The sequence below is a fragment of the Typha latifolia genome, chromosome 10 (genome assembly GCF_019914945.1).
Source record: "Typha latifolia isolate L0001 chromosome 10, TyphaL0001v2, whole genome shotgun sequence".
Classification (NCBI taxonomy): domain Eukaryota; kingdom Viridiplantae; phylum Streptophyta; class Magnoliopsida; order Poales; family Typhaceae; genus Typha; species Typha latifolia.
In genome coordinates this window covers 5,262,862-5,323,435 of record NC_133095.1, presented here as the reverse complement: position 1 = coordinate 5,323,435, position 60,574 = coordinate 5,262,862, and the positions used below count along the sequence as shown (strand labels likewise).

Here is a 60,574-nt window from a genome sequence, read left to right as displayed (position 1 = left end):
ATATCAAATATATAGATCGATCGAGAGGGTCGAATGTTGGACCTTTTTCTTTTTCTCACTTCACGGGTCGACCGTGAGTGAACCTTAGATCCGATAACCCGATAACCGGATAACCCGATAACCCGATAACCCGATAACCCGCTAATTTAAGCTAAATACTTAAACCCTAGCCAGGCTGGCTAAAGTTGGTTGGTGGTGACAAAGGGTTTGAGGTGCGAGATCTACTTTAGGACCCAGTCTCTGCTCCTTGGTACGTTCAACAAACAGCGCAGGAAAAGGAGCGAAAGAGACCAAGAAGCAAAAGGAAAAGCCATCAATGGAAGAAGCCTTCTCTGCTTTACCTCTCTTTTTTACCCCCCCTCTGCATTAAACTAATTTCTTAATTATTCCATTCTTTTGTTTCATGAATTCCTCTACCGGATTGGTGATCATGCATGCATGCATGCATGCAGGCAGGCAGGCAGGCAGGCAGAGGAGTTACTTGCCACTCACTCATTGGCCATGACTCATACAGTCAGGAGTTGCAGGGGATCTGCTCCAGATTAATTAGACCAGTCAAATCTTCCCACATAGTGATCAAAAGCAGTACACTCTACCTCCCCCTCAAAGGGAGAGACATTGACAGAGGGCAGAGTATAAGGTGAGTGATGGGAAAAAAAGAAAAGAAAAGAAAAGAAAAAGTGAAGTTTAGAACAAACCAAAGCCTCTTTAATTGGTGGGTCAAAAGAAGATAGCCAAGCAATATGGCCAGGTATTAAGTTTGTAGGAAATTGCTACTGCTAATGTGTGCTTCTTAACTTTGTGTAGGTAGACAATGACACCCTGCCACATGCACTGAGGTTGTTGTCACGAGGTTTAATTCTATACAATCTTGATTGCAGAGTATCTACACTTCTTACATTGTGGTTGGCTACTAGAACATTTCTTGGATTTTGTTCCATCCACTCCTACAGACAATATTAAATCTCCCTTGGTTTTCAATGATTACAACATGTAAAAGAAGCTCAATCTCCACCCCCCCTCTCTCTCTCTCACTCTCTCAAAATAAAGGAAGGAGATAACTAAAGTAACTGCAAAAAGCTCTTCCCTTCTTTGTCAAGAACCTTGAATGAGGATTTTTTGTTGTTGTTGTTGTTGTTGTGTGTGTGAGTGAAGCTTGGAGTAGTCTTTACATCTTTACATCATCACCACCACCACCACCACCACCACCACCACCACCAAGACCTCATAGAGAAGAGAACTTTGGCAAAGCAAGGATGTTATGGCTAATGTGTTAGGAGTGTTTAAAGATAGCCCAATCATATATAGTTTACACATTAGACTCCCACAAACCCTTATCCATCCATCCATCTTCCTCACACAATCACATAGGAAAGCTTCTATCATTCTTTCTTTCTTTCATGTGCCTTCAACGACGATACTCGGCTACGCTCTCACCGGCGGTCGCCCCGACTTGCCGGCTCTCCTGAGAACAATGGGGGATAGGAATAAATGTGATTAGAGAAGGGGCAAGGTGACATCCATGCATGCCAATATGCTCCAAATTGATCAGGTGAAGCATGCCAACTATATATTAGGCTTTTGATTAGGTAATTATTAGGAGTGAGCTCACCATGTACTTTGTCTTGTGGGGCCCTCCGTATTTTTTATTTCTTTGTACATGATTTGACAGTTCAATTCATAGGCTAATAATACTAACAGAGGAAAAAAAAATTCAATAATATGAGTAGGTATCAATAGTAGTAGAGGTAGGATAAAGTCAAAAAATATATATACCTACATCTACGAGATACAAATTCACTTGCTTTGCTTGTTATGAGATTTAAGAAAATGTGGGTGGAACTAGTGAATTGAAGAGTGGCATCTTCTCTTCACTCTGTTTTAAGTTTAAGCAAACCAAACAACAAATTTAGTAGTGCAATAAAAAAAATTTACAAAGAGGAAAAGAAGGAAATATACTGCAATTCATGCTTGTAAGAGATTGAAGGGGAACCTCATTGCTAACTAGATTGACTATGACAATGCCATTCAAAAGAGTCAGAGAGAGAGAGAGAGAGAGAGAGAGAGAGAGAGAGAGAATTGTATAAGTTGTAATCTTCTTGAGTAGGGGAAGGGAGTAAAGACAAGAGAAACAAGTGAGAGTTTAACAAGTACCTATTATGAATAGGATCAGGTCCATTTGGTACCCTCCTCTTGCTACTAAGTAATGGGTCCAAATTCATGCCTCTAATGGGCCTCTCCCTCTTTGCCAAGCCATCTAACTTCCTCAAACTCCCCCTTCTTGCATCAGCAGCAGCAGCAGCAGCCAGAAATGGTGGTGTAGCTTTGTCACCTTGAGGAGTAGTCCCACCTTCTAAGGCCACAGAGACCAAAAGCCAAACACATAGCAAGCATGCCATCCCACTCACCAATGCCCTCAGGGACCTACCAGACCTTCCCATATCACTCTTCTCTTCTCTCTCTCTCTCTCTCTCTCTCTCTCTCTCTCTCTCTCTCTCTCTCTCTCTCTCTCTCTCTCTCCCTCCCTCTCTCTTTCGCTCTCTCTCTCTCTTCTCTTCTCTTCTCTTCTCTTCTCTTCCCTTACACTTCCTCTCTTACTACTGCCTCTCCACCATCTTCTCCACTTGTAGAGCTAGAGGAGAGCAGCCTCACACTCTCACTTATGAAGAGGTAGTACATGAGTAGGTTAAAAAAATAAATTCTGGATATGGAAGTGTGGGGTTTTAATTTTTTTTTCTTTTTCTTTTCTTGGTATTTAATTGGGTTTGTTTTGTTCTCTTCTCTTCTTTCCTTTAACCTTTTTTTTTTGGGTTATCCTTGTTTGCTTTGTCTTTGGAGTTGGAAGGGACTCTGCTGTGCTTTTGTAGGACCCCTGCAAGGGTGGTATGGAAATTGGAAGGTGAGATGTTTGATTTGGGGTACCCTTGCTTTGGGACCAAGTGGGGGCCAATTAGGGAATGCACTTTAGTTTTTGGGTTGGGCTTTTCATGGACAAACCCTTAAACCAATGTGGACTCATCAACATCTATACCCCTGATGACCACCAACAGGAAATAAAAAGAAGGAAGGAGAAAGTTTCATTTTTTACACCCTGCCTTTTCTTTTCTTTTGTTTGAGAAAATTACTGCTCACATATTTAACCTTGGTTTCCTCTTCTTTTTTCTTCTGATTTTTTTACTATTTACAAGCTGAACCTTGTGGCTTTGTGTTTTTATTTTCTCTTTTTTTTTTTAATGTTCTTTTTTCCTGGAAGAGAGAATGCCTTAGGTTTGATGTAATCAAGAGGGGCTAGCAAAAAAGGTTTCAAATGATTGTATTCTTTGATTTTTGGCTAAACCCTTTAACTACCTACTCAGATTGGACCATAAAGAGTAGATAAACTACTGACTTGGGTTGGGTTGGGCTTAGCTCGGCTTGAGCTAAGCTGAGCTTGACTCAGAGCTAGCTCACTCAGGATTTACTTGATAGATTTAGCTTAAATATAATATTTATTAATATTATATATATTAAATAGTTCTTACATAGCTTGAATAGATCTAAGCTCGTTTTAAGGTGTGGCAATTTGGGCTCGGTTTAATTCAACATGGCTTAAAAATAGCCAAATTTTAGATTTGGGCTTAATCTGACTTATTCCGATTCAGCTTGAGTTCGACTTGAAAATATGCTCAATTTAAGCTCATGCTCAGTTTGGCTAAGAGCCTGAAGGCTGAATCCCAAGCTAGGTTCAAAATTAATTTCAAGTCGAACTTGAGTTGGAACCGGATCTAGCTTGCTCAAGCTTTGCTCATTTACTCCCCCCTATGTACAACAATATTGATGTATAAGTCAATTTGGTTACTTACAAAATTGGTACACAATCCTCATATCTTGTACAAATGACCCATTAAAATACATGAAAATTTTGAAACAAGGGCCGAAATTAGTGTCTGTTTAGAGAGATGGTAACTTAACGATGTCCTAATTAAACCTATGCTGCTGAGATACGAACTTAGCACACTCATATAACATGGTTATATGGGAGCCCATTTAACTATCCTAGCATTATTCCATTAGTGGGTGTAAAATGTAATGTTGATATAAGGTAGGGTGTGAAATAAAAGTTCACTGAGAAGTAAAACATAAAAAGTAGTTGGGTTCCTTTTAGTGCTTATCAGGTGATTGCTTCATATAAGTAAGAGATCAATGGATGAGACCCATCAGTTTAAGTGCTTTTGGATAGGCTATCTCATTATCACCATATGCATCTCGTTTGCTTTTTCTTTCCTTTATTTTCCTTGCATGCATGGCAGCACATCCAAGGAGAGGAAAAGTAGCTCAGTCATGTGATCCCTTTAGTTCGTGCATGCCATGAAGGCACATCCACATCCATGAAGAAAAAAAGTAAACAAAGAACAAAAAAATTAAAAAAAAGTCGTGTGCGACGCTCGTGTTCTAATTCCTATGTTATTAAAGATCTCCTAATCTTTCTAATACCTTTCTTTGCCTACGTTTGGGCAGTTATTAGAAGGACCATTTGAACAAGAAGTTAGATCTCTTTCGCTTGCTTGGATCTTACAAAACAAAAAAATTGCCGTTAAAGTTTTTTTGCACCTCAATAATGGGCATGGAGCTTTTGGTTCCTGTGTTCCGTAAACAAAACTTTTGTAAAGGTTCAGGCACCTTAATAAGGGTTTGGAATAGGCTATCTGCACATAATTTGAACTCACTGTGACATCCCAGTTTTGCACTTTTTATTTTTGAAAGAACTAGTCTATGATTAATCTATCTTTTGATGATCTATCAAATAAATAATAATAATAATAATAATAATAATAGAGCAGACTCTGCAGACGGGGAACAAAATTCTTTTAAAAGTTTAGCACCTGAATAATAGGTACAGGTTCCAATCAACCAGTCCAGGTCAATTTAGGCACGCTGTTCCAAGTATCAATACATTGATCACATACATCCAACAATTTAATCACTCTCGAAATTGAATACGGGAAGGTTGTGGGATCAAGTGTGATCAAAACTGTCGAATATGCACAATAAATGTATTGCATACTGTGACTTAGGAGAGGGAGGCATATCATTTGAGTGAGGGAAGATCGAACTAACCTCATACACACACAAATCTCATTAAGAAATCTAGGTACGAAGAATGCTAAAACAACTCAAGATTTCAGTGCTTTGCATTGGCAATCAAAGATATTGGACAACACGCTCCATTCAGTTGATGCTATGTGCGACAAATGCAAGAGATATTCCTGAAAACTTTCCTTTCTATAGGGCTGTTATTATGGAAGCAAACCTCTTAGGTCACCAAAATACTCTATGCAAGTATGCAACACTTAATAGATGGGCAAAATTCTAGCAATTAAAATGACGCTACGACAAAGGCAAACTTAAGAAGTTCATCAATCTTCTAGCAAATTCTAGTGTCATTTTTTCAGAGATTTACAAGGTGGTGTGATGTTTCATGTGATATTATGTCCTGTCAGTGTCATACAGGTTTCCAAGGAGAACATAATATTTAAAGAACAATCTGTCACACTACTAGCATTGCATCATTATTTTCTCTAACTGACATACCTTTCGCTGATCAGGCTATGAGACACCATATACAATATCCCAGCTTGTACCACCCGGGCAATGCAGACCAATTCTGCAAAACGGAAGGCATAGAGCATGCATATGATACATATATATACTGTCAGTGCACCGCCATCAACAATCTAATGGACTAAATAGCTTCACAAGAGTTTTGCAAGAAAATCATGTAACTGATTCATATCTAAAAACCAGAAAATGATACTAAATTAATGAAAGAAAACTTTGTAGTCGTATAGCAGAGAAAGAATTGTGCTCAAGCTATACATACATATTATCCAAAATACAAGTCAATATCCCAAACCACTAACTGCGGTTTGCAACAGACAACAAAACATGAGACATTCACAAAGAGGGAATGCTAGACTACAAACCACTAACAGAAAAAAGCCACCAATATATATGTATATAGAAGCAAACGATGTAATTTTACTGAAAACCAGCAGTCCAATTGAAGGTGCATTCTGGGGTTACAAGTTCCAATCCTAGCATTTGAAACCATGGCAAATAGATAAGACTATGATAAGGATGAGAGCAATGATGATTCCCAACACAATCAGCTTAATCTTCATGTTCTGTAACCACATCTTCCTTCGCACCTGTGTCCCCGTCTGCCTGAAATCCTGTGCCTGAAAACCCAAACAGAAGAAATACTTGTACTTGAGTTACTGCAAGGAAAGGTGACCACCCCAAGCCCAACACAGTTGCAAGAAATCAACAACTTAGTCCTAATAACTATGTTAGGACAGGAGATATATGTGTTTTACGGACCTGGGAACGAAGGTTTTCTGTCTTGTCTACAAGAAGCTCGATTTTCTCCCCACGGTCAAGAACCTATAATGAAGAGGGGTTCCCACAAAATTGAAAATATTAGTGATGAGTCATTCATAACAGCCTAATTCTTATGAGATAGAAACAAGGCTAAACTGCGGTGTACCTTCTCGATATTTTCCATCATAACTCCCTTGACTTCTGAAACCTGAGCTTTCACCTTGGCTAGCTTGCTGATCTCTTCGGGATGGTCCACACAATACTGCATGTGCTCCTTAAGTTTTGACCTGATTTATCAATGAACAGCTTTATCATTAAGTACTAGAGACTGATATCTTTATTTCTTTGAAGTGGTTTGCAGATGAAGGGATACCCAAAATCTCGGTTGAGACTTTTGGCTGCAGCAGTTGCAGCTTTTCCTCCTCCATATCTTTTGTTGAAATCATCCTTAACCCTCTCTAGGTAGGCAATGGGAACCTGTCTGCCAACTGAATCAACTGCAACTACACAATATGCTGCAAAAATTAAAGCTCACGTTAGCTCCTGAAAACAGCATATGTTCAGCTTCCACTAAATGAAAAAGAAATTGCACAACAGGTAAAAGAGCCTAGAACATGCGATGTAGAAAAGAATGATATAGGATGACCAACAACCTCATCATCTCTTGAATAAACCTATTAAGTCACAATACTAATGGTTTAATGCAATTACTTATTGGATGGGCAATTAAGAACAAAATTACAATCATTCAAGCCTTTTCCAATAGTATGAAGTAAGCAAGAGCAAAACACAAATACTGATATGATCCGACCACGTGGATTAGGTTAGTCGAGTCGGTTAAGTCGAGTCAAATCAATTTAAGTTAGTTAGTTAGTTAGTTTTATCTTAATATTTTAAATTTCAAATAAATCTGATAATTCGCATGTAGATCCAATTAGCTAAGATTTCTACTCCTACAAATAAGAGTGATCATGTGTTGATAATAATCATTGAATGAATTTAAATTTAACCAAATTATTCCTTTCTTATTTATTTTTTACCGTAGTCATTAGATTATTTTTATCTTTTTAAGAGTAAATCATTGCCGTAGAAGCATTCCGATCTTCCAAATCTTAGCCACCTTTCTCCACTAGCAGCCACCCTACTCTACGACCATTCACCACCACCCTTAGCCGTCTGTTACCTTCCGACAACCGCCGCAACGTCAGATATTTATTATTCTACCCCATTTTGGCCTTCCTCCATTGTTTTATTTATAACTTTTTATTCCGACATCGAATTCACATAAAACTAAAACCATTGAAACCCTAACTTACGAAGGTACCATCACATAAATTTTTATAATTTTCTTACATCTTGGTAACAAATTCTAGAAAGCTCCAAGCAGATGACACAATTTTATAGTAGGTAGTAAACCTATTAAAATCCTTAAGAAATTGGCATCAAATTCCTTCCAATGATAAATTAAACAAAGACTACAGTAAAATTATAAGAAATCATAACAACAAAGATTAAGTGTCACCGGAATAACTTTTCTCCTCATTCTAGCTATATGACTCACATAAGTTAGTGTCATCAAAGTTCTACACGTATACTAAAAGCATATAGCTACTCATAATGCAGTTTAACAAGATTCGAGTTCCAATTACAATCATAAGAAGAAAATTCCAATTCATAGATTACATAATATTTCTTGATCATTGTTGAAATGTGACTTCTTAGTTAACCACTGGGATACTTCAAGGATAGTCATAACAGCATATTGAGTAAAAACATTGTCATCTCTCTTGCAATTGCATGCACATTTTGTATACGTTGTTTTCTTATATATTACTCATATCTAAGAGCCCATGGATGTGTAACGTTGTGACATCTTCCATTTAAACTTGTGCCTTGCATACTCTTTTCTACGTCTTAAAGTTCCATCGAAAGCCTCGTTTGCTTTAGAAATAAGATTAATTTTATAATATATATTCTTTTTTGTTATTCGCAAAATGAAGTCTTTATTCTAGAAATAATTAATCATATGTTCACTTGTAATTTGGAACAAAAGTATAATGATTATTTTTAATGTGATATAAAGTAAAGTAAAAGATGAAAAAAAATATTTTAGTTCTTATAAAATTACCGTAAATACCCTTTGATTTGATACATGGTTTGTTGGATCGGCTGATCTCGATCCAAACTCTCTTTCTCTCTCTTTCACTCTTTCTTTCTCTTTTTCTCTCCTTACCATATAACAATTGTTTTTCTTAGAGAAAGATCTAGCTCTGACGAACTCCGATGACACAGATCTAACTCCAACAAACTCCAATATGTAATTTTTTTAATTTTATTTCTTTATTTCTCTCTCTGCTTTTTCATTTCTTCCACTCTATCTTCTTTTCTTCTTCTTTGTCACTGCACCATAATTTTTCTTTCTTTTGTTTGGTTTTCTTCTACTCGCTATTTTTTAATCTCTTCTTCTTTTCAGTTTTCACTGCACTATAATTTGTCTTTCTTTATTTTCTTATTTTTTGTCATTTTTCTTAATGTTTAGAAATTTTCTATATTTTTAAATAATATTTAGAATTTATGTAATTAAAAAATTCTGATCCGATCCTGATGACCGATACGGCCATTCCGGTTGATACGTATCGTTTTTTTGTAAAAATTCATCCCCGATCCTGATCCCGATTTTTTGAACCTTAATTTGATATAAAGTAAGTTGATGGGATAGATATCAAAAGTAAATTAGTAATTAGATTAGTGTTTAGTATAAAATTAATTTTAATGAATAACATTTGTATTCTATAATATGGTGACTATGATATTTAGCTATTATTCTATAATAAAGAGTTATATTCTAGAATAAGAAAAAAGTTATTCCTGAAATGAACGAAGGCTAAATGTATAACCCCTCAAAAATAGTACTTGCATGTATACCCCTCAAGACCCTTTTCTTTTGCATGGTCACTCTCAACCAGCAAATCTGAGTCACTTAATGTTTAAGAAAATGGAACTACGTTAGACTCATGAATGAAATGGATGATGCATAATTACAGACTATTATTAACAAATTTCTATACTTTTAGTATTAAAGATTTTGTATTTCAATTGTTGATTACTAACATGTAACATGAGAGGTTTCCTTGCAAAGAGCGAGGGGGCTTAAGGTGTGTACAATTAAATACAGATTTTGGTCAGGTATACCTGCAAATAACAGACTTGAGAGGAGTACTGATGCAAAAGAACCTTTTGTAAATGCAAGAAACGTTCTTCAGAATTATTAGAAAAATTGAGCTAATATTCATCATTCATACCTTTTAAATACTTCATGTCAAAAAAAGAAGTCCAGATCTAATTTTAACAGTAAACCCTTGTCTAAGATAGTGAACATGTCAAACATCTGACTTACGAGACAAACTCTCACCAAACATTTCAAAAATGAAGTATGTATATTAATGCAGCCACTAATCATAAAAATGAATTATGTATATTAATGATCCACTAATCATAGGTGTAATTGACTAAATTCATGTAAATTCATATAGAACCTTCAAATTTCTTATCTTCCCTATGTAATGCTATGCTCAGTAGTCCCTACAGAAATATAGTTCAATAGTTGTTTTACAAAATAGGAACTATTTCTACTGCATGTAATAGTACCCTAAGTAAATGACAATCTTAGTGAGAGTAGAAATGTATATGCAGAATTGCAGATATTGAAACTAATGCTATACATCCACAACTTAGAGCGCACCAAAGATTCTCATAAATTAAACCTCGGCATGATGCTAGACTTGTTTATCAAACATGATGTGCTTCTCCATAAAATTCAAGAAACAGACATGGAATTGTAAAATATCACCATTTTTCCCAAGAAATTTTTTTTGTGTATATCCATCACTAGAACCAAGTTACCAACCAACACAACTATACCCAAGGAGTAGTCATATGACTCTTTAGAGTAAGAGTATCTTGACAAATCAGCTGATTTGACATATTTCCCTTTTTGAACCCAACAGTCAGATTTAGAAAGCAATTTCATTCATATATAAATTCTTATGGTGCTCATGAAAACTACTTTTGCACACTAAAGTTCACCTGCAAAGTTAGGAGCTGATGTTGTCTAGAGTTAATTAACTGCCTTGCAATTTTAAATTAAACTAAGATTCACATAAACATACAGACTATCCAGCAAAAATGACAACTATACATCAAATTCGGACATCTTTGACTTATAAATTTTTTTTAAATCTATTCATATGCTTAAAATATTGTAATGAAAAGCTGGAATGAAACAAAAGGTGAAAAACTAACTGCATTGCAGATCGTTCTAAACATTCCTAACAACTAAGAAAATGCATAACCGGGGAATGCCAACTGCGTATTTAGCAAAATATCCCACACATTTCCAATTGCAAAAATATACAAACTAACATTCTGACAAAGAATACAGTCCACTTCTTTTATAACGACCTTCCTAATAGCTCAGACAGGAGGAAAAACCAAGACATGTATTTTGCTAAGCAACTAAATAGATAAAAGAAAAGGGAATTTATTTTCCTCTACAATGAATTCTTAAAAAAATTTAAGAAGCTAATTCACACTCATTCCATTACCCCAACCTACACTTAATGTTCTAATTCTACATAATGTAATTAATCCCACGAGACAAGAAAATTCTTGTATGAATCATCAAAATTAGACCAAATAGACTAATTCTCAAACTACAAACACTCTTCCGATCTAATACTAAATGAAATATAAATCTACGATCAGCTTGATGTCAGATCTTGTGCACTACAAAATTTGCCCGAGCCGATCCAAATAACAGCATAAAAACAAAACCTAGCACAATCAAACCCAAATCCAACCACAAACACACGAATACGAGCATCGCCACATGGATCTAACAACAAAGAATTCAAATATAAACCGAGTCAAATCGATCGAGAACGCACTGAATCCATCCTCTACGAGGTAGTTGAAGGTGTGGCCGTCGCAGTTGTAGGTGAACTTGTTGCTGCTCGCAGGGAGCTTCTGAAGGCACTGGGAGGCGATGGTGTTGAAGTTTCCGGTGAACTCCGTGTACTCCGCAAGGATGACCGTCCCTCTAGCGACGAAGCTATAGATCAGCTGCTGCTGCTGCCCCATCTCCCTCCTCCTCCTCCTCCTCCTCCTCCTCCTTCCCCCAGAAACGAAACCTTAAACCTAGATCTCGACGGGAGGAAGAAGACGATCGGATCGGAGAGAGGGGAATAGGAATTCCTAGAAGAAAGAGAAGAATTCTAGAATGGTGGGCGATGTTAGTATTGGGGAAATGTATACCTTATTGCTTTATTTTGAAGTTTTACAAGGGGTTAATAGGCAGCGTTTGTACCCCAGAATGTCCCCCGAGTACTTTGATTTTTCTAACTAACAGAAGATGTCCTTGAAAATAAAGAAGAGTTTTTGCATGCATGCCCCTCACAATTCCTTTATTTGTATTTATACCCTTCGAAACCTATGTTTTTCACATAGATACTCGTCACGTTACACATTTCGACAATTATAAATTAAAATCTAACTATTTATTAGGTAAAAAATAAAAAAATACCCATAAATAAGACAGAAGTATGAAAAAAATAATTTATTAAGGAGTAATTTATGTAAAAGAAGTCTAGTTAAACTATTTTACCTCTCGGTCTGGAAGACTAAAATTAATTTACTCTTTAAACTTTATTTTATATCACTATGCGTCCGGGTGCTTTTGACCAGGTTTATAAATTTTTTAATAGAGATTATTATATGATTTAAATGGCTATACTTATAATAAATTATACATATTTAGAGAGTTTAAGATGGCATGTGATAAAACACGAGGTGGTAAATTAATTTTTGTTCAAAATAAAAATATATTTTGAATAAAATAATTGGTAATTTAAAACATAAAATATAACAATTGCATAATAGTCAAAAGATTAGCGAGGCATAATGATACAAAATTAAATTTCTTTAGGATAAATATTTTTGTTCTAAAATACAAGGGTAAAAAATATATTTTATTCATATTTTTCTTGAATATCCTACTTGACTTATTCTCCTACTTTATATTAAGTTTTTTTATTTTCCTAAACAATTTAAATAGTCCCTTGAGTCAATTTTAAGTTAATTTCAAATTGATTATTTGCCTTTTAAAAAGAACACCTTCACCGAACTTGGTATTAGGGAAAAAAAATTTATTTTACCTCATGGTTAGGTTTAAATTTATTTCGTCCTTATAATTTTATTTGTCTCAATTTATTCACCCAGATCTCTGAACTCAAAACAAACAAAGCCAAAAGGTCAAAAAGACAAAGTCTACGCAGTTAATATAATAGATATCCTTCAATTTTGGTCTGAATCGAAATAAAGAATTCTATTGCTCGTTGACATGCTCAATGAGAACATCCACTCTGTTTGGATCGTGGTAGAAATTAGGGTAACTTTTATCACTTTACTCCTCCAATTTCTTTTGGCCTCGGATTTTTTATTTTTTAACGGTGGGAGTTAACCGATTTCAATGCAATTAATTATTTCTTTAGAAAAAAAAAAGAGTTAAATGCAAACAAAGTAGGGTTTTATTTACAAAATTTCCCTTAAGCTTGGTGGGCTGTCGCGTTTGAAGCAAGCAACGTCGTTGTCATGCAACAATGAACAAGGGGGTTCGTTAAAATCAACGGCCCAGATGACCGCATAGCTGGCATGATTTGATTTCGAAACTAACACTTTTCTACCTAACAGCAAACACGTACTTGGACGAGCCATCGCATGACAGGTCACCCAAGCAACACGACAGGTGAGGGGGATAGTCGGTTCAAAATTCAAATCATATTTATTGTTGTTGAGAAAACTTTTTTACTTAACACCCTACACTTCAGTGATTTAATGATTCTTAACAAATTACCCTTCTAAACTTTTCTATTTATTCTTTGCTCCCTTACTACAATACTCATGCGATATTAATTGTCTCATTATTGTTTGACCATTTCTACTCATATATATTTTTTTAAGGTGATTGAGATATTTTATTTTATGATAGGATTAGGATGACAAAGAAGACTAGAGGTGTATAATATTATGTGGAACAGGATAGAAGAGAAAAAAATATATGTTTTATTATAATTAAAATCTCTCCAAGATTTTAAATCAAAATTTTCTAATACCTCTTTTGTTAAGTTTAAATGGAAAATATAATAATTTTATATTGCTCTAAACCATAGGATGGCATAGTTATATAATAATTAAATTTTGGATTTACCTTTTTCTCATTAATACCCTCTTTTGTGACACTCTGAAATAATTAAACTAACTAATCTCCAACAAAAATGGTACTAAAACATAAATTAATTGTTAAAATCCTAGTATTCTTAAAATACCAATAAGAAATTTCAAATCAAAAAAAATTTCCCAAATGTATTTTAGTAAACTTGATTAGTATGGAATAGGTTAGAAAGTGTCTTAGTATATTTTTAATAAAATATAAGGTGTTATTTTGTAACTGTAACTTTACAAAAAGGTTAATTAATATGTATTATATTCTTTTACATACACTTTTTTATTTATATTTTGTGATATTTTAATTCTTTAATTATGTAAAATCTCCGAAAAAACCTCTTTTGTTAGTTATTCCTTAGAATTTTCCGTTCATTAATTTTGAGCTTCTTATGATGCCGTCAATTAGATCTTAATAAAAATTAATATTTTCTTTTCTTTTGAGACATTAGAAAATCTAGGGAATTAAAATTTAAACAATATGTATTCTAATTTTCAAGTATTTCTCATATTTAAGCATTTTATTTATTTTTATTAAATAATTCAAACATAACTTGAAAAGTAACTAGTATGGTATCTAAGAAAATAACATATATTTTAAGGATTATACATGCAAAAATCAACTTCAGATGAGCAAAGAAGTAAATAAACTTTTTTTTAAGAATATACATGCAAAAAAATCAAATAAATAAAGGGATTTTTACATAATTGCTACTTAAAATTTTTATAATATCATAATTGCCACTACATTCTTTAATTATCATAATTACTACCCAAATTATTTTTATTTTAAAAAAATATTATTCTATTAGTTAAATCTAAGTAATCATGATTTAAACACAACTTAGATCTTTAAAAAACAAACCTATTTTGCCTACTGCATAAATTATTAAAAATGGTTTAAAACTAACCAAAACGACAATTTTTAAAATGTTAAATTAGTCGCAATTATGATATTTTGAAAGCTTTCAGTGAGAATTATATATAAAAAGAGTTCCAAAATATAATTTTTTTTCTCATAACATGAAAATATTCTTGTAAATAATAATAATTTTTTGGGAGCATCTGAGGTACCCGAGCATATTTAGTGAAATAGTTAATAAAGTATCAAAATTTTCAGCTCTTCTAGAAACTGGACCAAGCCGAAATTGTTGAATTAGACTTAAAAATAGTACTCAATCTGGTCAAGGAAAGAGATAAGTTCAAGATGAATGAGGTTGTAGGTAACATTAATGGTCTAGTAGACTAATTTTGTACAAATTTCATTGGAATTTATGAAGTTTCTATACATTGTGATAAGTTTTATAGGGAAATTAAAAATAATACCTAATACTCTGACTATGTTATAAATAAAGTCCTCTATTTGTATTATTTATGGATAATTACACTTAGTTCTTTTAAACTATCACAATTTTGAGAAAATACTCTCAGAACTTTTTTTTATTAAGAATTTTTATATAATTATAATTGAAACTTGTCAAAATATTATAATTATCATTATATTATTCATCACAGTTGCTACTGAATTTATTGTGTTATTTTAAAAATGTCATTCTTATTGCCCTTGCATAAATTATTTAGAATAATTTAAAATCGATCCAATATCATAATCGATATTGTAGCGCAATGAATTTTTTTATTTGGAGATAAAAGTTATTTATATAATTTTTTTAACTTTAGTTTAATCTTTTAGGAATATTATGTTAGAAATTAATCATAATGATATTTTTTAAAAAGCAAATTAATTTTGATAGTAATTATGACAGAAATGTAAAGGCAATTATGATATTTTAGAACTAAGAAAAATATTCATATAGATATCTCAACTAAGAAAAGAATAATTATATAGACTCTCTGAATTAAGAATTTTCGTAGATTAACAAGTATATAAGACGTATGTGAAAAATGATGATAGTTTATAGGGGCTAAGTGTAATTAACCCGGATTGTTCTTTCCTGAAAATTATAAGTTGGAGTTTGATCCTATCTCATATAAACAAAATGTAGATAAACAAAAAGCCAAATTAACTTGACTACGTGAATAAAATTTGATAAATAAAATTGAAAATATTAAATTGCATCCAATTAAATCACACAAAAATCAATGAATCCAAACTTGTCGTTATTTAATCTAAAAAATTATACTAGAGAAATGTAGTATTTAAAGTATAAATATTATTTGAAATGGAAGAAATATTCTACTTTTCTCTGAGCTCGGAAGGCCTGAGTGTGCCAGACCCAAATATAGAGGCTATTAAATTTAAATAATAGTGTTGCTACTTAGTTTTTGTGTGCAAATATGAGCTTTATTTATAAATAATAAAAAAGTTTTATTTATAATATAGAAAAAATATAGCATGCTATTTACAATGTTCTCTAATTTTATTGGAAAGTTAGTAAAATTGAAGTTTTCTCGACTTTCTATTATTTTAGATATAAAAAAAATAAAAAAGGTAATATTAGAATTCAACTTTTATGTTGTGGAACAAGGTAGAAAAATAAGAATTTTGCTGTAGTTAAATAGGTTAAAATGGAGTTGATTCAGTCTGGATAGTGTCCGGCCCATAAATTAAAATTTTTAGTTCGAATATGAATTCAAATATGGATAAATAGTAAAATTTAAAATTATATTATAACTAAGTTGATATGAAACTTTCATATATTGATAGAATCTTACATGGATACAAATACAATTCAAATATGGATTGAATTTTAAATGAATATAGATATAGATCAGATATTAATCGGACATGAACACAAATAAACATAAGCTTTTCAAATTCAAATTTTGCTTCTCATGAAGGCGGTTTTCACCCATTGTCGATGCTTCTTGGTGGAATAGATTATGTGATATTTTGACAGTAATGCTTATAGTAAATTAAAAGTGTGAAATTTTTAATTTCCAAAATAAGATCAAAATAAAAGAAAATTGGATAAAGAAAGAAATACTTCAATAACCAAAAGTTGATAATCCCCCTCACCCCTCGACAAAAATAATGTCTTAGAATTCTCCTATTTTTATTTTTATGACACTACTCAACTTTCTACACAACCTAAAACTATTTTCTACTAATTAGCAATAAACTTATTCAAGCTATAACTAAGAAAGAAAAAAAAAAACTTAATCAATATGGCTCTAAATAAAAACTAAACATGAATTCAAATCAAATTTCAATAGCCTCCCTTAAATTCAAACTTTCATATTAACCAACCCCATCATATATTTTCAATTCGTGAGAATGTCAACAAGTTAATCTTTGGACTTACAAAATTTCATTACTACTTTCATTTCTTTTGACATGATCACAAGTGTAATAAAATTTGATATCTATGTACTTTCTCCCTTCAAATACATAATCTTTAGTTAGAAAGATAACCGATTTATTATTACAAAAAAATGGGAGTTGTTGATATAATTCATCTAATAATAGCTTGACATGTAGTGGAGGAAGCCGTCATCTACTGTGCTTCAGTAGTAAAAAGAGCATCGACTTATTATTTCTTTGATGATAAAAAAATAATCCTAAGCCCATGAATATCCATGAATATCTTTTATATATTTTTATATTATTTAAAATCACCTACTCAATCACTATCTAAATATCCGTCAATATCATAATTATAAGTAATTGAATAAAAGATACCATGATTTAAGTTTTTTTTTATGTATCACGTGATTTGTTTTATGACTTGTAAGTGGGCTTGTTTTATATTTTTCATAAAATGACTAATAATACAAACTCCAAATGTAATATTAGGCATAGTAGAAATTAAATAACATAAAGTTGCTATTAGACTCTAGAAATAAATTGGATTAACAAATTTAACACTCTCATGCTTATCTAAATAAACGCAGTCTTGCTTCAATAAGAGATATTATATGATTCTATCTTGAATCATTTCAAAATATCCATTTCATATTTATTTTATAAAATAAATATTTACTAGTATGCACAACTTTAAGCTCAAGAAAATAAGGCATGAGCTTAATATCAATCATTTCAAAATTGCTAGTCATAACCTCCTTAAATATAGCAAATATATTTAGACTATTTTTTATGAATACTAAATCATTCATATATTAACATACAATGATCATATTTCCATATGAGTTAGATTTAATATATAGTGTCAATTCATAAAGACACTTTACAAAACTATTTTCTTAAAAATATGAGTTAATAATAGTGTACCAAGCTTTCAAAACATGTTTCAATTTATAAAGAGCTTTCTTCAATTTGGAAACTTTATCTTCATGTTCTTTCTTCACATAACTAATAGGCTAATCAACAAAAAAAATTTCATTAAGCTATGCAATAATATAGATTTTACATCCATCTGATGTATTTGCCACTTCTTTTGAGCAACTAAAATAATTATTATACGGATAGTATCAAATCTAGCTATAGGTGTTAAAACATTATAGTAATCAATACCTAGATTTGCTCATATCTTTTTATAAAAAAAAACCTAGTCTTCAATCGGTCTACTTAATAATGCAATTTAAACTTTGTTTTGTGCACTCATTAAATACCAATTAATTTCTTTCCTTTTAGTAAAGAAGTTAGCTCCTAGGTATTACTTTATTGAATAAATTTCTTCATCTATAGCACACTTCCACCCATCATCTTGTATTACTTCTACAAAGGTGATAGAATCAAAATATGCAAATTTTTATCAGAACATTATTATCATTGGTTAAAATAAAATTTTGTAAAGGTATTGGCATAACAAGTCTATGTGCTGAACTACGAAGTGCTGCATTATGAGATAAAAAAGAATTAGAGAGAATTTATAGTATTAGAATTATGCATTAGAAGGAGACCATAATATATAATTCTTCATTCAAGTTAATACCCATTTTTATGCTTATCCAAACTCAGTCTTACTTCAATATAATGGATTATATGATTCTTTCTTAAATAATTTCTAAATATTTGTTGTAGATTTCTTCTATGAAATAAATATTTTATTACTAGTATGCACAACTTCAAGTCTAAGAAAATAAGACATGAGCCTAATATCAATCATTTTGTAGAGATGGCAGGGACTCCACTATGGTCGGAGGCCTTAGTCGTGGTTTGGTGGTTTTCTCCATCATCTTCTTATTTTGATATTATTTGCTGTAAGGATAATTATTATGCCTCGAGTGGCAGCAGTGGGCGGTGGTACTAGGTCAAGACAAATCTTCTAATGACTTATTGAACCGTTTGGTATTCTCCATGGTGTATTTTGTGGCTTCCTTCCTTAGGTCTTTCAAAGTCTCCATAGATTCGACTATAAAAGTGGTTTATTAACGAAGATGGTCAGTAGTGGTGGTGGTGCCAAGAAAGTTTCCACAAGAATGGAGATGAGTTCTTAGTCTTCCATGGCGATAATCTCTCTTAAATTTGTTTTAGATTGTGTGTTCACCATCGACTGAAGAGCATGACTCTGATTTCATGATGTTATTATTATAAGTAGCATCGTGAGTCTCGGATCTAATGGCTTTGGAATGAAGTGATTTCGATATTTAGAGTAAAAAGATATGAAAAAAATAATGAAGAAATATTGAAATATGACAAAAACTAATAATTCAACATTGCAGCGGTTGTCGGAAGGCAGTAGACGATCGTGAGGTGGAGGTTAACTATATAAATGGGCGGCTATAGTTTAGAGGTAGAATTAGACTTTCTAAGTTAGATTTACTTGTAGAAAAATAAACAACTACGATTACATGGGTGAAAGATAGATAAAAGGTTAACTAAACCACTATTTTTTTCATGATAGCAAATAGACAATGACCACTCCTATTTATAAGAGTAGAGACACTGTAGGGTCGGACCCAACTTGCCCTATTAGGCTTACATACATGAATTATCTGATTTAATTCAAATTTAAAAATAATAAGTAAAAGCAACCAACTAGACTCGACTTGACCCTCATACTCGGATCATATCATTTTACTCATATAGTTGGGCATAATTTTATTTCACCCTTATAATTTTATTTGTGATATTTTATCCAATATGGTTATATTCAAACTAAAACCTATTACTTTTTTTATTATATTTGACCAAACTATAGAGTGAATTAGACTAAGTTGTAGATAATTGGATAAACTTTGAAACCCATAAAAAATTATACTGATCGAATTTCAGATGATAAGATTGGTATTACTTTGGATGCATTGAAAAACTTATTCTATTATCTAACTTTGTCTATAATGAGTAATTTCAAATTCAACTTATATATTGATCAAATACGATGAAAAAATTAATATTTTTAGTTTGAATATATTAATAAGAAGGTAAAGTGAAATAAATAAAACTATAGAGAGAGTGGAGTAAATTTAGGCCTAATCACAATGGATAAAATATAATTTTTCCTTTAGTTTTTTTAGTAGAGGAGAAAGAAAAAAGATTAATTCTATCTAACTTATTTTTCTCTCATACTCAGATGATGAGAAATAACGACTAGCAAGTTGCAATAACGATAACTTTCATCACAATTTAGTTTTCTTATATAAATTAAACAAGCCAATAATTTTATTCATAATTTTTCATTAAAAGTTTTTTTTTATATTTTCAGGTTAAATATAAGGACTTTTAATAGAATTATAACTAAGTACATTGTTAAATAATTTAGCTATATGCAATAAAAAATAAAACAAGAGAAAAAGTTTAGGTATAAAAAAAATTGGGTCTATCTATTTATGATAGATTTATCAGTTCAATCCCTCATAGATTGATATTTGATATATTCCTTTATATAAATTATAAGCTTGTAGGCTAATTATATGCTCTTCGATATATAAATTGGATAATCAAACTAACCCTTTTAAAAAATAGGCTATAACAAGTTCAAGTCATTTATATATAGTGCTTTAGTAAAAATTTATTAAATATTAACCCTAATATTTACGAGAAAAGTCAAATTCATGACTTCTATTATACGCTAGTAGAACTCAATCACTAAGTTATAACGGTGACCTTATTTAGTCAATTTTCACATGGATCGCAAAATGCAGATAATTTGAATTTATTATGGCTTATTTATTAGAAGGGTTGATTCAATTATCTCATCTAGATATTGAATAGGACTTTAAATAGAGCTACAACTACATACATTGTTAAATAATATAGCTTTATGCAATAAATATAAAATGAAAAAAAGTTTAGGTATAAAGAAAATTAAGCCTACCTATTTATGATAGATTTATCAATTCGATCCCTCGTAGATGTTGAGATTAATATTTGATATATTTTCTTTTATACAGATTATAAGCTTGTAGGTTAATTATATGATCTCCGATATATAAATTGAATAACCGGACCAACCCTCTTAAAAAATAGGTCATAACAAGTTTAAGTCATTTTATATATAGTACTTTAGTGAAAAATTATTAAATAGTAACCCTAATATTCACGAGAAAAGACAAACCCATGACTTCTATTATAGGCTCATAGAACTCAATCACTAAGCTATAGTGATACCTTATTTAGTTAATTTTCACCGAATCACAATATGAAGATAATTTAAATTTATTATGGTTTATTTATTAGGAGTGTTGATTCAATTATCCTATCTAGATATTGGATTTTTTTCATTAAAAGTTTTGTCTTATATTTTGGAGTTAAATATAAGGACTTTTAATAGAGCTATATTTTGGAGTTAAATATAAGGACTTTTAATAGAGCTATAACTATGTACATTGTTAAATAATCTAGTGTTATGCAATAAATATGAAACGAGAGAAAAAGTTTAGGTATAGAAAAAAAAAATTAGGTCCTACCGATTTATGATATATTTATCAGTTCGATCCCTCATAGATGTTGAGATTGATATTTGATATTTTTTTATATAGATTATAAGCTTGTAGGCTAATTATATGCTCTCTGATATATAAATTGGATAACCGAACCAACTCTTTTAAAAAATAGGTCATAACAAGTTCAAGTCATTTATGTATAGTGCTTCAGTGAAAAATTATTAAATATTAACCCTAATATTCATGAGAAAAGTCAAACCCATGACTTTTATTATGGGCTCGTAGAACTCAATCACTAAGCTATAGTGGTGACCTTATTTACTTATTTTTTGCTAGATCGCAATATGCAGGTAATTTGAATTTATTGTGGTTTATTTATTAGGAGTGTTGATTCAATTATCCTATCTATATATTATATTTTTTTCATTAAAAGTTTTATCTTATATTTTAGAGTTAAATATAAGGACTTTTAATAAAGCTATAACTATGTACATTGTTAAATAATCTAGTGTTATGCAATAAATATAAAACGAGAGAAAAAGTTTAGGTATAAAAAAAATTAGATCCTACCTATTTATGATAGATTTATCGGTTTGATCCCTCATAAATGTTGAGATTGATATTTGATATTTTTTTTATATAGATTATAAGCTTATAGGCTAATTATATGCTTTTCGATATATAAATTAGATAACCGGACCAACTCTTTTAAAAAATAGGTCATAACAAGTTCAAGTCATTTATGTATAGTGCTTTAGTGAAAAATTATTAAATATTAACCTTAAATATTCACGAGAAAAGTTAAACCCATGACTTCTATTATAGGCTCGTAGAACTCAATTACTAAGCTATAGTTGTGACATTATTTACTTAATTTTCACTAGATCGCAATATAGAGATAATTTAAATTTATTGTGGTTTATTTATTAGGAGTGTTGATTTAATTATCCCATCTAGATATTAAATTTTTTTCATTAAAAGTTTTATCTTATATTTTGGAGTTAAATATAAGGACTTTTAATGGAGTTACAACTATGTACATTGTTAAATAATCTAGTGTTATGCAATAAATATGAAACGAGAGAAAAAAATTTAGGTATAGAAAAAAATTGGGTCCTACCTATTTATGATAGATTTATCAATCCCTCATTAGATGTTGAGATTGATATTTGATATTTTTTTTATATAGATTATAAGCTTGTAGGCTAAGTATATGCTCTCCGATATATAAATTGGATAACTGGACCAACTCTTTTAAAAAATAGGTCATAACAAGTTCAAGTCATTTATGTATAGTGCTTTAGTGAAAATTATTAAATATTAACTCTAAATATTCACGAGAAAAGTTAAACCCATGACTTCTATTATGGGCTCGTAGAACTCGATCACTAAGCTATTGTGATGAACTTATTTAGTTTTTCATTGGATCACAATATGCAGATAATTTAAATTTATTATGGTTTATTTATTATGAAGGTTGATTCAATTATCCCATCTAGATATTAGAGAGGTTACTCTTTGTCTAACATGTGATTAGCTTTATTTATTTTGCATAGAAAAGCTAATAGTTATTAGGATTTAAGGATTTAAAAAACTAAAAGAGATAAATAATTTTAGGGTAAATTATAGTTTACCCCGCCTGGTATAACTCTATTTTAATTTATTTTCTTATATTTTAAACTTAAGCAGTTGATGCCAATTCAGCTCAAATTACAAATGTTAACGGAATTTCACTGATACTAATATTTACCAACATAAATAAATTGCAAAATAGTCAAACTACCCATATTATCTTCTAATCAGACTATGAGAGCAAATAAGTCTTCTATATCTCAATTAATAGTTGATCAACAATTGTGACTTAATCTAAACCATTGAGGGTTAAATTGATTAAGTTTGAAGTACACACAGTGTAAATTTGAAATAGGGCAAAACCATTGGGGGTAAAATTGTAATTTCTCAGTAGTTGTGAGTTGTGACTCTATGCACTATATTATTCACTTCACTCCCTACTTCCGATTTCCGAACCGGAACGGGTTATTTTCCAACTATCCAAATTCCCTCTCTCTCTAGTATCAGAGCATCAGTCCCTACCTCCTTCGTCAGATCTGCCCTCTTCTCCGCCAAATGCTTAATTAGACACCAATCCGCATCCAATGTGCAGCCTCGTCAAGCGGCATCTCGCCACGAATGGAGCCGCCGTCGCTGGTGCCGGAAGCGTGGAAGCGCCTCCCTGTGGGCGCGTGGCAGGAACTCCGGACGGGGAGTGGTGACCGCTCCCTGGGCGTGTCAACGTCCACGGAGCGGACCTCCGGGAGGAGGAAGGGCAAGAGGCGGAGGGATTCGGCGTCGGAGGAGGAGGACGACTCGTCGAAGCTTGTCTCCACTAGCGGCGGCGGAAAGGACTTGGTTTACTTCGCTACACCTTCGGTTTAATTGTTGTAGTGAATCGTGTTTTGCTTGGTTAATCTGTGTGAAAAAAGTGTTTCTTGAAGGGATTTCTGGGAAAAAGATTGAATCTTTAGTTGGTTAGAAGCGGCATCTTCTTTGAAAATATTATGGCTTTACTTGGTCAAATTTTTCTGGTGTAGAGAAAGGTGAGCAGTGCATTTGTAGGAGCAGAGAATAATAGGTTGGTAGTGTAAAGAAAACAGTGAAAGTGTTCTTAGGCTTTAGCAAAGATTTCTTTACCTGGATTAGCCAAAGGATAAAGTTAGAAGAAAACAGTAAGGGCATCTGTAACAATTTTTTTTTCTTTAGCTACAGTAAGGAGACAAAGTTGGACCTCCTTGAAGATTGGGAAACAAAAGATAAAGGGATAGAGCAAAGCTGATTAGCACCAAAAGAACATATTGGAGATTGAAGGATTTGGGAAAGTATTGTTTACAAGAGTGACTTTGACGGTGTATCTATTGTGTACCCCCAGGCATTGGTGAATGTGATTGTTGCAGTAGTAATTCTGTGGATGCGAACTCCAAAACTATATTACCAGCAGACTAATTATCTTATTAGGATGCTTAGTCCTAGTGGTAAGTTTCAAATTTTAAGTTTCTCTAACCACTGCGATTAATTAGGCTGCCTCCTAGTTCCAAAGCTCTGTTAAGTTCTCTTATTTATTGTTTTTGTAGACATTCAAATAGGGGAAATTATTTTGTTTGATCTTTAGAAGCTGCATATCATGACTTGATGTTGATACATTTTATGAATTTGCATTGTACTATATTATATTATCTAATTATTTGTTCAACATGAGTTGGTTAAAGAAGCATTTCTAGAGATCCATTAAGAAATTGTATGATGTGTTGCCAACTTTTTTCAAATCTGCAACATTTCATTAACGAACAGAAACTACGCTGGATGATGCAGATCAGCTGCTTTCTTTTATCTGGGATCGACTATCTTTTTGATAATGAGATTGTCTTAGTTTTCAGATCATATTTTCAACATTTAGTTGAAACTTGTATTTTGCAGAGTTTTTATGAAGTGAAACATTTAAAGGGCATGAAATCTACTGATAAAGATATCAATTCAAAAGATGAGGTGGAAGCTGAAAAGCTTATGGATCAAAACTGTCTGCTGCCTGAGGCACCCAAGAAAGATTACATTCATGTAAGAGCAAGAAGGGGTCAAGCTACCGATAGCCATAGTCTTGCAGAAAGGGTATGGATTTACTCAAGTCAGAATTTAATACAAGCTTCTAAGTTTGCTTAATCCTGTTTTTATGACAGTTGTCTTGAATCTGAACAAATTAACTATATTAAATTGGGAGTTCCATCATCTTATAAGGGGAGTAAATGGATATATGCTAAGATGCACTTACAATGTGCTTATTGTGTATATGCTACTGTACGCTTAGTTGAAAGCTTGTCATATCAGCACTTGAGCTTTCTTATAGGTTGGCTCTCTTTATTGTCAGGCTAGAAGAGAAAAAATAAGTGAGCGAATGAAGATTCTCCAAGATTTGGTCCCCGGATGCAATAAGGTGGATTGTGAAAACTGCAGTTTTACATTTCTTTTCCCCTTGTTATGCTTTGGGTTTCTCATATTGTTACGTTGGAAAAGTATTTTCAACTCATTCAGCTTGATGTAGCTATTCTGTCATCTTCTGAAGCTATTTTTGTTCTTCATTCATTGTAGTTATTCTTTTTAGCTGGTGATTGGCAAAGCATCAGTCCTTGACGCCTCTTCTGAAGCTATTTTTTTTTTTTTTTGTCTTTTTAGCAGGTGATTGGCAAAGCATCAGTCCTTGATGAGATAATAAATTACATCCTGGCTTTACAGCATCAAGTTGAGGTACAAATCTTTTCAGCAGTGACATTTTTGTCCTTGACTTTCCTTTATCTTTTGTCTTTTGTTATTTTGGCTAAATAGCTCTGGCTACTTGATTTTGCAGTTTTTATCTATGAAGCTTGAATCAGTCTCTTCCCAAATAAACTCTGGCACTAAAGAATTCCCACCTAAAGATGTAAGTTGGATTTCACAAATACTTCATCGGTACCCAGCAACAAGTTATCTGTGACAAGTTTGAGAACATTAATTTGTCATGCATTCTAGAAGTACATAAGCACTGCTTCAGCAACATTAGAAAATTTCAGAACAGATCAGAAGCATTTTTATATTTGCATCACATGCCAGCATTAAGTTTCCATAAAACCAATATAGACATCATACAAAAATTCTCTGATTCTTGCTGTTTTGGTTCTACTTTTACTAATAGATGACCTGATGTTCATCATTTTCTCAGAATAGGATGAGTCTTTATACATAAGCTGCTTCATTTGTTTGCTTAGCTTGATGGTCGTATATGATGTCATCTTTTACTCTGTGAATAATAAGGTTAAGTTCTTGCAAGTCATTTACTCCTTTCAGGAGATGATCCATCAGTCAAATTTAGAACAGGTTCAACTATATTATCGTAAGACCTTGTGGCACTTATTTTAGGTCTTTCTTTTGCTTCTATCTTGCTTTCCCACGTTATATCACTTGGTGTAAATTCTCTAATGCGAACATCAGTGACATATTACAGAGGCGCGTGTATTAGTGTAGTTTCTTGTTTTAGGAAATTAGTCTTAAGTTAACTATTTTTATTATACATTTGCTATTTATGGTGTTTAGGGTTATTTTTGCTTTTCGCAATTATTTAGGGTTTTATTTACTTATTGTCATTTGTAAGGTCTATATATAGGCTAGCTTTTATTCAATCGAGGTTAATGAAGAAATAAATTTTTTTTTTTGAGATCTCCAATGAGAGTTTTGAGTGTGAAACCCTAGTTGAGAATGGAGATGTAAAACCCTATTCTTTTTTTTTCTTCTTTTTTTAACCATCATCATTCTTAAAATGTTAACAATCCAATTGTTTCACATCATTTTGGTATTAGAACAATGGTTTTTAGGATTCAAATTTTCTCTAAACAATATTTTCTTGTCTCCGTCGCCTATTAATTTACCCATGCTACCCATCTTCCTCAACCTTTATCACTAGTGCCACCGTGTATAGACGGCCCTGCCTTTCAGTTTTTATGCCGCTCTACACTTGTCCTTCATTTGACACTTGCATCATGAATGCCGGATCATTATTGTATGAGGAGATCGTCGTTGTGGAGGAACGAGAAGAATCAGTCATCATTTTGAAATTATGGAGCAAGATCCGATCGGACGTGGAGTGTTCGCACATCATCCAATAGTCCATCATCACCTAAATCCATAGATCCCAGTTTCAGTCGATCCTGATCTTGGCCGGCTGGTTTCGACACTATAGTAGGCCTGTTGCAGCAGCAGCCTGCTATAGAGAGAGAGAGAGGGGGGAGATAGGGAGGAAAATAAATTTTTAGGTTTTATATACGAGTAATTATTTTTTTTCTTATTTTCTTATAGTTTTCTCTAAATTTTTAGAAATTTCTCAATATTTTTAAATAATATTTAGAATTTTATTTAATTAAAATAGTCTAATCCAATACAGATAGCTGATACGGCCGGTATAGTTGATACGTATTGTTTTTTCGGATGGCCAATCTCGATACCGATTTTCGAAACCCTGCCTAAATCAATCTTCTTCTATGCCATAGGTGGGCAAAAAAAATTGCATCTCAAAGAATTGCAAATTTTTAAATTTCAAAATTTTGAATTTTGTGTATTTTGAATTTCAAAATTTTGAATTTTGTGAATTTTGAAATTTTGAATTTTAAATTCTAGTTGCTTATCCTTTCCTTGAGATGTCAATAACTCTTCCTTTTCCCTAATCCTCTCAACAAATCCTAACTATTCCAAAACTGCCCAAGCCTATCCCAAAGTTCGAATTTTAAATCCCCCCTACCCACCACCCAAAATATCAAAATTTTTTTTTCTTCCTTACCGTATCTATCACAATTTTGAATTTTAACTTCCCTCTAAAATACCAAAATTCTCTCACTTTCTCGAGCCTATTAAACTCAAACCCACCTGAACCCAAACTAGACATGATCATTAGGCCCGACCCGTCCAAACTCGCTCGGTTTTAATCGGGCTAAGCCCGACCCGAGCCCCATTTAGGCTCAGCTCGACCCGAGCTCGAGATGGTAGTGGACGGCATGGGCTAAGCCTTTGCTGCCCAGGTCCAGTCCGAAAGCCCGATCTACTACTCCTATCTATGGCCCAACCCATAATGCATGTATATTCCTATAATCTTTTTAGTCCTATATTGGATATTTAGTAAACTATATATCAATATATAAGGATGTTCCCATGAAAGATAACTTAAATATCTTCATATAAATCCATTAAACTCGAGCCAATAAAATATAATATTTTTTATATTTAACTTATTATGTTTGAGCCATTGTACCCAACCCAAGCCTAATACCTAATGGGCTAGTAGGCGGTAACAGGCTAGAATATTCTAGCCCGGCCCAGCCCGCCTGATGATCACATCTAACCCAAACCAACCTAAACCCAAACTAATTCAACTTACCAACTCAACCCTATCCAAATTTATTAGCACCTAATCCAATAGGATCCATTAGTCTTAACTCCAACCCAATTCCCATCTTAGCCTTAAGTCATCTTCAACCTCAACATATCTAAACTTACCTTAATCCCAACCCTATTCTTTCCTTCACTAAACTCCCCGTAGCCAACAACTTCTCTACCAACATTGTTGTCGCCAGTAGTGCTCTCCGCTAATGCCGTCATCGCCAATGTTGCTCTCCACCGATGCCAACATTGTCAGTCCCGCTCTCCGCCACCGCCACCACCAACGCCATCTTCTTTGAACTTCGCCGCCTGCTTGTTGCCGCCAATCCCTATCCATTGCTGTCGTGTCCCATCGACTTCTTCTCTCATCCCTATGATCACTTACCTTATCCCAACCCAATTCCTTCCTTCAGCAAACTCCTTGCCAGTGTTGCTCTCCACTGACATCGACATTGCCAGCTCTGCTCTCTGCCACCGCCAACGCCATCTTCTCTGAACTCCGTCGCCTATTGTCGCCTGCTTGTAGTCGCCAACCCTTATCCATTGTTGTCGCGCCCCCTTCGACTTCTTCTCTCGTCCCCCTGATCGGTGCCTTTTTGAAACTAAGGACAAGTTTTAACATTATGAAGATTTGGGTGTGAAACCCTAGCTTGAGTGTGAAACCTATCTCTAAGCATGATGATACTTGGCTTTGACTAAGAATGGTAAGAGCTCGATAAGCTATAATAGTATGAAGAAAGTCTCAATCCACTATTCAATGTCACTAAGGATAAGTCTTATTATTAGAAAATTTTAGGTGTGAAACCTTGCTTGAGGGTAGAGGGTAGAGGTGTGAAACCTATCCTTGAATTTGATTATATTTGACTTGATCAAAGTGACTTGGAGTGTCAGAAAACTGTGAAACTGGAGCAATTTGAATGCTGTAGTGGACACACCCGACAAAGTCGAGTTCTCTCTCACTCGGAGAGTATAATGCCGACATTAGTGATATATTACACAGATGCATGTACCAGTGCATTTCCTATTTCAGAAAATTAGTCTTAAGTCAATTATTTTAATTATACATTTTGCTATTTATGGTGTTTATAATTATATTTATTTTTTTGTAATTGTTTAGAGTGTTATTTTTTTTTGCATATATAGGCAAGCTTTTTACTCGATCGGGGTTAATAAAGAAATGAAATTTTTTTGAGATCTCTAATGAGAGTTTTTAGTGTGAAACCGTAGTTGAGAATGGAAGTGTGAAACCCTTTTTTTTTCTTTCACCATCATTGATCCTAAAATCCTAACGATCAAATTGTTTCACATTATTCTCTATGTGAACATTGAGGTGTGATTTAAGTCTATCCAAAAGCCCACGTTGCTTTCCATTTTTCTTGATTTGCAGCTACTCTGGATGTACCATAATCGATGTTCTAGTTATCCTAATGTTTGCCGACCATGGTTGATATAACATGATCATAGTTTCTCTTTTGCTTTGAAGGATGAGATTAGCGAAAGTTGCATGCTATTTTCATCTTTGCTGTTTTGTGTGCAGACATATGATACTGCTTCCAGTTTTGGATTCAACCCACAACCATCAAAAGAATTCAGGCAGGGTTCAGAAACAGAGTGGCTTCATATGCAGGTTGGTGGTGGTCTCGAAAAGGTGACATAGTTGCGTCAAGAATCCCCTCCCAGAGAAAACATAGTGCCATGAATCCAGTGCAACATCGTTAGGATATTCAATTTTAGAATCACCTACGCTGTAATGTTCCAAATATTCAATTCTGCACATATTGCCATGCATTACAGCAAATAGCTCAGTAGTTTCCCTCTTCACTTTGTAGAGATGGCAATTTTCCTTGAATTTGATGTCTTCTGTGGGAATTATGTGGTCCAGAGTAGTAGCAATAAAGGAGCATATTAGAGAGACCAAGACATGGGAAAGAATTATGTTACAGGAAATGCTATAAATGACAACTAATTAGCCACAAATGTGGTAAAACCGTACTATTCTATACAAGTTGAATTTTGACAATATACTGTGAAATAAATATTTTTGTTTTTGTTTTTCGATGTTAATGCGGAAGTAAATAGGATCTTACCTCTAACCAAGATAATTAGTGTCAAGTAATGATTTGTTACCGATCTTCAATTCGATCTATAGATTTGCAAGGAATTGAATAATGATTTGTTACTGTTCTTCAATTCGATCTTTAGATTTGCAAAGAGTTAGATGTTTCCAGTCTCTTATGAAAGCTGTCACCATGATTCAATCTCTTTAGTGAAGAACTGAGTGTCTCAACGAGATACCAAGTAAATCTAGAGATGATCAACTATAATTATACCTTACAACCAAAAGGGCGACTTAATAAATATTAGTGTTAGATGTAATTTGGGAGAGAGTGGTTGAAGATTAGGTTGACCAAATGTTCTACCAATATATGTAAAGTGGTTTGCTCTACCTTCCTAAGGGTAAATTTCTTGGCAAATCAACTCATCTATCTATTTTCTAAGAAATTTATACAAAGAAAGCAAAAGAATAGATCTTCTTAATCGTAATTAGTTAGATTTAATTGGCAGAATAATGTTTCAAAAAGAGCTCAATGATTTCAGTGACAATTATAATATTTTAAAATTTTCAGCGACAATTATATAAATAGTCCATAAAAATTATATATATCAAACACTTTTTGTGACCAAATGCTCCTTTACTTTGTAGCAAAGGCAGAGGCACATCTGTGTAAAGAGTAATAAGAGCAGAAAAAAGAGGGAAGTATAACCTTTGTCAAGAGCTTTGAGAAACCACTTTCTTTTTCAATTTTCTTTGAGAAACAACCTTATTTAGGACTTGCAGCAGATATTATTTCCATAATCAGACTTAATACACCAAGTAACACCATTAGATTAAAGAGCCAAAGTACAAACCTACATTGCAAAACCTACATCCGCTATGAATTTCATAGCAATCTGGGGCATCACTTTCATTGCTCAACATGTGAATCCAACTTAAACTGGATACAAAGCTTCCATCTAACATCTCAATATTGCAACAAAATTAAACATTCAGCTCATATTCGTCGTTCTGCATCAGGTAGCTTAGGAATGCAACCCACGTATCGGCAATTGCACTTTACTCATCTTCTAACTACCTGCTATCCATGGGGTCGCATTACATAATAATACCTTCTTCGATCTAATCAATTTTCTAGTATAGACTATAATATCACTTCCGTTTCTATCTCTGTATAAATTCTACTTGCATTGTCTTGGCCGAAACTTCTCCTCTGATAAGAGTGATGTAATAAGGTGCTGGAGTCTTATAGCTCCAGGACCAGGCCTAAGCAGAGTAGTATTACCCACAACCAGGCAGGGATCACTCCCATTCTCTCTCTTACCCACACACCAACCTCCTGGTGCGATCATGCCAGGGCCACGAAATAGAAGCTCTGTGTCTATCTTGTCAAGCACCGGATCATCCCTGTGAAACTTCCGAGCAAATGGAGCATTACTGTCGACCATTCTTGACATGTCGCTAATGGTGAGGTAGTGGGGGTGTTGCTTTGGTGGGTTGTCCCATGCTATGTAGTGGAGGTCATGGTTCACCGTGGTGTTGCGGAATTCCTGGGCATTGCAGATGACAGTGTGGAAGTAGCCTTCTGGTGAAGAGATGAAATTGGCATAGTACATAAGGACAGTACGTGGAAGGTTGTCCCAACCCCAAATAAAGTAATCGACAAAGGAACGAGAAAGGGCCATCCATGCAGAACCTGCAATGATGACAGACATCAGGCACTGGTAGAGCGCACTGGCATTTCTGAGCGAGGTCAGCAATGTTTATGAATGATTTCAAATGATGGAAAAAGAAACAATCTTTTAGATAAATATTGAACTAATTAGTAGGCAACGAGATTGCCTGACCTGCAAACCAGCCAAGAAATGTCTTTCCCCACAAATAATGCTATTTAGGATCTGGGATGTACTTAGTGGCAGTGCCAAAATAATCTATAATGATTGCCTACAAAGAGATCATGGATCCAAGTCTCTTGGAAGTATCCATACTAAGATCATGTTAGTGTGTAACCAATACACAAAAGAAACAGCAGGGATGCTCACCTACCAGAGCCATGTGATATCTCCTGCTTGAGTAGTAACAATGAAGGTTCTGGCTAAGGATGGGAAAGAAATAAGTACCCAGAAATTTGTATATCAGCTTTAGTAAGAAATGTCAAAAATGAAACCCTTTAGAAGAATTAGACAACATTAACTTTTTCAGGGATTCCAAAAGGAATTTCTAAACCAGAAAATGTGATTTCTGGAGCTAAATGAACAACAATATAAAGCTAAAAATGGTTCCACTAGACAGGCCAAAGAGCTTGAGGGGTTCACGAAATCACCAAGTTCAGAGGCCGGGGAGACAGCTTCATGAAGATGGAGGTGGATAATATCATATAAAATGAATGTGATGAAGAATTGAAGATTAATGTTCTAAAAGGCAGCCGTAGTATAGGTGCGGTCACTCCAACCGTTTAGTGCCCAGTCCACATGCATTTAAAATTATTAAAAATATTATAGATGTATCAAAATAAAATTTTATATCAATTCTATAATCTTATCCATGTAATATGATCAATTATGACTGCACGATCAATACCTATCCCAAACAAGCTGATAATTCTAAAAAGCTAAGTATCTAGTAACTACAAGATACAAGAGATTGATCACAAGATGCTTGAAAATAAAGCCAACATACACAATGGGCCGCCTATTCGACCCATTGAAATTGTGGTGCACTATTGCAACTAGCAGTTGGTGGGTGCCATCCATCATAGCGGACAGCAAATGTGGCCTGCATGCGGTTGACTCACCAAATCCCTCCGCATAGCCTCTTGCAGTGCTACCATGGTGCTGCAACAGCTTATGCAGCTGCATAGAAGTGGCGTAGATCGATCTTTTGAACATTGACCGGGGTTGGAGGTTGAGAAAATCATAAACAGAGATGGTCAAGAAAAGACCAAGGAGGTTTTAAGCTTTGCATACTACGGTTCAGTAGTTGGTTCACTCAGTTGGGTAGCAATTTCATTGCTAAAGAAAGGCATAACATATGACCATTTTGAATTGAGTGGAAAACCCACAAGGCCATAACATTAATAATGTCATGAACTGAGAAATCCAAGCATTATCCTAATTGACTATTAGGCATCAATCGATATAGAAAATCAATCAGTCATAAGATCTGCTTTCTTGCCAATATGGCCTTTTGAAGTCTAGCATAATTTCAGTCTGCTTTCAGCTAAGGAGACAACAGTAACAAAGCTGTTCCAATTATCAGATATGGATAGGTATAGTGAATCAATTAGTCATAAACTCATAATATGCGCTTTTCTGCTAATATGGCTGTTTTGCTAAATTAGTGTTTTCCTCTGTTGCAATGTTGCAATGTATCTTAATTCATCTATAAGAGAAGAGGATCATCCAGAGTATAGATGAAAGGGAAAATAACTCGTAACAAATAGGTCAAAGTTCATAATGAAATGTGAAAAAAGGTAAGTCCTGTCAATGAGTTCTTTATTTCATCAATACTGCTTGTAGTTGCCACTTTGATTTCATACTAGATTGATTAAGGCCACATCAAGAAGAGGTAAATAAAGGGATTAAACAAAACAGAATCACCATAAGCCCTTATTACCCCCAATTATTTTGATGTTGTAGTCAAATTTGATATTTATTAATAGCAACTAATATTTCACATCTGTGATCTTACAAAAAGCTGACTGGAGAAATAAGAGTCATAGAGAAACCTCAATTAACGGAGCATAAGGCTTTCTGTCCTAGCTCTTGCTGGAAAGCCGAAAGGAATTCTACATTGAGACCTGAAGCATGAGGTCCGTAATATCAGAGCAAACGTCTATACACAGTCTGCAACTGAAAAGAGAATAAACCTCAACAAGTCACCCAATGTCGACGATCTCACAGGATAGTGGTTGTTAAGGATCTCCCAATTGCTTCTGTTCCACAATATGCTAGCACATGTAATCTACAATGCTAAGAACATCTACCTCTAAGCTGCAAACACCATTTGCTTGAATATGGCAGGGTCGCTATCTTCTAATGTACGACCCGCTCACTCTCATAGCCTATTTCATCAAACAATGAGGAGTTGGATATTGAATTTGGTTGCTGTGAAAGAGAAGTTATAGTTTCTTGGAAGCTGATCTAAGGAGGGAATTGGGGAAATATGAAACTCTTGCAATCTGAGCTATTGCAAGAACCCGACCAACTAATACTGCAAAAATGGAAGGCAGAAAAGAAATAGTCTTTGAGCGTTACCAGTAAAAAGCTTGAAGGCAGTAGGAACACTTCTCCTCTGACGAACCCAGAAAACGTCCTCTTTCTTCGTCATATACAACCCCGGATCAATAATGATGGGCTTAGCCCTCTGAAATCTAAAATCGAACACATAAACTACGTCAAAATCCAAACTTTTCCCTAACAACATTAAAAGAGGTATCAGCTCAACAAAACATACTCCTTCCACCCGATATCGCTTGTATGATCAATGAAGTTGAGATCCCGCGGAAGGTACGAGAAGGTATGCAGCAGATCTAGGCCCAACAAAACATGTCCACCAAGTTGTCATCTTTCCGATCAAATCCCCAAAATTGGGACAAAAGAAATCGAGAGAACACAAAAAGTTACCATCTTGAGTAACGAGGGGGTAATCGGATGAGCTCAGATTGATGAACCAGTCCCAATCCCCGCCTTCCCGGAGCAGGATCGCGGCGGCGTGGAGCGTGTTTGCGACCATGGTGGGGCCCCGGTACGTGACGAGATTCGCCTTCGTGATCATCCTAACATTCCCAACCGCCGTGAAGACCGGGTGTTGGGCGACGAACTGCTCGAGGTCGAGGCGCTCCTCGGCCGGGGAGGCCAGGTCGAGGTGTACGACGTAGGAGTTGGAAGGGTGGTAGAGGGAAAGGAGGGTCCTTTTGACCATGGAGCCGTCGCCGGAGGAGCCGGAGATGAGGTAGGCGAGGCGAGGGGGCGGGGGGAGGACGGGAGGGGAGATGGCTCGGAGCTTGGACTCGACGTAGAGGGAGGAGGAGGAAGGGGAGGGGGAGAATATGGGGAAGAGGAAGGAGAAGGGGAAAGGGGAGGAAGGGAAAGAGGAGAGGGTGGTGAGGAAGAGGAGGAGGAGGGAGACGAAGGAGCCGATGGCTAAGGGGAGGATCCATTTCCGCTCTATACTTGGAGGGGAACGCATTAGGACTAAGCTTATGCTCTTCATGGACTCTCTCTCTCCCTCTCTCGTCTTCTTTTCTCTCTCCACAATCTTGGAGGTGAGAAGAGGAAGAAGAAAGGTGAGTCCTTTTTGGGCGTTTCGAGTTCTCTTGTTGATGTTGTGAGGAGAGATAGATCGGTCTATTTATTTTAGGGGGCCTGGGGTGCGGGGTGGACACGTGGAGGATAGTGGCTGGGTGGAAACAGAGTTTTTTAATATTTGCCATGGGGGAGGGTAGAGGTCAACTGAATAATACCTACCCAAAAAGCTATTTTATTTTAGAAATACTTATGCTTAATTCGTCTCGACTCTCACTTTCTTTATAGGAAAGTTTACAAATTACACTCTTTACTTTATCTATTTTATGATTCACATTCGATTTTGAAAATTTTATAATTCACCCCTTTTTTTTCCTTATAATTTTTATCTAATATTCTAATATTATTTTAGCTAACTAACATCATTACTAAAATATCTCAATAATTTTCTCTTATTTTTATTTTTTATATCACTTTATCATCTTTCCCACTTATCTCCTCCTTCTCGCTACTTTTTATTATCTTCCTTTTTCTTCTTTTTTTAGAATAAAAAAATAAAAAAAACTTGAGTAATTTAAATATTTCTTTTATAATACTATCTAAGTGGAGTCAGAGTTACAAAGTCCTCAAAACGAAATGTAAATTATAAAATAAATAAAATATAGGGTGTTATCTGTAAAAAAAAATCTTTTTTTATACTATAATTCCATACAAATATTTTAAATTAAGAATAATATTTATATAAACTCTTAAACAAAATATTTCTAGTTTAAAGAGGCGTATGTGGTAAAAAAAATTTACATAAAATATATGCTTAAAATAGTGATAGTTTAGGGGCAAAGTGTAATTAATTTTTTATTTTAATAGGTGTGGCCTTGTTTTGGAAAATATAAAATATGTAGCTTTAGGGGCCGGAGAATGTGTTTGATAAAATTAATTACATGCGCCTAGTCAAATAAAATTTTTTCCATGGGTGCAGAAGTTTTCCTCATTGTAATACTTTGGCAGCTGCGCCTAGTCAAATAAAAAAATTAAAAAATTTCCAACTAATTAAATAAAAAGTTTTTCCCTCTGAAATTTACAATCATAACTTAGCGATTATTTTAGCCAATTTTCATACTCGGTATTAATTTTGTGGTACCAATTCTAACACCACAATATAAAAAAATAACATATTAATACTTCACAAAAATTAAATTACTTTGGCCTAAATTTTGAGTTACAAGTTTTTTTTTCCTTAAAATTTCTCACCTTAAATATGATAGATTTGATTAGGCTTTGACTATATGAGACATTACTTAATATTATGATAATTAAAATTTGATTTTATATCTCTATAACATGGATACAAACTTTAATTTAAATTTAATTCTCTATCTTTATCTGTATCCAATTTTAATTTAAATTAATCTTAAAATTATATATATATATATATATATAAGTAATTAGAAAACAAACAAGGGGATAGAATTTAATTAAATTTTTATTAAGTTAACTATAAAAGAATATCAATACTCGAATTCTAATATATATATATTACTCTCAATTAAGGGTATATATGTCTTTTATCTTATAAGATACCAAAAGAATATATTGTCAAAAATAATGTGAATAGTATACATATAAATATGGAATTTTAAAAATATTTATACATAAATAAAGAACCTTTTAGGGGGTCTACATGCAAAATAACTTGTAGAGTCAAATATCAACTTTAGAAGGGTATATATACAAATAAAATATTTTATAGGGTATATGTGCAATATCAACTTTAGAAGAAAGATATACATGCAAAAATATAACACTTAAGGATTGGAGTATATTAACCGTTAGATTTTTCTTTATAACACCCACGGTTTTACCAACAAACTTATAAAAAATAAAATCATAGAAATTATATTCTATGAAAAATAAAAAATAATTGTCTTAAATATTTAAAGGATCGAGTTAGAAATATTATCGCTGACCACCGAGCGGAGGAAGCAAGATTTTACTTGAGGGGAAGAACAAAACAGTAGGCTTTCGTTGACAAAATTTTAAATTAAAAATTCTTGAAAATTTTATTTATTTATTTATTTAAGTCTTTTCTATGTTGAAAACTTGCTAACAGTATAAGAATCTCTCTAATAATAATAATAATAATAATAATAATAATAATAATAATAAAACAATAGCTTCAATTAAAACTAGAAGGGTAGAGAATTGAAGCAGATTAGTTGTTCCTTTTTAATTAATTAAGTTTCAAAGGATAGAGACGGTACGGATGATGTACATTAAAATCGTGTATTTGATGACTTCGATCGATCGTGACTAAAATTAAATAAATGTTAGTAGAACAATGAGTTGGATCTCTTTTTTTTTTATATATATATAGTAATTTAGTTTTAATTTGAAAATTTTGGTTACGATTAAATTTTAAATTTGAATTGAATGGCTTGGTTACCAAGAAATGTCTGCTCATGAGCTCATTCTCTCCATATTTAATATATATATATATATATATATATAGAGAGAGAGAGAGAGAGAGAGAGAGAGAGAGAGAGAGAGAGAGATACAAAAATAATACTCTTAAGTAGTGGATGGCATACAAATCCTTTGAGGACTTCAATTACTCCTAAAATTTAAAAAAGAAAATAAAATTTATTAAAAAAATTTATATGGGAGCAAACTACCCACAGATGCTAAACTTTATGTGTGCATTGAGGAGGATGAGTTAGAAAGATGATCTCCTTATCAGTTGCTATGGAAAAGTAGTAATAAATTATATCTATTCCAATCTTCATCTTTCATGAAACTATGGCTCTCACTATAAAATCATACAACGCCAGCAAAAAAGGCCCAGTAAGAAACACCATGATTGCTATAAGACTTGGTCGACTAGATTTAGAGATATTAAAAGTCAAAGCCTAAGTCCTTTCTGGGAAGGAGTCCTTAAGATGCTCTAATACTTTTCATTGTGATATTTTCTTACATGTTGGGTGAATCTAATTCTTTTCAATTCTGGATTGACAGATGCTTCTCTGATTACTAGATGGTTACATTGTTTCTCTTGGCTTATTATCTCTTTGCTTTTGGTGGTTAATTTGGAAAGAATGAAATATGGGGCTATTCAAGTGAGAGGCAAATACTATCCAAGGATTTCTAAGGCCTTAGATTAAGGGATTGTGGTGCAAAAGTACTCGATAGACTGCTCTCTATTAATTTTCTTCGTAATTATTAAACTCCTTAGTTTTTTTTCTCATTATTGTTACGCATCAGATCTGGACTGTATGAAAATTTAGGTGGCTCATGAGATTGGGTTTTAATGGCTAAAGTTTCACCTAAATCGGAGGGTAGGATGAAAAGATATAAATAAAATAGTGGAGCAAAGTCAAAAGAGTAAATATCTGATGTTACAGCGGTCGTCGGATATTTACTGTTCTGCCAAGGGTGATAGTGGATAGTTGTAAGGTAGAGTGGTTGCGGTCGTCGGATAATTACTAGGTTTTGAAAGATTGGAATGCTCTTCTAACTACTATGATCTACTCTTAAAAAAATAAAGAATAATTTGGTTAAACTCATATCATTCAATGATGATTTATCAACATATGTCTACTCCTATTTATATGAGAAAATCCTAGCAAATCGAATCCACATGCAGATTATCCGATTTATTTAAAATTTAAAATAATAAGATAAAGTTAACTAACTAGTTTGACTTAGGCTCGACTTAACCCATATGTAGATATGATCATTAGGCCTAACCCGCTTGAACCCGGCTCGAACCCGCTCGATTTTAACCGGGCTAAGCCCAACCCGAGCTCGATTTAGGCCCGACCCCGCTTGAGCCCAAGATGGTAGTGGCCGGCATGGGCTAAGCCTTTGCCCACCCGGCCCAGCCCAAAAGCCTGATCCACTACTCTCATCAATGGCCCAACCCATAATGCATGCATATTCCTATAATTTTTTAGTCCCACATTAGATATTTAATAAACTATATATCAATATATAAGTATGTTTCCATAAATGATAACTATAATATTTTTTATATTTAACTTATTATATTAGAGCCATTATACCTAACCCAAGCATAATATCTAATGGCTGTAATGGGCTAGAATATTCTAGCTCGGCCCGAGTGATTGGTGGATTTGGCCATGAACAACTATTTAAGCTCGGTTGGCTTGAAAAACTCGACTCGAACCTGACCCAGCCTGCTCGATGATCACGTTTACCCACATGATCGGATTGTAACAATCCACCACGTTTTCAGGTTCATCATCCTCGAGTCTGGTATCCTTGTACTCATACAACTTGTCATGCCAATTAGTGGATTCAGATTCATCATCCGATTCTGGCGCTTGCATTTATGGCTGGGGGTAAATCGGTCATCACAATAAAACACTAGTCTTTTCTTCTATGTTCTCCAAGTAATTTGGTACAAAACGGCGCGAGATCATTTGGAGGTTAGGCTGAGTTGTTTGCACAGGCCGAGTCGGGGTAACCTTGACCTCAGTCTAAATGTTAGGCTTGAGCCAACTAATGAAGGTACTCTTTAGGGCCGAGTTATACCAATTAGTGACACTGTTGTAGATCAGCTCGAACTCCCGATAAGCTCGCAATGTTGTTGACTAAGTCATCTTAGTCAACATAGTCTAAAAGTCCTCGTACTGGGTTGGATCGAAATGAGCACAAATTACATCCGCAAAGTCCTATCAAGACTCGAATGGTCGAGTCTGCTTAGCTAACTAGTACCATCTAACTACCACACCCTCTAAGTGGAATAAAGCTAGCTAGACCTTCTGACGGTCGGCCGTGCTATGGTACGTAAAAAACTGCTCTACTAGATAGGTCTAGTCTAGTAGGTCTCCTCTAGAGAATTTTAAAAAATCAAGCTTGATGGTCGGAGCTTGGATCCCAAAATATGGCCCTGTCATCGTGAGCCAAGTGACATCGTGGTTGAGGCTGGTCACATCCAAAAAGACCGTCGTGTCCTAAAAAAATGTTACACATCACTAATGTAATTTATACGCTTCGCCTATGCAATACGCATCGCTTATGTAAAATGTATGCTCTAATTTTAATAATACGCATCAAGATTTAAAAAAAACTTTACACATCATCAATATAATATATACATATCGCTTATGCAAAATGTATAATACAATTTATAACGATGTGCACATCAAAATTTAAAAGAACATGTCACGCATCACCTATGTAACTTATATGAATCACTTACGCAAAAAATATGCTCTAATTTTTAACAATATATGCATCGAGATTAAACGGTTGAGTTAGATTAGAAAAATCATAAATTGGTCTAAATCAGTAAAAAAATACCTAAATTTGCAATTCAATAATAGGGGGGCTATTTTTATTAATTAAAAAATTAAAAGATTTTTTGCTGCAAATCTGCCGAATAATCATTAACGGAGATGATAAATTGCACACACCGACAAATTGCACACACTCTTGATTTTGTTAAATAAATATGTATTAAAAGAAAAGAAATTTAGAATGGCTTAGTTATAATACGAAGTAAAACTATCAGAAATTTACACCAAATTAATAGAACCCATCCAAATTACCAAATTTCCCCTTTATATCAAATATAAAAATTATAAAAATTATAAAATGCCTTATAAAATGCACACACTCTTGGTTTTGATACAAATATTTATATAAAAGAGTAAAGTAATTTTAGGCATAAGTATAAGGGAATAAAATATATTTAATATTTTTAAAATAAAAAGACACAAGCACCATTAATTTTGGATGTAAAACTTAATAATTGAAATTTAGTCAAAGGTGTATAAAGACATAGTGGTATAAAATAAATTTCAGGGGTAAAGTGATTTTAGTCCAAAGTACCAAAGTAAAATATATTTAATCCTAAACTATTCTACTCGGGGAGAATATGGTTTCTTAGAATCTACACCCATAATAGTCCTTTAATTAGTCATTGCAATTGTAAATAGAGTAATCTCTTTTTACCTTGTAAACAGCTTCAAAAATATAATCCTCAATGATGTAGTTTCCTGGATACCAAACACAGCATTACACTATCCTTATGCCGGAAATAGTCTAAACTTATACAGCAGTATTGACAACCAGGATACCTGGCATTAATTACTGAGATGCAACTCCTACTACCAAAATCAGATACAATGTACACTGACGTCCAAAGATCACTCAGAAGCTAATAGTAGTAAGTAGGAGTGATACAAACAAGAACAGCATAACTTTCCTTGTTACATTCTGCAAATTGGATGCTGATGAGGAAGTACCAGCAGGCGATGTTGAGATATCAGTAGTGTTCTCCTTCGGGCAAGTGTAATTGCAGAGGCTTGGCCGCACCACACGGTAAACACCTTTGCTCGTCAGGATAAAGACATCTTTGTTGTTATCCTCTCCAAACGAGTATATATAGCCTAACGATGGAAGTGAACTACCTTCAACCGGATCACAGGGAATGGGAGAGTTCTTGGAGCAACTAAAAGGGATGATGGTGCTGCTGAAGTTTCCACTGCCTTCAGGGTTCTCTGTACCAGTCCACAGTGTTGTTGCATACAGATCAGCATACAGGTATCTGACGTCCCATAAGCAGATCATGAAGTTAAATACCCATCTAAAGCAATCTATATGGATCTAAAGAAACTTGATAGGGTTACAATTAAATGCCATGTTTATATGTTGTTCTGTACCTTCCATACATGCATGGATCAGTCAATGACCTATAAACGTAGCCACCAATAATTGATGCAGATCCCACATTGTTATTGGCAGCTGAGTGATAATAGCCCATGATGGGGAAAATGGGATTTATGGAGTTGACTGAAGTATTTCCTCCAGGAGTCTCTAGAGGGTGATAAAGATCAGGACCCTCATAAACCCGCCATCCATAGTTTCCACCCTTAGAGATCAGATCAACTTCTTCGTATGATTCCTACAATTATAAGTATCAACCATCAGACCGAGCCAAAAGAACAAAAATATAAGTAATGACTTCATAAGTGCAGAACAAATAATCAATCATGTTCTCTTCAACTAAAGATAAAATGATGCAGCATGCCCAATGCAAATGCACATTCTTATTTCTGTCATCAAGGAGAGGTCTAATTATCTACTGCAGACTAGTCTTATGGGCTCACAATGCACATAACAATAACAAGCCTCTTAATATGGTGCATATATCTGATTAAACCAGAGTCCATGAACGAAATGAGTTCATGATTAATTAGATGTTATGAGAAAACTCGGCTCATCCTTGACATCAGAGCAAAACGTATAGAAAATTAGAGCTAATCAATCCCATGAATTAGGATGAATTTTAGCATTGACAATCTCTTCATAACTAATGTAACATGGATCAACAGGAAAAGTAAGATGGCTAAACACCTCAACTATGTTATTAAGTTGATCAACATGCATAAGCTTGACTAGAAGTTCCAACTACAGTAAACCATGAGGTTTTCCCTATGTGGGAGTGAGAGTAATTACTATTTTGTGGGTCAACCACTTATGGATAGATCTAACGCTTCTTTGTGGGATAACAACAATTTTTAACCTAAAGCGATGAAGAGGATTGGATAGGAGAGGTAACTTATCTAGTTGCAATTATCTCTCTCTCATTATTACCCACTTCTAATTGATGACTGGCTAATATATAAGTGTTGACCTATGCCCCTGTGCAGCAGCTCAGCTCCGGAATCATACATGAACTGCCTCATACAACTCTTCCTAAGAAAGGTAGAAGCCTCTCTCTCACTGTCGTCTAGCAACTTAAGGTTTTAAAGTAGTAGGTGAATAAACTTACTATCAGAGCAAAGATTCTGAATTTGAGTCCTAATAGGCTAATATGCTGTTTAAAATATATAATCTTCATCTATCTAAGTCGTATTCACTTTTTGAGCCTCTCAAACGCAGAAGTGAGGGAGAATGCTACAATATAAAATATCAAAACTACCATCCCATAAGAGCCAAAGCTTTCAGAGTTGTTGGTCAATTAACACTCATTATTCTTCAAATTCTACATAATAATAGCTAGACCATCAAGATAAAAAGGGACGTGAGTTAGTTACACTAGCTCTATCCTAATTGCTGGCAGTAAAGTTTAAACAGTGATAATAAAAAAGATTAGATGTTTATAAAGGGTTTACAGATCAATGAGACCATCTCTAGGAATTGATCAACTACCAATTCTGTTTGCTCAAAAACTATTATAGGTTAGACTTTTTAGAGCTTTTTCAATGTAAAATTTAGTGGCTTTTGGGTGTAACTCGTGTAATGCATCTCATAAGTTGATGGCTTAAGTGAGGATTCGACCTAAGAATAATAAAAAAAGGTGTTCCTTTTCTGTTTGTGATGCGATCGGGGTTAGATTGGATCACATCATAGGGACATTGGGCTCGATGGATCGAGTTTAATTATCTTATTTATTCTGCTTATGTAGTTTAGTTAGAGTTTAAGTACGTTAGAATTTTTTTAATTAACTAAGTTTAGTTTATTTAACTTCTGCGCGATTTCAGAAAAATATTTTGTAGATATTCATCAGTCGACCGAATATTATGAAACCTCTTAGAGAAAATCAGACGTCCAAATTTACAACTTTTATATTCAAAGTTTCTCCAGATTAAGATTATCCGTGGCAGAATGAAGAAATATTTCGAGAAGGATAAGAAAGGTTGATTTAGCTAAGTCATTTTTATCTCTAAGTCATGTTTATCTTTAATATAAGTCTTTTAAAACAAATCTAGTTAAATTATGTAAGCCACTGAGACAAGTTCAATTAAGTCATATAAGACACTAAGGCAAGTTTAATTAAATCATGTAAGCCTTTAATGCAAGTCGTAGTTTGAGTCGTATAAGCTTTTAGGGCTAAGTCCGAGTAGAATTCATTGTACATTACTTCTATATATAGAGGAGCTGGACTTTATTCATCCAAGCATTGAAAAATTATTTTAGTCGAGTTTATAATTTAGAAGTAAAAGTAAGTTAATCATAACCGTTTATTTATCTAGGAGTAGATCTAAGTTAGAAATCCAAATTCTACCTCTAATCTATAAACACCGTTATCTCTAGTAGTCACCCTACCCTACAGCCGTCCACCACCACTCTTGGCCATCCGCCACCCTCTGACAACCTCTGAAATGATGGATATTTACCGTTCTACCCCGTTCTGACCTAGCCCCACTCTCTTAATTATATCTTTTCATCCAGATAGCCAATTGACGTGAAACCAGAGCCATTAGAACTCTAACTCATGAGGCTACCCCATCTAGATTTTTATAATTTTATTACGTTCGGATCAGTCCAAATCTGGTTTGTAATAGTTTGTACTACAGAAGCCAGAAGGAACATAAATTCATGCCAAAGGTAGTAAAAGTATCATAGATGGTTACTAGTACTCTAGTGATATTCATTTGTTTTTCTTAGAGGACCATTGATATACTCCAATAACGTGGGTTAAGTTAGTTAAGTCAGTTGAATCGAGTCGAGTTACTTAGTTAGATTTGCTTATTGTTTTGAATTTCAAATATAATGGATAATCCGCATGTGGATCCGATCAACTAGGATCTTTTTTTTATAAATAGGAATGGTCATGAAATTAATAATTATTGTGAAGTTGATCATTGAGTTTAGTTATTGTATTATCTCGTCCATGTCTTTTATTTCAACTATTAGATCATCTTTATCTTTGTAGGAGTAGATCGTAGCCGTAGAACCTCTCAAGCTTCCAAACTCTAGCTACCACCCTCCGACGACTGCCGCAATATCGGATATTTATCGATCTGTCCCATTCTGATCTTCCTCCACTGTTTTATTTTTAACTTTTCATTCCGACCTAGGATACATGTGAAATCAGAACCATTAGAACCCTAACTCAAATGGCTACCATTCAAATAAATATCACAATTTTCTTACATCCAAATCGGTCCAAATCCGGTGCGTAATAGCTATTAAGAGCTAGACATCTATACATAGAGTATCCAGTAAGTTTCATATTTGATTTCAGCACAGCGATAGCACTGAAGTACTTGTGTTTTACAGTCAATCACAAAGTCTAGAATCTAGTTACATATTACTCTTATTGGTTTTTTAACCTACATCCAACAATTATTAATAATGTTGTTTCCATGAAACATAGCTTACAACTTCTCCAAGTCATTACTGCTCACATTCTGTAAGAGAGTGCTCATCAACTCTTCTATGCTATTATAGAGGTGCTTTCACTTTAACTATCTTCCATTGCGTTCATATCAACATATTAACGAGAGATGAGACAGTTCAAAAACAGCAAATATTAACTTTGAAGCAAGCATACTTATTTGCATTTGAACCCATTTGTTCCACAATCACACATGATCAATCCAAAAGGACTGTATGGGCCTATGGGGGGCACATACCTGATTCATATGATGATATGAGCACAGAAAACTTCAAAACTTGCTAAACTTTTCAGTTTCAACTTAAAAATGTTGATATTATTAGATAACTAATTAACCCAAAAGCTTAAGATTTAGGTAAACGAACCTTCCAAGCCATATATGCATGTATATTTGATGTTCCTATCTTCTTCAGTTCTGTCATAAAACTAAAGAGATTTAAGGATCTATGTAGTATGTACCATCAAAGGACATTCCCTTGGAGGGATAGATCATAAGGATGCTGAAAGATATATTGATTGGACAATATCAGTTAGTGAACAATAATATGCCCCCATGAGTTATATCAGCAGCAGAATGGTATCATTAGATTTAAGTCTTAAGACTTTTAAGTTGACAAATTTCATTGCTTCAGAAGATAGTATAGAACTTTTGACATATATACTCAAAGAACCTGGAAAAAGTACCTGGCCGACATCTGCACAGAAAAAGTAAGAAGGCCTTTCTGTATCAAAACTGCATCGCCACGGATTTCTTAGACCATAGGCCCAGATTTCACCTTCCAATTCACTATCATCTGCAGATGGATTATCTTTTGGAATAGAGTAGTTTCCCCATAAACCAAGGTCACTTATTTTGCTTGGACCTGGAAAAGGGATAGGTTAGGAAAGGCTACAAAAGAAGAATAGAGTAGTAGAATTATTGATCCTGCATATTCTATTGTTCTACATCATGCCACTACTACGCATTAGATAGCACGAGAATCAAATAAAGCAAGCTTACATAAGCCAAGAAATAAAGAAAAAAAATGCTTTCTTCTTCTTCGTCCTATATGTGAAACATAGATCAGTGTGACGCCAAAGTCTTTGGTGTGATTCCGACGAGCCAGAATGAGTCTGGTAGTTATCCTTTTCATTGAGGCTATTGTTTTTCTCATTCTTTCTTTTATTTATTATTTTCTTCCTTAGCTCTTATCTTTCATATCTCAATATCCTTTTCATTCTTTCTTCTTCCTATACGTTTTTTTTATCTACTTCTATGTTACCTTTAATCTTCTTGAATTCTTTGTTCTCCTGTATCTGTGCTACAATAATTTGATATCAAAACTATTCATCCTACATCAAAATAATATGAACAAGAGAGAGCAAACATGTTATACACCTTACGATTTCATGAAAAGGAATATAACTAAGTAGACATGATTTTGTTACGATCCGGGTTGAGCTAGGTCCGTCTAGAGGATGAGCCATAGGCCAAGTTGGTTCACTCAAAGGGCATTGGGCTATGCTTAACACAGTTATTCACTCTATTTGCTTATTTACTTATTGCATTTGCTTTAGTTTAGTCCCGCATTAGATAATGAGCTAAACCCACTTGTATCTCTCATATATATATAGAAGGGTTGATCTTCATTTGTAGGCATCATGGATGAATTATTATGAAACTTCTAGCTTGAGCCCACTTCTCCCCCTTCTATCAGTCTAAGACTTGATTCATCATGGTTATGTCCCTCTCTTCCGTATTTGACTAGCCCTTTCCTCTCGACCCTGAGAGCCGACTCCCTCCTCCCTTACCTTCTTTACCTTGCGCAACACCGCGATCTAACCTACACCATTTCATTCATCTCCTCCATGTCCTAAGGTCTTCCCTACGCCCATAAACCTTCCACTATCTGTCGATGACTTCCATCCCATCGATCCTTAGGTTCTACCTTTCACGTCCATCTCGCAACCATCTGACCTGCAGTCAGTAGTTACATAGATCTACTCATCCGATCGACCTAAATTTTCTTAACTATCCTTTCATATCTTTTCTATCCCCTTCCATCAGATTCCATGTACTATCCATAGCCATTCTATCTCCAACATTCATCCCTAATCCTTCATAATCATCCTCTATCTAGCAATTCATCCACCATATCTCAAAATTTGATGGTTGGATTCGATACGTTTTATGGACGCCCTGAATCGTGACCATAACAGATTTAGCTTGTAGGATTAAAATGAATTGCATATAATAAAAGTATGGACCCTCTTATCATTAAAAGATATGAAGAAATTCATATAGTATAGTTCTTGCATCTATAATAAAAGTATGGACCCAATCCATCTTATACTTTCAAATCTAACACATGAAAAGTTAGCATGATTTATTTCCATGTAGGAGTTTGCTGAGGTTAGCTGGTATTGTGGTATCACTTTTTTCATTCTACTCTTGATCTACTTTGATCACATTGCTATCAAATTTTTTCTTTATGTTCACTGATTTACAAGTTTGTGAAACTTTGTTTTCCTTGCATTGTTTTGGTTTCCCAAGAAAGTAGCTTCACTACTTGAAAGTATTCATGTAGAAGCCAGGCTTCCCCCCATCCCCTGGCTCAACAGCTTTCTCTGTTCTCCAATAGGACCATTTCTGAAGCAGCAGCAATTAAAACTTTTAAATGGATGGCTGTGTAAACCATATTGACTCATGTTCGTCTGCTTTAAGTCCAATTTAGTATCAACTCTGATAAAGGGAATATATCGACATACCTATATCAAGGATATTTTTCATACTGCTTTTGTGCTGACCATTTCTGACCAGTATAGATATATAGCACAGGGACAGGCCAATAACTTGCTGACACAATGGCATCTGTCTGCATCTATTAAATACGAATATGGGATACAGATACGATATAATACTAATATGCCGATACGGTAAATCCTAAAGTATAAGGGTATGATATGCCTAGAATATGTAGCTTCATATATATATGAATTAGTGACTTTTGTTACTTTCATTTTCTTAGTTAAGAAATTCTATATTATTTGTCTATGATAGTTCATATAAGGAGACCTTCAATTAAATTATCAAAAGAACTACCATTCATAACAAATTTTATTTGGCTTCTATTGATAGGAATCTCGGAAGTATCTAAGAAGTATCCGGGAAGTATCCACATATTAATTTCACTTTTAAAAATTCAGATATTTTACGGAAGTATCCAATAAGAATCTGGAAATATCCGACGAGTATAGCATCTGATACGGATATGGCAAGGGTATAGAAGTATCCGTGTTTCTTAGGTCTGCATTTAAGTCCAATTTAGTATCAATCCTGATAAAGGGATATGTCAGTATACCCATATTGAGGATATAACTTGCCTATACAGTGGTAGCATCCTTCAAAAAGCATTTATAATTTCATTTTGTAGACAAATTTCTGAGAATTCTATGCCAAATGGTGATAAAATTATGATGAAAACAAATATAGTTGCACTAGATGTTCTAAAATTAACAAAAAGAACTTCTTTCTAGAATGTCATAATATGAGTACTGTTAAAGGTTGCTCATAAAGAAAAATTGAAGCATAAATAGACTCAAGCATTTCTTTCCTATAGATATCATGAATAACACACGACAGTTCTGCGACCTGAGAAGCAATAATCATCTGATATGAAAAAAAGTGTAAAAGAAAACAAACTCGTAGACTCTCTGTACCTGGAGAGTAAAGATTAAGACTTACTAGGTATGTTATCAATGTCAAGTCGCATAATTTTTCCAAGCAATGATTTTTTATTCTGAGAAAAATTGAAGGGATCTCCCTTCTTCCCGCCATCTCCCATCATAAAGTAAAGATATCCATCTGCAGGTCCAAAAAGAATCTGCCCTCCATGATTAGATGTATAAGGGAGCCCCATAGTAAAGATCCTTCTCACTTCTAACGGCCTAGCAGTTTCTGCCTAATCAATTGAAAATGAGAATCAAAAGCTTGTCATGGGAATTTTTCATCCAAGAACCAGGTAAGAGGAACATAAAAAAATAGCTAGATAAGAAAAGAAAGATGTTTTCATATTGCAGTAAATGGAAGTACATATGTCCACCTTGGAAGGCATTGATGAGGAACTATTAACAGTGTATTCTGCAACAACACTTTGATATTGGCATGGCTGAGCACCACTATCTGACCCAAGCTTTGATGGATCACAACCCACATCAGAATTACATGAACACCTTCCAGAACAGCTAGCTGATTTATCTTTATCACAGCTGTATGAAACAAAAAGACGCCCATTGGCCGTATAGTTTGGATGAAATGCTAGACCAAATAGTCCAAACTGAGTACTATAATAGACTTCATCAGTTAAATCAAGAAACGGGTCTGCCTCATCAATTATTAGTGTTCCTCCAGATCCTTGTTCAGGGACAGTTGCTAACCATATCTTACCAGGTTGGTTTGAGAAGAAGACACGATTGGACCCATCAGGGTGAGCAACCATGTTAAGGTAAGATCCATTACCAATCCTCTCAAGACAAAGACCTTTAGGAGCCGGTATATTTTGTGTACTGTTAAATGAGACTGATTTGCCATTGAAGCATACAGATTGATCACTAGATGAACCTCCAAATGCTGCACAAAAGTCATTCCCTGATTGCCAGACATTAGTAAGTTTATTTGAAGAAATTGGTAGTCCAGCGCTTCCTTGTGATGGAGGTTCAAAAGGAGAATTCAATATGGATATATCCTTGCAAGTATCCCAAACTTGTGTGCAGAAGTCCTTTGCGGAATCCTTTGACTGCACACTGCTTGATGAAAGGCTAGAGTTGCACAATGTAGGAACTGTCTTTAGTTTTGGTTCAACATTGAAAAGCTCAGCTGAAAATGGATCACACTTCTGCAAATGAATTAGATGTTAGTTTCCTAGACAGACTATCCTACAGGTTGAGATTGAATAGCTTATGTAGTTGCACATAACGACATGTCAAACCAAGTGACAAAGCAAGTTGAATGTAGAAAAAGCTTCAAAAGTGTAAGTAGATAGACAAGAAGGCGGGTTTTGTGTGAAGTTGCTGACTATTCTCTTCAGTTGTACATTATAAACAATGAAAAATATTCTAGAAAGGAAAATGAAGAAAAAAAAAGAAGAAAATAAATTAATGGTAATATACATCAACAGTTTATATCTCTAAAACATAATCCACATATAATAGTGACCACAGTAGTGATAGCAATGAGATCAACTTAATTCTACAACAAGAACAAAAGAGATCAACTCAATTTTATTTTGAGGAGTACACTCTAAGGATTGGAAAGGAAGAAACCTACCAAAAAGAGATCTAAATTTCAAAACAGCAAAATGCAGTTGCTTAATGAACCGTAAGTACATCAGAGATTAAAGGGTAAAGAATAATGGCAGGCAGATCAGACGAGAATACGAGATAGATTAATCTTGTTAGAATAAGCATATAAAAAATTTGCAAGTAAAATAAAAATCGTAGTGAAATAGAGAGAACTTTCTAGAATCTTTTTTCCACTCCAATTACAGACAACCACCTGTGCTCCTATAAAATTAGCTTAGCTGAATGATGCATCTCAAATTTCTGAACAAGACAAACGAGTACTTTTCAACAGATCATCACAATTCATGCAGGCTACTACAAGATTTAATACCACCAACCAAGGGGAATCAGAAGCATCACAATAACCCATTAACCAACTTGAATTTTCTCTTGAAGTCAATCATCAATAGATCAATAGGACCAAAGGAATCACAAAACCAAGAAAGAGAATTCCATTTCAGAGATTTGCAGCTACTCAGAACTTATAAGTACCACGCAGAGGATGGACTTGACGACAGAGGCGCAGCCTGCGTCCGAGATGTTCATCGACTTGAACCACTTCTCGAGCGCGGCGTCATCCGTCGCATTGCAGCAGCTGCTCCCATTGTAAGAGCAAAAGCTCAACGGCGTCTTCAGCGTCACGGGCGCCCCTGATCACAGACGCAATACAACAAACATCTCGCATGTCACTATGCTGACACTAACAGAGCAACACGAATTAGTGAAACAACTCAAGAATTAGCGAAGACCCACTTGAATCCGTGCACAGGGGGAAAGAATAGCAGTTGGGTAGGAGGAAAATTAGGAGGAGGATAAGAGGACCCATCACCAGCAATCTCATCCCTAAGCAAGATGGCTCCTTCAAATTTGAGCCTATGTGAGGATATGGTTCAAATAGTAGTGAGACATAGAGGTAATGAAGTCAGAGAGTGGAGAAGAAGACACAAATCACTACATGGATGGTGAGAGGTTTGACCAAGTGATACCAACAACCCATATGGATCAAAAAATAAAGATAAAGAAGAGACTGCGTGCTCTGCGGTGGGCGGAGTCGGCGGAGACCACCCCATTTAAGATTTTTTTTTGACTAAATCAATACAAAGTGGGGACTGGGGAGAGGTTGGGCATATATATATATATATATATATATATATATATATATATATGGTATTTTACACATCACCACCTATGTTTGTCTAAATGAGAAAAAACTCCTGTTATGACATGATTTAGATTTATTTGACAAGACTCCGTTCTTCAAGGCGAAATTGAGAATTTGACTCCCCTTACCGACGATTTATAGATTAGCCTCTCAAAAAATAGGAATGTACTAAGGACATTTCTTATGAACTAACTAACAGCTTAAGCCCCTTCGCAATTATGTTAAGATTTATTTGAGAACATAGACAGTGTATAGGAAGGAGAGAGTGACAAGATTAAGAAAATAAAATAAAGGCAAAAATAGTTATAGGGTGAGAAGCATTGAAAAGCCCTCATCGAAGAGGAAGACCGAAAAGTGAGCCTCTAATGCCTCCGGATCTTATAGAGAGAGATCTAAAGGTCTGAGGCGGTGCATATATCACTTCTGAAAATTGTATGATTTATTTTCTTCCACGAGGCTCATCAAATATACTCAAGAGATGGTCAATCGCTAGCTAAAGCATAGGAAGAGAAAGAAGCCCATCTCCTACGTCCGAATGCAAGGAGGGAAAGAGCTAAATGCACTCACAACTCAACATGAGGTTATCAACAAATTCGCAAGTCTCCTTACAAAAAGGGTAAGGGATTGGCTCGAGAAACTCTTTCTAGCCAAAAGATCCTCGCTGTGGATGCTGATGACAACCTATTAAAGGAAAGTCTTGACTTTGCTGGACAACGACAACTTCCAAAGGTAAGAACTATTTTGTTATGATAAAATATATTGGATCTAATAACCTACATTACGCATTTCTATCGTCAATTATAAATTGAAAATCTAACTGTTGCAATTCAGTCTAAACCATCCGCAATTGAGCCAAACGATGAGGGGGTGAATAATAAATTGCCCTATGTGCAATAAGGCAAACATGTAGGTGGTAATGTGCAAAAGAACCCTTAAATTTATTGGCCGGATATAGGCAGGGCTGGTTAAATAGGTGAGATAGAAATGGATCGAATCCTTTATTAGGTAAATGACAAGGTGGTTGTGTGGTCCACTGCTCCACTAGTTAGTGAGAAGGTCAAAGCTTGGTTGTGTTCACTGCACCAGAGTGACAGACAGGTATTTGGATTGTTTTGTTCCCTGAGGGAGACGCATTTAGATACTAAATAGAAATAATAATAATAATAATAATAATAATAAATTTTCATACCTTACCTTTTTAACTATTTTGTGATTCACACTATGTCTTTGATGATTTTATAATCCGACCTCTACTTTTTCTCTATAATTCTTGTTTACACACACTAGGTTAACTTAGACAATACTAAAAAATAATATTCTATTACAATATATAAAATAATTTATAAATACTTAAATTATTTTTTTTTTCATCTTTTTTTTCTCTTCCCAAAGAAGGAAGAGGAGGAGAAGGAGGAGGGCGGAAGATGAGAAAAGGTGGTGGCGGCAGCGACGACAGTGGAGGAGGTAGATAGGGAAGATTGTGGAGGGATGAAAATTAAAGGGAATGGTGTGGGTATTTTAGTAATTTTGTCGATAATTTATTAGTTAAAATAATATTAGGGTGTTAAATAAAAATTATAGGGTAAAAGAATGAGTCAAGTTACAAAATCCTCAAAAACGGATTGTGAAATATAAAATAAGTAAAATATAAGGTGTTATTTATAAAAAATCATTAATAATTATAATTATAGAAGAAGATAGGGCACGAATTTTATTTATTTTATGTTGTAACCAATGAGTTTGTTGATAAGTATCTATAGAAATTATATAAAGTACGGCGGTGATATTATTCAATCTACTTAGCTAAATTAGAAGAAAGAAAAATGCGCAAGTGAACTCTATTTTATTCACAAGTTTCTATAGTTTAGAGATTTTATAAAGTAGCTCTAACTAATCGAGCTTGATAATAATTTACAATAATTATAACAATTTTTGGACAAAGACTGAGAGCAACGATAAAATTATAGGATTATCTTTATATATATATATATATGATAGTGATATTAAGGAGATAATAATAGTTAGCAATAGAGTAGCCACAACTACTTCATAAGATCATTATTTTTTCATAACATTATTGTCACTGAAGAGAAAATTTGCCTGGCACTATGGACTTTTCCTCTGTTAATCTTACTACCCTTTTGAATAGGACATATTATGTTTGTAAATTTGTGTGAAGGAAATTTAGATGAATCATATCGTATCACCATTCTTGCAAAATGCTGGGCATATAAGAGAGTTAAAATATGGTATATCTTTTAAGTTATAAGATGCGATCTAGTCAGATCGGATCATATCATGAGGTTATTTGAGTTTAGTTATCTTATTTACTTATTTAGTTTAGTTAGAGTCTTAGTAGATTATGATTTATTTAATTAGCTAAATCTAACTCTTCGTAGTTTTCGAAAATTATTCGCAGAATATTCTATAGACGTCAGAATAATATCAAACTAACTGGATAAGATCGTTAACATATAAATCTACAACTTTAGTATTCATGACTTCTTCATATTTTGAAACTATTGGTGAAACGAAAGATTAATTTGAGAAAATAAGAAATGTTAATTTAGCTAAGTTATGTTTATCTTTAATATAAGCTAATAAGGCAAATCCTAATGAAAGTCGGTCTAGGGTTAGCATCTATAAATATGTGGAGTGCAGCCCTAATTAATAATCATGGAATGAATATTGAGTTAGGTTAGTTAAGTTTATTTACCTTGCATTACATGTCCTTATCTTTTATCGAAGCCGTTAGATCGTCGTTATCTTCTAGGATTAGATCATAGCCGTAGAACCTCCGACGCTTTCAAACCCTAACCACCACCTTCCTCCAGCAGCCACCGTACCCTACGGCTATCCACCACCACCCTTGACCGTCTGCCACCCTCCGACGATCGTCGTAACGTCGGACATTTACTGTTCTGCCCTATCTCCAATTTTTTTATTTTTAAATTTTCATCTTGACCTCCGATTTAAGTAAAATTAGAGTCATTAAAACCCTAACTTACGAGGCTACTACCACCTAAATTTTTATAATTTTTTCACGTTCAAATTAGTCCAAATCTAATTCGTAACATTATACTGCTGCTGTGCCTGCATGTTTGTGAATATAAATGATGCTTAATCATTTAAAAAAAGGGGTAATTTTCACATAAAAAGAAGAGGTGCATTTTTTATTTATTTAAGAGATCAGGAAAGAAGCCAAATTCGTTATTTTGCCCCCCCAAAATTAACCTTCATTGATACACTGAGGAGAATAGCTTATGTTGCATTTAATTTGGTGTGGCTCCTTGGTCAAATGTAAGATGACTTTATTTTTTTAATGTTTTATATAATTTTTTTTTTGGATCATGCTAGCTAAATTTTACTTTATCTTTTCTACAAGGTATAATGAATTCTTTTATAAATCATGCCAACAAAATTCACTTATCGTGCTACTTTAAATGTAGAATAGATCCGTAAATATTGACTAGAAAGTAACTTTATCTTTTCTATAATGTATTAATGTAACATCTAGGAAAAAAATGGCATCTGACAGAGGGGTTGAGCTACCACCACCCTACACACACAACTAGTGATGAACTAGCACATGTGCAGGGTTGTCGGCCTCAAGCAACGCCCCCACCCAAATTAAGCCTATCCTTTCCTCTCTCTCGGGTCATGGCCTTTGGGATTTAAAGTGTGGATAAGTCGGTTGGCAGTGATTGGAGTGGCAAACCTTAGAGTTTGTGAGCTCACTGAAGCCACGGGTTTCGGCCTTGGATTCCTCCCTCACCTCGGGATGCCTAGATGAATCCAATTGTGTGCATCCATTTCGATCCTAGTTGACTCAACAGGATCCCTACCATTATCCCCCTCAAGCTATGGAGGATCCCCCATCTCATTCCTTGACATCCACTACCCCGGCTTAGTGCCTCTCGTACGCTACTTCTCCTTTCCTAAGAATCAAAGCATCTCGGCCTCCTCTCTCTTCTTCCTTGCCTTAGAGCCCCGCTTTGGCTTAGATCCTTACGTAGCAACCCCTAATCCTCTCTTAACCTTGTTAGTTGCCCAACGAGGGGTCGTCGGCGAGTATTTCCCTTCCCACTTACTACTGTGCAAGTGAGATAGGGAAGAGGATGAGGTCAGGCAAGCTCGAGTCTGAGCAGTATGGCCCGGGCTGGTTAAGCTCAACTCGTCTCGAGTTAGGTTGGCTGCCCAAGCTAGCTAGGCTAGGCGGGTTGAGTTTAACCAGCCCGAGCTAATGCGCGCTAGGCTGGCTTGGTCAAGCCTGAGCCCAAGGCTCTCGTAGATAGCTCGTATCTATTTTCATTTTAAATATTGAAAGGTTAGTAGTGATTATACTTTACCACGGATCTCTTTAAAAAAAGTGCATGCCCTAAAATAGATTGAGATTAGAGTGGAACATTCTCTTCACTAGAAAAAAAATTAGTGATTTCAAACAAATAGACTATCTACCTTTGTTGTTATTGATTGATATGATGTGCTAGGTTGTATATTAGAATAATTTACATATGACATGGTAGCCCTAACATTCGTAGTTGCACATATTGATTTAGCATTATGATTGTCTTTACCATGATTTTTGTTTATCTCTATTAGCATGTTGAGGTATGATAACATATATTACTCTATGATGATGAATATCTTTTCACCCCTTAAACTACCACCATTTTTCACAATAATCACATAAACTTTTATGGATACGCAATGACCTCTGAGCTATCAAAAATATTTTATCCCTTTTAACATAGATGGAATCAAGAATATACCAAATTGTCCCTCCATTTTGGTCAACATTAAATTCTCTCTTGAGTTGCATGTGACTTGCATATGCATATGAGGGATAATTATGTCATACTTTTTGTCACATGATTATCACATAGTAATTTATGGATGAAACTTTTGATAAAAACTTAATAGAATGGGTGATGTGAGGTATTTTTGATAATTTGGAGGTCATTTGTGTACCAAAAATAAACTCAAGGAGTCATTATGAAAAATGGTGATGGTTCAAAGGATGAAAAATAAATTATTTTTTTATTATATTTATTATGCTATATAATGTCACTAGTACAAATGCACCACATAAAAAGTGCAGTCTCTACATCTCAATAATACTCGACACTTCTCCTATTGGGATAAGAAGCTATAAAATTATATTATATTATTATAGGGTAAGCTCATGCTCGAGGCCCTAGTATGTGGATCCTAAGCAATCAAACGAGAGCCAATACATTTGGGGTATTTAAATTAGAGATCAAAGGGACAATTCACGACTCGCGTGCCCTTCTATTGTTTCTATTATTTGGTCTTATTGGGTGTTGATCAAATGTTGCTAGCCCTCTCGGCCTCCACATGAACCTCATATAGGAGGCACGAGGCAGGTTAAGAATGTTTCAATTTTGTAATTATTTTAGGATTATGCTAGCTAAATTCATGTATTACACTGATTCAAGTGTGGATCACTAGAAAATGAGCTTATTTTCTTACGAAACATGCTATCTACTACAATGTACTATGGAATTTTTTTACGAATCATGCTCCCTACATTTGCTATCAACATTCACATATTACATTAATTTAACTACGAGATAGATCAAATAAACACTCGCTAGAAGATGTATTCCTAACTCCTAAATTCAGTAAAACCACACAACACTTAGAGATATTAAATCCGGCCAAGTAGATTATATATAATAATCTTTTGATATATACTAATTTTTGTAACATTTTCATTCCGTTAGAGATATCTAATTTGCCCAAATAAACTGCATTTCATGATTTTCTAATGTATTTCAAAAAATTTCGAACATATTACATTTAATGTAGGCTAATAAACGCATCGTATAATTCTCACTCTATACCTTATATTTTTATTATTTATAAATTGAGTCCTATAATTTTGTGAATATACGTAGAAAGCACTCTATGTTAGATTTATATAAACATCATGAAAATATTCTGTTAAGTAAAGATATTCTATTTCTAAACTGAGTAAAATACCCTTATTCCTAAAATAATTAAATGCCCTTAATATGATTTGGTCGAGGATATTTTTATAATTTTTTTAGTTTAGTTAAACCCCTCACCTAATAGATGGGTTCTAAAATTCACTTCAAATTCATTTCACTTAAATTAGGAGATAAATAGTTTCATGGCAGATGATTCGGCAATCCTAAAATATTCTATGAAGCGATTTGATTTGATTAATTTAGTGGCTCTAGTGGAAGAGCTATTAATAGCGCCGTAGGTGGGCAAGAGAACTATAAAGTCAATATATTCGGACCTTACATAGAAGAAATATATATACTATAGAATAAAGGTAGATGTAGATGATGGAAACTGATTGACAGCTGAGACTTTTTTGCTCCATCTACAAGTCAGAGCAATAGAGAATGAGATGTTTCAATCTAAGATTAAATTAGTGCACATCTTGTATGGATTGGATAGTGCAACTTTAATAGAGGTTAATGGATAGATATGAATCACATTTTAGAATCATAATTTTATCACTTATGCATTCAAAAAAGAGAAGAAAAAGGAGTATATTTCAATCTTGTTATATAGTTTGTCTCTAATATTTAAATAGGATAATTTTCTTTTCACCCCCTAAAACTATCACTCATTTCCACACTGAACCCTTGAGTTTTTTTTTTTTTTTTTGGATACGCACTAACTCTCTAAATTATTAGAAATAACTCATTCCCATGATGTCGTTGACAGAATTGATGAATTAACCAAATTAGCCATCCACTTATAATGACGAGATAATTAAGTAGCTTAACTAATATTAAATATTTTTAAATTTTTAAAAATTCCTTTATTGCCCTCTACTGTAATCCCGGGATGACGCATGACATAGGGTGACTGGCCACAGCCTAGCAGTGGATGAGGACGGCGAAGGTGGGGGGTCTGATAATCGTGCATGAGCTTGTTGAGCTTGGAGTTGTGGGCCTCATTAAGGCTGATGGAGCGAGCCTTGAGGAGGCATGTGAGCAGTGCTAACGTGGACAACGAGGAGGGGGTGCGCCCCTTTCTGAGGTTGTGAAGTTGGGTGGATCAATTGGGTCTTCGTCTCCTTCTTCTTCTTCTTCTTCTTCTTCTCCTTCTTCTTCTTCTTCGTGGTTCCATTAGGTGGGGACATGGAGATGGGCATAGGAAGGTGCAGATTGGATCATATCCTAACCAGGACCCGCTTTAGCGGGGGCACGGTGGATCACTGCCGTCGGAAGAGGAGAAGCTGAAGCTAGAGGCATCGGAGGAGGTCAAGATGGGGCGGGGTGTAAGAGGTGATCTAGTGGCCGATGGCGAGGATGGAGGACAAGGTGAAGAGGAGTCTCGTCTGATCCCTATCTCTTACTCCCTAACGACTCTTGCGAGCTCTCCGGCACCCCCATTTGCCTCGTTGTTGAAAATTGCCCCTGTTTATATCTTGTCGTCTCCTCCATCCTCATCGCCACCCTCGTCGCGATCCATAATGCCACTCATCTCTTGGACAACCCCTCCAACAATGCCACTAATCATCATTGGATCTATCACCATTAGCCTCGCCTCCCTTGTCAAGAGGGGTTGGATAAGGAGGAGGATTTAGTAGCGACAACGATGGTGCTGGTGGAGCTGGCGGTGGCCGTGTAGGAGGAGGTGTGGACAGTGGTGGTTTGGGTGGAGAAGCTAATGGCGGTGTTAGAGGAGAGGAAGAGGGGCGATATAAAAGGGTATTTTCATCATCATAAAAATTTCTCTTAGTTGCACATGGCTTACACATGCTTACAAGGGGTATCTTCATCATATTGTTATCACGTGATATCACATGACAATTTATTGACAGAAATATGTAACGAAACTTTAACGAAATAGGTCAAGTGGGTCATTTCTGATAGTTCAAGGAGTTATTGTGTACAAAAACAAAATAGTTTAAATGGTGAAAATAAAATTATAACTATTTAAATATATCGAATTCGTGCAGCTAGATTTGGATAAAATACTTTAAATTGAAAATCTTAGGCTAAACCTAATCTAAGAGATAATGGTCTATTACGGAAACACAAATATAGACAAATAACTAGGAATAAAGATGAAAAAAAACTCAAACGATTTTACGTAAAAAACTCTAAATCTAAATAAAAATTATCGACAGTTTTTCTAGAATAAAATCAACTACTAATAATATGAAAATACATGAATTTAGATTTGGATAAAATACTTAATAAAACTATATCTACTATCAATATCTCGATAAGAAGTGGTATCACATTCTTGACATCAGGTAATTTAGATGAAACCAAATTATTAAGAGTCTTTAT

The 60,574-nt window shown here is 34.3% G+C and overlaps 4 protein-coding genes across 5 annotated transcripts; 1 reads left to right on the top strand and 3 right to left on the bottom strand.

The window, feature by feature from the left end:
• Positions 1-5,798: 5,798 nt before the first annotated feature.
• LOC140796937 (vesicle-associated membrane protein 721-like) lies at positions 5,799-11,749 on the bottom strand. Its single transcript, XM_073150155.1, has 5 exons — positions 11,307-11,749; positions 6,734-6,875; positions 6,527-6,647; positions 6,361-6,423; positions 5,799-6,218 (listed from the first exon to the last, which is right to left on the bottom strand). The coding sequence occupies exons 1-5, from the start codon at positions 11,497-11,499 to the stop codon at positions 6,075-6,077; spliced, it is 663 nt and encodes a 220-aa protein (XP_073006256.1). The 5' UTR covers positions 11,500-11,749; the 3' UTR covers positions 5,799-6,074.
• An 11,659-nt stretch (positions 11,750-23,408) lies between these two features.
• On the top strand, positions 23,409-30,357 carry LOC140796743 (transcription factor BHLH094-like). Of its 2 annotated transcripts, none has more exons than XM_073149824.1 (6): positions 23,409-23,796; positions 24,859-25,047; positions 25,304-25,369; positions 25,609-25,680; positions 25,781-25,852; positions 29,873-30,357. In XM_073149824.1, the coding sequence occupies exons 1-6, from the start codon at positions 23,578-23,580 to the stop codon at positions 29,990-29,992; spliced, it is 738 nt and encodes a 245-aa protein (XP_073005925.1). In that variant the 5' UTR covers positions 23,409-23,577; the 3' UTR covers positions 29,993-30,357. The 2 variants fall into 2 exon arrangements, with proteins under 2 accessions (XP_073005925.1, XP_073005926.1); XM_073149825.1 differs by having other exon boundaries at positions 23,410-23,796; positions 25,612-25,680.
• Positions 30,358-31,157: 800 nt separating this feature from the next.
• On the bottom strand, positions 31,158-35,715 carry LOC140796853 (beta-glucuronosyltransferase GlcAT14B). Its single transcript, XM_073149999.1, has 4 exons — positions 35,017-35,715; positions 34,847-34,922; positions 34,648-34,763; positions 31,158-32,087 (listed from the first exon to the last, which is right to left on the bottom strand). Exons 1-4 carry the CDS (start codon positions 35,603-35,605, stop codon positions 31,573-31,575), a joined length of 1,296 nt encoding a protein of 431 aa, XP_073006100.1. The 5' UTR covers positions 35,606-35,715; the 3' UTR covers positions 31,158-31,572.
• Positions 35,716-41,635: 5,920 nt separating this feature from the next.
• LOC140796849 (HIPL1 protein-like) lies at positions 41,636-52,210 on the bottom strand. The gene is made up of 7 exons (XM_073149996.1): positions 51,860-52,210; positions 51,599-51,756; positions 49,870-50,661; positions 49,512-49,728; positions 46,472-46,650; positions 42,324-42,565; positions 41,636-42,208 (listed from the first exon to the last, which is right to left on the bottom strand). Exons 1-7 carry the CDS (start codon positions 51,945-51,947, stop codon positions 41,812-41,814), a joined length of 2,073 nt encoding a protein of 690 aa, XP_073006097.1. The 5' UTR covers positions 51,948-52,210; the 3' UTR covers positions 41,636-41,811.
• Between the last annotated feature and the right edge of the window lie 8,364 nt (positions 52,211-60,574).

Bases quoted from the DNA above. Each gene is read 5' to 3' on its own strand.
- LOC140796937 (XM_073150155.1), bottom strand. From the start codon at position 11,499: ATGGGGCAGCAGCAGCAGCTGATCTATAGCTTCGTCGCTAGAGGGACG. The intron at 6,424-6,526 runs GTACACCGCAGT...TCTTCATTATAG, and splicing joins TGATGGAAAATATCGAGAAG to GTTCTTGACCGTGGGGAGAA. The intron at 6,219-6,360 runs GTCCGTAAAACA...TTGGGTTTTCAG, and splicing joins CAGAAAACCTTCGTTCCCAG to GCACAGGATTTCAGGCAGAC.
- LOC140796743 (XM_073149824.1), top strand. From the start codon at position 23,578: ATGGAGCCGCCGTCGCTGGTGCCGGAAGCGTGGAAGCGCCTCCCTGTG. The intron at 25,048-25,303 runs GTATGGATTTAC...CTTTATTGTCAG, and splicing joins GCCATAGTCTTGCAGAAAGG to GCTAGAAGAGAAAAAATAAG. The intron at 25,853-29,872 runs GTAAGTTGGATT...TTTTGTGTGCAG, and splicing joins AAGAATTCCCACCTAAAGAT to ACATATGATACTGCTTCCAG.
- LOC140796853 (XM_073149999.1), bottom strand. From the start codon at position 35,605: ATGAAGAGCATAAGCTTAGTCCTAATGCGTTCCCCTCCAAGTATAGAG. The intron at 34,764-34,846 runs GTATGTTTTGTT...GTTCGATTTTAG, and splicing joins AGCGATATCGGGTGGAAGGA to ATTTCAGAGGGCTAAGCCCA. The intron at 32,088-34,647 runs GTAACGCTCAAA...TCATCATTGCAG, and splicing joins TGCCTTCAAGCTTTTTACTG to GTTCTGCATGGATGGCCCTT.
- LOC140796849 (XM_073149996.1), bottom strand. From the start codon at position 51,947: ATGAGATTGCTGGTGATGGGTCCTCTTATCCTCCTCCTAATTTTCCTC. The intron at 51,757-51,859 runs GTGGGTCTTCGC...GTCTGTGATCAG, and splicing joins CCCCCTGTGCACGGATTCAA to GGGCGCCCGTGACGCTGAAG. The intron at 49,729-49,869 runs GTGGACATATGT...TCAATTGATTAG, and splicing joins CCTCATCAATGCCTTCCAAG to GCAGAAACTGCTAGGCCGTT.